General features: G+C 46.6%; 3 protein-coding genes across 3 annotated transcripts; 1 reads left to right on the top strand and 2 right to left on the bottom strand.

The window, feature by feature from the left end:
• Positions 1-746: 746 nt before the first annotated feature.
• Positions 747-4,490, top strand: LOC145338995 (ubiquitin-like protein 7; the record flags this gene model as incomplete). The annotated part of the gene is made up of 3 exons (XM_080183416.1): positions 747-914; positions 2,257-2,382; positions 3,133-4,490. Coding segments are annotated over 3 exons (432 nt in total), but the record flags the coding sequence as incomplete, so codon positions are not given.
• A 3,311-nt stretch (positions 4,491-7,801) lies between these two features.
• LOC145338997 (neuronal acetylcholine receptor subunit alpha-3-like) lies at positions 7,802-24,511 on the bottom strand. Its single transcript, XM_080183419.1, has 6 exons — positions 24,380-24,511; positions 24,216-24,260; positions 18,208-18,317; positions 14,712-15,449; positions 12,761-13,019; positions 7,802-7,930 (listed from the first exon to the last, which is right to left on the bottom strand). Exons 1-6 carry the CDS (start codon positions 24,419-24,421, stop codon positions 7,802-7,804), a joined length of 1,323 nt encoding a protein of 440 aa, XP_080039545.1. The 5' UTR covers positions 24,422-24,511.
• Positions 24,512-32,732: 8,221 nt separating this feature from the next.
• Positions 32,733-50,292, bottom strand: LOC145338996 (neuronal acetylcholine receptor subunit beta-4-like). Its single transcript, XM_080183417.1, has 6 exons — positions 50,178-50,292; positions 41,740-41,885; positions 38,506-38,550; positions 38,305-38,414; positions 36,290-37,250; positions 32,733-32,861 (listed from the first exon to the last, which is right to left on the bottom strand). Exons 1-6 carry the CDS (start codon positions 50,218-50,220, stop codon positions 32,733-32,735), a joined length of 1,434 nt encoding a protein of 477 aa, XP_080039543.1. The 5' UTR covers positions 50,221-50,292.
• Positions 50,293-61,416: the final 11,124 nt, after the last annotated feature.

Raw genomic sequence — 61,416 nt, 5'->3', positions numbered from 1 at the left:
CCCCAGCTTTTCAAAATGGTGCCATGGGATCATTTGCACTGAGCTGAATTCTCTTGTCCAACATTGCAGCATTCCCTCAGTACTGTGTGGAAGTGTCAGCCTCAATACTGTGCTTACATCTTTGGTTTGAGTGCCACCGCACACCCTTCTGACTCACACACCCTCTGGTGTGGGTGCTACCAACTGAGTCATAGCTGACAATGTTAAAGAACCCTCCTGCGCTGGGATCAGTAGAACCCTCCGTGCTACCATGCTAGGGCATCATGGTGGCACAGTGGTTAGCACTGATGCCTCACAGTGCCAGGGACCTGGGTTTGATTCCTAGCTTGGGTCACTGTCTGTGTGGAGTTTGCACGTTTTCCCCGTGTCTGCATGGGTTTCCTCCCACAGTCTGAAAGATGTGCTGGTTAGGGTGCATTGGCCGTGCTAAATTCTCCCTCAGTGTACCCGAACAGGTGCCAGAGTGTGGCGACTTGGAGATTTTCACAGTAATTTCATTGCAGTGTTAATATTAGCCTTGTGACTAATAATTTAAAAAAAAACTTTAAACGTTAAAAAGACTCCTTCAGGAATCTTGTGTGCAATTCCCCTGATGTGCTGCTGTTGTCCTCACAGTGAATGGTACTGGCTGCTGATGTTTACAGAGGGTTATACAACCTGACATTGGTTCACCAGTGCCTTCACTTAACACAGTCAATGTTCTTGCTGCTAACAATTCAGACTTTTCCTGTTGTTTCTTCACCCAGGCTCGAGCCACTGCTTCCTCCAGTAGTGCCTCTGGCTCCCGGCCGGCTACATTGGGGTACAGCGGCTCAGTGGGACCTCGACCCATCACACAGAGCGAGTTGGCGACTGCGCTGGCCTTAGCCAGTACCCCAGAGAGCAACGCTGCTACCCCGACCACAGGAGCACAGGTGAGACGAACCCATCTGTCCACAAGTTTCCCCTCTCTCCTCCCCCCTCCTTCCCCCACCTTCCCTCCCCTCCCCTCCCCTTCCCCCACCTTCCCTCCCCTCCCCTTCCCCCACCTTCCCTCCCCTCCCCTCCCCTTCCCCCACCTTCCCTCCCCTCCCCTCCCCTTCCCCCACCTTCCCTCCCCTCCCCCCCCTTCCCCCACCTTCCCTCCCCTCCCCTCCCCTTCCCCCACCTTCCCTCCCCTCCCCTCCCCTTCCCCCACCTTCCCTCCCCTCCCCTCCCCTTCCCCCACCTTCCCTCCCCTCCCCTCCCCTTCCCCCACCTTCCCTCCCCTCCCCTCCCCTTCCCCCACCTTCCCTCCCCTCCCCTCCCCTTCCCCCACCTCCCCTCCCCTTCCCCCACCTTCCCTCCCCTCCCCTCCCCTCCCCTCCCCTCCCCTCCCCTTCCCCCACCTTCCCTCCCCTCCCCTCCCCTTCCCCCACCTTCCCTCCCCCCCTCCCCTTCCCCCACCTTCCCTCCCCCCACCTTCCCTCCCCTCCCCTCCCCTTCCCCCACCTTCCCTCCCCTCCCCTCCCCTCCCCTCCCCTCCCCTCCCCTCCCCTCCCCTCCCCTCCCCTCCCCTCCCCTCCCCTTCCCCCACCTTCCCTCCCCTCCCCTCCCCTTCCCCCACCTTCCCTCCCCTTCCCCCACCTTCCCTCCCCTCCCCTCCCCTTCCCCCACCTTCCCTCCCCTTCCCCCACCTTCCCTCCCCTCCCCCCACCTTCCCTCCCCTCCCCCCACCTTCCCTCCCCTCCCCCCACCTTCCCTCCCCTCCCCCCACCTTCCCTCCCCTCCCCCCACCTTCCCTCCCCCCCCTCCCCTTCCCCCACCTTCCCTCCCCTCCCCTCCACTTCCCCCACCTTCCCTTCCCTTCCCTCCCCTTCGCCCACCTTCCCTTCCCTTCCCTCCCCTTCCCCCACCTTCCCTCCCCTCCCCTCCCCTTCCCCCACCTTCCCTCCCCTCCCCTCCCCTTCCCCCACCTTCCCTCCCCTCCCCCCACCTTCCCTCCCCCCCCCTCCCCTTCCCCCACCTTCCCTCCCCTCCCCTCCACTTCCCCCACCTTCCCTTCCCTTCCCTCCCCTTCGCCCACCTTCCCTTCCCTTCCCTCCCCTCCCCTCCCCTTCACCCACCTTCCCTTCCCTTCCCTCCCCTCCCCTTCGCCCACCTTCCCTTCCCTTCCCTCCCCTCCCCTTCGCCCACCTTCCCTTCCCTTCCCTCCCCTCCCCTTCGCCCACCTTCCCTCCTCTCTTCCCCCTCCTCCACCTCATTTACCCACCTCTATCTCGGCTTTTCTCCCCACAGGGCACAGCCTCGGGCCTGTCTCCAGTGATGAACTCCGGGATGCCGTCAGCCGCCCCGATCAGTCACGATATATTCAGCCAGGCCCTGCAGCAGGCTCTGCAAGCTTCCAACATCTCGGCACTCCAGGTTGGTGCTTTCGATCTGAGTTTCCTGTGCTCCTGAAGGTTAAAAGGGGTTTTCAGTAACTTGTGGCAGCTGTGCAGCATGATGGGTTTTCCGAGTGTCCTCAGACACGCCCCAGCTGGCAGTTAGCTGCATCCTACAGAGCAGGAAGGTCTGTGAATTTGATCCCCAGCCCGCGCTGGGTGGGCTAATGGTTTGGCATGCTGCGTTTGACCTCTCAGACAGGGAGAAATCAGCCAGGCCAGTCCCGATCTTTATACATTGAATCTAGCTAGTCCTAATCTCAATCCAGTGACAGTGTGTTTAAGGGTGTGTGCATCTGTTTGTGTTTGCAGGGTGGGGAGAGTTGGGTGGCACGCATGTCGGGGCTGGGTGGAGTTAGATGCAAATAAGACATTGAGTAAAAAGTGCAATGAAACGGTAGAATTACAATAAAAAGCCAACTCGTTCATTTAGTGTGCTTTTGGGAAGGAAGCTTGCACTTGTTACCCTCTCTGTCCTGGCTGTGTCTCCACACCCACACCAACATGCCCTCTGCAGCAGCCTTGCAGACCACTCTAGCATTATCTGTGGACCAGTCAGAAAATGGGGCTTTGGAGGGGTGAGGACGGGAGGCGGCACCTGCTGAGATCCCTTCAATGTTAAATCCTTTGTCAAATCCAGTTCCTCTGCTCCGTTTGGTTCTGGAGTGAGTTTCATGTGAGTGGGGGGCTTTAAATAACATTTTGACGCTGGCATGTTTGCTTCCTGCAGAACCAGTGGCAGCCGCAGCTGCAGCAGCTGAGAGACATGGGGATTCAGGACAGTGAGCTGAGCCTGCGAGCGCTACAGGCCACCGGTGGGGACATCCAGGCTGCTCTGGAACTCATATTTGCAGGAGGAGCCCTTTAGCTTTGCTGCGAAGCGCCAGAGAGGCAGGAGGAGAGCGTGCATGGCAGGATGTTTGACTCTACAGACTCATTTGTGTTAAAGGAAACTTTCACTGTGAGGCGAGTATTGGGATTGTTAAAGTGCTTGGCTCTTACAGATCTCGGCGATATTTCCATCTGGAGCAGGAAGTGGGGGGGAAACCAGTTTGTTTTTAAAAATATGCTCGTTTCAACAACATTGTGTGACCAGCATTGATTCTGCTAAATTAAAATATAGCTGTCACAGGCTGCGCTTTGTATTTTTAGGACAATTTCTGGTGTCGGTGGGTGGGGAGGGACTCCCTCGAGTCGGGTTTGAGGTGGGGGAATGGTTGGTTGCCTGGTCTGATGTCAAGATAATCAGTTGAGGACTGTAGACTGTCGGTGTCACCACCTCGGGGTAGTGAGCAGTGGAATGTGCCACTCTCGATTTAAATATTGAGATACCCAGGCGCTGTGTCACTTTCCCTATTTTGGCACCGTCTGTCTAAGCCTCCTGTTAATGGATAGATGCCACCCATTCGCACTGACTAAGAATTAAATGGGCGCGCTCGGACCTTGTCTTGAGTCAGCACTCCCTATTTCGTGAACCCGCACCTTTACTCCAAAGCCTCTTTCAAATGCATCGATTTCAATACGGCATAGAGCGTATCTTACTGGACTGTTTGTTAAAATTACGACCTGCTCTTTCATGTTATATATAAGTTGTGATGGTGACGAGGACAGAAGCCCAAATGTGGGAGTCTGTATTTTTTTTGGTTGGGTGGGTGAAGTTGTTGTAATCAGTTTTGCAGCTCACTCTGCCCTGTGGGGAGACTGGAATGGATCCCAAAACGTCATTTTCTTGTTCTTAACCTGACAGCAGTGCTGGAAACTCCCAACCCATGTGTTCAGCTGGCCTGCCCTCGCAACCTGGCAAGTTCGCTTGGAAGCTGGCAGCTGACGCTTGGGACCCCATCCCCACTGGCAATGGCCCAGTGGCTGCTTCTGTGTGTGGGCTGGTGTTACATTTATGTGTTGGCTAAATGAGGTGACCTTCATTTGCCCTGAAGCTTTCAGCAGTGGTCATTGTGAAGCGCTGTTGCCCTTAGGAACCTTAACAGCTGAGCTTCCCAAGTAGCTGCTTAAGGTAATGGTTCCCCGGCTGACATCGCTGTTGTGTGTGGTTAATTAGCATGTACATTAAACTTTACCCTAAATACATTTTTGCAGATGTGTATCTCACTTTTTTGAGCTGTTTATTTCTCTCATCTTTTTCCCCAAAAATGTGCGGCTGAGGTTTTTGAGAATAAACTTATATTTACCTCCTCTTTCTGACACAACATCCCAAATTTGTGCATCCAATCAATTTAAAGCCCATCTCACCATTGTCAGCTGGTAAATCCACACAGAACGATCCAACAAACTTGCTGAGAGTGGGAATGCTGGTTGGATGGCACAGTGGTTAGCACTGCTGCCTCACAGTGCCAGGGACCCGGGTTCGATTCCGGCCTCGGGTGACTGTTTGGAGCTTGCAGTTCTCCCCGTGTCCACGTGGGTTTCCTCCGAGTGCTCCGGTTTCCTCCTGCAGTCTAAAAGATGTTCTGGTTAGGTGCATTAACCATGGTAAACTATCCCTCGGTGTACCCGAACAGACGCCGGAGTGTGGCAACGAGGGGATTTTCACAGTAACTTCATTGCAGTGTTAATGTGAGCCTGCTTGTGGTAAATGAGCTTTATACTTTAAATTGCGAGAACACTTGGCTTGCCCAGCCCCCAGCTTTGAAAAGAAACAGAGTCAGCGTTCGGGATCTGAGAGGTTGGATTGGATTTTTAACTAAAGTTTATTTATTAGTGTCACACGGAAGGCTTATATTAACACTGCAATGAAGTTACTGTGAAAATCCCCTAGTCGCCACACTCTGGCACCTGTCCTGCGACACTGAGGGAGAATTTAGCACAGTCAATCCACCTAACCTGCACATCTTTTGGACTGTGGGAGGAAACTGGAGCACCCGGAGGATACCCACACAGGCATGGGGAGAATGTGCAGACTCCACAGACAGTGACCCAAGCCAGGAATTGAGCCCAGGTCCCTGGCGCTGTGAGGCAGCAGTACTAACCATTGTGCTGCCCACTCAAAACCTAATCATTTAACATTGAGGTAAAATTGAGCCTGATATTTAATGAGTGAATGGTTGCTCTGTGGAATAGGTACCCTATGGAATTAGTGGAAGCTAGTGTTAATTCATTCAAATAGAAATTTAGGTTTAAAAAAAAATTCAGGATAAATTAGTATGTAATTTGACATGTCAAATATAACACAAAAAGGTAATTTTGGAGTTATGATTCTTAAAGTTCCTTGTTTCATTTCTGTGTCAACTAATTACTATGATTAGTAATCAGCAACTCCATTATCGCTGTACCTTGCATTCCAGAGTGGTAGAAAGCAAACTCTGATCTTTATTCTCTTGCAACTTGACCTGAACAAGCTAGATGTTCTCGCTGAACTCTCTGATCCAAAGGGGTGGCACCCTCCATACTGCATTGAGGGGGTCAGTCTAGCTAACAATACAGAAAGGCCATAAAGCTTCTCTGGAGGTGAAAGCCCTGCCAACTGAGCCAAGCTGGCACCAATGAAATAGACCTGTGAGCTTGGACTGCCAGCTATTTGCCTTTCTAACTCCACTCTTAGAGAATCGTAGAATCCTGACAGCGCAAAGAGGCCATTCGGCCTATCAAGTCTACACCAACTCTCCGACAAAGCATCCCACCCAAGCCTTATCCCTGTAACCCCAGATATTTAGATGGCCAGACGCAGTAACCTACACGTCTTTGGACATTAAGGGGTAATTTACCCTGGCCAATTCCCCCTAACCTACACAACCTTGGACACTAAGGGGCAATTTAGCACGGCCAATCCGCCTAAGCTACACATCTTGGGGCACTAAGTGGCAGTTTAGCATAGTTAATCTACCTAACCTGCACACCCTGGGTTGTGGGAGGAAATCCACGCAGACCCATGGGTAGAACGTGCAAACTCCAGACGGTGACCTGAGGCTGGAATTGAACCCGGGTCCCTGGCACTGTGAGGCAACCATGTCAACCACCGCAATACCTTTTCTAGCTCTTGGGGTGGCTGTATCAAAAGTTGCTACGTATAAATGTTAGCGTTGTTCTCTGAGGTGTTTAAGATTACCTGTTGATGTGCCACGGAAGTACAGAGTCAGTGAAACCAGTCTGGCAATGTTTTAATTTTCTTTTATTAGATATAGAACAGGCAGCAGCATTAGACTCCCCAGCATTCACACCGTCATAAATTATATGTCTGCTTTCGCAAGCTGCGCACAATCTCATCCATTGCAAGAAAAAAAATTTCCATCTTGAAGGTGGCCTTTGTCACTCAGATTGTAAGCAGTGCCAGATCAGGCAGAGGCCGCCATACATTGTTCTTGCACAGTGCAATCTAAACATGGCCATGTGTACGTGTCAACATCTTTGAAATGGTTAAATTTAGAAGAACATCATCCCTTGTTGATTAATACATTTGCCAAACAGCAAATTCACCTTATTTGTACATCGCGCCATTGCTCCCACTCAGGAATGTTTGCCCCTCTCTACCTCCCTTTATTCCCAGCTTGCCAGTTCCTGAACCCCAGTTTCCTGACACATCGTGCCAGAAAAGCCCATTCTTCCCCAGTGAGCCAAGACAGCGGGCTGTTTGATCAGAGGGGGCTTCATGCACGAGCCTAATCATCAGGGACAGAGTGGTGTCCTGGGCTCTGTTTGATTACCTGACGGGACCAGTGAGGAAGACTTATAGAATCCTACAGTGCAGAAGGAGGCCATTCAGCCAATCAAGTCTACACTGACAACAGCCCGGGTATCTCTGTAACCCCATGTATTTACCCAGCCAGTCCCCCGACACTAAGGGACAATTTAGCACGGCCAATCCACCTAACCTACACATCTTTGGGAGCTAAGGGACTGTTTAGCATGGCCAATCTGCCTCAGCTACACATCTTGGGGCACTAAAGGGCAGTTTAGCATAGCTAATCCACCTAATCTGCACATCTGGGGTGTGGGAGGAAAGCGGAGCAGCAGGAGGAAACCCTGCAGACGTGGGGAGAATGTACAAACTCCACACAGACAGTGAGCCCAGACTGCGAATTGAACCCAGGTCCCTGGCACTGTGAGGCAGCAGTACTAAGCACTGTGCTGCCCTTAACTGTGCAGGTTGGTCTGCAAAACAGTAACTTTCCCTCATTCGAGGTTAAATTTGATGGTGTGTTTATTACATGCAGCTCTTTCTTACTAGTCCTTCCTAAATATTAAGCTTTAAAGAAAATAAAACAGGAGCACTCAGCAAGTATCTGAAAGAGGCTGGGGAGGTTACCTTTAATGTCTGTCGTTTCTCTCCAAATCTGGTGTATAAGTCGCCTCTCTCTCCATGCACAATGCCACCAAGCTTCTGCCTGGCTTTTACAGGGGAAAAGGGATCCCTGTATTTATCACAATGGACCCGCAACTGACATTCACAACTCATCTGTTGATGTCAGTGGCTGCAGGAAAGAGCTTGTTGTTCCCAGGATGCACACCAGGATGAAGATCCAGAGGAAGAGCCGATCGATCACCATAGCAACATACTTCCAATCATCTTGTACCTGAGACAAGCACCAGGAAGAGAAAGATTAGAAACTATAACACTGACATAGGTCCCCATCAAACACTCCCTGGACAGCTATAGGATGAGGTTAGACACAGAATAATGTTCCATCGACGTTGTCCCCATCAAACACTCCCAGGACAGGTACAGCACGGGGTTAGATACAGAGTAAAGCTCCCTCTACACTGTCCCCCATCAAACACTCCCGGGACAGGTACAGTATGGGATAGATACAGAATAAAGCACTTGGTACACTGTCACTTTGCTGCTCCTCACGATATTCGATACAATTTAACCAGTGTTCCTTGGTACATTGCCCAAGTGGCAATACTTGATGCCACCTTAAGTTTTTGGTTATTCCACTGTGAAATGTGGCACAATCCCTGGTTGATAGCGAGGCACACTTTCCAACAGGATAAAAAGAAAGAGAAACCATGAAGGATCATACCCGTGACCATACGTTTCCTGACACCTATGTGTTACTGCCTTGGCTGAGAACACCCACCTACACACACATCAGGAATCAAACGGGACGCACAGTGGTCAGCACTGCTGCCTCATAGCGCCAGGAACCTGGGGTTGATTCCCAGCTTGGGTCACTGTCGGTGTGGAGTCTGCATGTGCTCCCCGTGTCTGCGTGGGTTTCCTCCAGGTGCTCTGGTTTCCTCCCACAGTCCAAAAGTCGCGCTGGTTAGGTGCATTGGCCGTGCTAAATTCTCCCTCGGTGTACCCGAACAGGTGCCGGAGTGTGGTGACTGGGGGATTTTCACAGTAACTCCATTGCAGTGTTAATGTAAGCCCACTTGTGACACTAATAAATAAACTTTAAACTTAAACACTGTGTGGATCTGAACTATAACACTGAATGGAGTGTGAAACAGGACAATGCAAGGAGACCTATTAATTAAAGAAGTTTCCGATGCATTAATTAAAGATAGGAGCTTAGGCTGCAGATTTGCAAACTACTGCATGTGCAGTACAGAACTTCACCACTAGATGTCAACTTGTGCACATGGAATTGATGGTCTGGTGGGGAACAAGAGGAAGAAGGTGCAGAAGGAGAAAGTTACTTAAAAAAAGTACTTTTTCATGTATCTAAAGAGGTTTCCAATCAGCATCGAAAGAGACCATTCAGGCCATCAAGTCATATTCATATGGGCGGCACTGTGGTTAGCACTGCTGTGGGTATGCCGGCGTTGGACTGGCGTAAACACAGTAAAAAGTCTGACAACACCAGGTTTTAGTCCAACCTATTTATTTGATAATATACTCGCAAGCTTTCGGGTTAGCCCCTTCGTCAGGTGAAACCTGACGTCACCTGACGAAGGGGCTAACCCGAAAGCTTGCGAGTATATTATCAAATAAATAGGTTGGACTAAAACCTGGTGTTGTCAGACTTTTTACTGTGTTAGCACTGCTGCCAGGGACCCAGGTTCGACTCCCGGCTTGGGTCACTGTGCAGACGTTCTCCCCGTGTCCGCGTGGGCTTCCTCCTACAGTCCAGAAGACGTGCTGGTTTGGGTGCGTTGGCCGTGCTAAATTCTCCCTCAGTGTACCCGAACAGGCACCGGAGTGTGGCGACTAGGGGATTTTCACAATAACTTCATTGCAGTGTTAATGTAAGCCTACTTGTGATACTAATAAAGAAACTTCAGAATCATCCAGCACAGAAAAGACCCTTCAGCCCATCGAGTCTGCACCAACAACAATTACCACTAAAGTCTCGCTAATCCTATTTTCCTGCATGTATCCCATATCCTTGTGATATTTCAAGTGATCATCCAAGTGTTTTATTTAAAGGTTGTAAGGTTTCTGGCTCTCCGCTTCCTGCCCAGGCAGCATACTCCGGACTCCCACCACCTTCTGAGTGAAAAAGCTTTTTCCTCGAATCTCTTCTGAGTTTCCTGCCCTTTACCCTAAAACTGTGCCTCGCCCCCAACTCCTGACTAACCCCTCAACTAAGGGGAATTGCTGCCCCCTGTCCACCCAGACAACGTGCAGACTCCACACAGACAGACAGTGACTCAAGCTGGGAATCAAACCTGGGTCCCTGGTGCTGCGAGGCAGCAGTGCTAACCACTGTGTCGCCGTGCCGCCCCCAATTGTTGTAAGCAATTTGTCGAATGGTTTCAGCTGCTGTTAAGATAATGGATCTATTAACATCTTACAGTTCCGTGACAACTTTATGAGTCTGGACCACCAGGGACTGTGAACTCCCACAGCCACTTATGGGTTAGATAATGCACTGCACATCAACCCATAATGCATTTTACACAGCATTTCCCTAAGTGTTACGCTCATAATTGGTTGACAATTTCCGTACTTTTATAATCTAAAGTACTTATTGCCTTGATATGATAATAAATGTATTAAAAAATTGCATCAGCCCATACTTTGTCAACTTTTCCTGTTGTAAATTCAATGTCCACGATTACACTGAAACTGGCTGAATAATCTTGTCACGCTAGTTAGCACTGCTGCCTCACAGTGTCAGGGACCCAGGTTTGATTCCCAGCTTCGATCGCTGTCTGTGTGGAGTCTGCATGTTCTCCCCGTGTCTGTGTGGGCTTCCTCCGGGTGCTCCGGTTTCCTCCCACAGTCTAAAAGACGTGCTGGTTAGAATGCATTGGCTGTGCTAAATTCTCCCTCAGTGTACCCGAACAGGCACCGGGGTGTGGCGACTAGGGGATTTTCACAGTTACTTCATTGCAGTGTTAATGTAAGACTACTTGTGGCACTAATAACTAAACTTTAAACTGTAATTACATCTTCAGCAGGAAGCTGTAACATTAATACTGGACAGGTGGGGTAGTTAAAGTTTAATTTTACCTCTTCTGTTTGCCACCCTATCACAGACCTCCCCTTTTGTCCTTTCCACCCCTTTCTCTGTCTCAGTACTTACTTAGAATCTCACTGCACCTTTTAACCTGCTATAGAGGGAGAACAGCAAAGGTTTACTGGGCTGATTCCTGGGATTCAGGTCTGTCATATGAGGAGAGACTAAGTCAGTTAGGATTATATTCACTGGAGTTTAAAAGAGTGAGAGGGGATCTCATAGAAACTTACAAAATTCTAGACAGGGTGGATTCAGAAAGAATGTTCCCGATGGTGGGGGGAGTCCAAAACTGGGGGGTGATAGTTTGAGGATAAGGGGTAAACCTTCTAGAACTGAGGTGAGGGGAAATTTCTTCATCCAGAGGGTGGTGAATGTGTGGAATTCACTCCCACAGAAAGTAGTTGAGGCCAAAACATTGTGTGATTTCAAGAAGAAATTAGATACTGGAGCTTAAAGGATTGAGGGATATGGGGGGAAGTGGGGGGGAATCAGGATATTGAATTTGATGATCAGCCATGATCAAAAGGAATGGTGGGGCAGGCTGGAAGGGCTGAATGGCCCCCTCCTGCTTCTAGTTTCTATGTTAGTTCTGACGTGAGGTAATCAACCTGAAACACTAACTCCGTTTCTCTCCCCACGGTGACTGCCTGCCCTGACCTGGCGCCTCTGGCATTTGTCTGTTTTTATTTCAGAATTCCAGCGCCTGCAGTATTTGGTGATTACAATGCGCTAAATTTACATACACACCTGAACAGAAGAATTTATAATGGGAATATGTAAGGAGGGAGAGAATGGTTCCAGGGATGAGAAACTCCAGCGGTGAGGATAGATTGGAGAGGTTGGGACTATTGTCCTTGGAAGGCTGAGTGGAGATTTGATGGAGATGTGAGGGGAGAGATACAAAAGGGTCCAGAGGGGCAATCTTATCACAGAGGGTGGTGAGTGTCTGGAATGAGCTGCCAGAGGTAGCAGTAGAGGGGGGTACAATTTTGCCTTTTAAAAAAGCGTTTAGATATCTGAAAAGGTAAGATGGATATGGGCCAATTGGGACTAGCTTCGTGGTTTAAAAAATGAGCAGCATGGACAGGTTGGGCCGAAGGGCCTGTTTCCATGCTGTAAACCTCTATAACTCTATGCTCAAAATCATGAGGGGGCTGGACAGAGCAGATAGGGAGACATTGTTCCCACTCGTAAAAGGATCGAGAACGAGAGGGGTACGGATTTAAAGCGATTTGCAAAAGAAGCAAATGTGATGCGAGAGAAAGCTTCTTCACTCAGCAAGTGGTGGGGGTCTGGAAGGCGCGGCCTGGAAGTGTGGTGGAGGCAGGTTCAATCTGAGAGGGTATTGGATGATTATTTGAATGGAAACAGTGTGCAGGGGGACAGGGAAATGGCAGGGAGAGGGCACTACATTATGATGCTCCTTTGGAGAGCTGGTGCAGACTGGATGGGCTGAATGGCCTCCTCTTGCACTTCAATACATCTGTGTGATTCTGTGATGTGTATCTTTAAAATAGGGATTTCTCACTCTGGTTCTATTATCCCCATCTCTTTACATCTGCTTCACCTGAAGACTTGACTCTTTTTGTGTGTGTTCATGTATAAAATATGCATTTTTTAAAATTCATTATTGGTACATGGGTGTCACTGGCTGGCCAGGATTTATTGCCCATCCCTAATTGCCCGAGGGCTGTTGAGAGTCAACCACATTGCTGTGGCTCTGGAGTCACATGTAGGCCAGACCGGGTAAGGACAGCAGATTTCCTTCCCTAAAGGGAACCAGATGGGATTTTCCGACAATGGTTTCATGGTCATCAGTAGATTCTTAATTCCAGATATTTTTAATTGAATTCAAATTCCCCCCACCTGCCGTGGTGGGATTCGAACCTGGGTCCCCAGAACGTTAGCTGAGTTCCTGGATTAATAGTCTGATGATAATACCGCTAGGCCATCGCCTATCTACTGGTAAAGGACGTGTGTTCTCTTTCTCACCTCCTTACACTCATTCTGCAGCTTCATGTTTTCAGCAATGTAAGTAACATTCTCAATAGCCTCTCGGATTTCAGCAGACAAGGTCGAGGTTGCAAAGTGGACCTCCAGGGTCTCTGTGCTGGACCTCTGTCTCGAATCCACGTCTGCGCCCTGGTCCTTTGCCTGACTGGACCTGCAGCAGCCACAGTGGGGATCCTCCCCCGAGCATCTCGCTTTGGAGCACTCGCTGGTACAGTTGACACTGGTTAGCTCGCTGGTGCTAGAACAAAGAACAAAGAAAATTACAGCACAGGAACAGGCCCTTCGGCCCCTCCAAGCCTACACCGACCATGCTGCCCAACTTAACTAAAACCCCCTACCCTTCCGGAGACCATATCCCTCTATTCCCATCCTATTCATGTATTTGTCAAGACACCCTGTAAAACTCACTATTGTATCTGCTTCCACTGCCTCCCTTGGAAATGAGTTCCAGGTGCCCACCACCCTCTGTGTAAAAAATTTGCCTCATACATCTCTTTTAAACTTTGCCTCTTCATCTTAAACCCGTGCTCCCTAGTAATTGACTCTTCCACTCTGGGAAAACGCTTCCGAACATCCACTCTGTCCATGCAGCTCATAATCTTGTAGACTTCTATCAGGTCTCCCCTCAACCTCCGTCGTTCCAGTGAGAACAAACCAAATTTCTCCAACTTCTCCTCATAGCTAATGCCCTCCATACCAGGCAACATCCTGGTAAATCTTTTCTGTACCCTCTCCAAACTCTCCACATCCTAAAAGTTTATTTATTAATCAAAGTAGGCTTACATTAACACTGCGATGAAGTTACTGTGAAAATCTTTGAGTCACCACACTCCAGTGCCTGTTTGGGTTCACTGAGGGAGAACTTAGCATGGTCAATGTACCTAGCCAGTGTATCTTTCGTATTGTGGGAGGAAACTGGAGCACCCGGGGGAAACTCACGTAGACATGGGGAGAATGTGCAAACTCTGCACAAACAGTGACCCAAGTCGGGAATCAAACCCGAGTCCCTGGCGCTGTGAGACAGCAGTGCTAACCACTGTGCCAACAGGCCGCCCTTCTCCTGATAGTGTGGCAACCAGAATTGAACACCAAATCCTGTGGGGTGTAATGGTGGCACAGTGGTTAGCACTGCTGCCTCACAGTGCCAAGGGCATGGGTTCAATTCCCAGCTTGGGTCACGGTCTGTGTGGAGTTTGTGCATTCTCCCCGTGTCTGCGTGTGTTTCCTCCGGGTGCTCCGGTTTCCTCCCACAAACCGAAAGATGTGCGGGTTAGAGGCGTTGACTCAAACAGGCGCTGGAGTGTGGCAACTAGGGGAATCTCACAGTAACATCATTGCAGTAATATGATTTGATTTATTATTGTCACATGTATTGGCATACAGTGAAAAGTATTGTTTCGTGCGCACTGTGCTGTTCATGGAAAAGGAAACGAGAGAGTGCAGAATGTAGTGTTACAGCCATAGCTAGGGTGTAGAGAAAGATCAACTTAGTGCGAGGTAGGTCCATTCAAAAGTCTGACGAAGGCAGGGAAGAAGCTGTTCTTGGGTCGTTTGGTACGTGACCTCAGACTTTTGTATCTTTTTCCCAACGGAAGAAGGTGGAAGAGAGAATGTCCGGGGTGCGTACGGTCCTTAATTATTCTGGCTGCTTTGCCGAGGCAGCAGGAAGTGTAAACAGAGTCAATGGATGGGAGGCTGGTTTGTGTGATGGTTTGTTAATGTAAGCCTTACTTGTGACTAATAAATAAATAAGCACGGCCTAAACTAAGGTTCTATAAATGTTTCCCGTACCCTCGCCAAAAAGCCTTCACATCTTTCTGGTAGTGTGGCAACCTGAGTTGAACACTATATTCCCAAGTGCGGCCTAACTAAGGTTCTATAAAGCTGCGACATGACTTGCCGATTTTTAAACTCAGTGCTGTCCAGGAACTTGGGTGTTACGGCCTTCTGAGCCTCCCCGGTGGGCGCGGGCCTGGTCATGAACAGAAACCGTGGCAGTAGCTTGAGAAAGATGGTCTTCACCCAGGCCGGCATGGTGTGGGTGGTGGGGCTTCTGTGGTGAATGTTCAGCACAAAAACGGTGATAACAATGGATAAGATCACAAATGTCATAGTGAAGAGGAGATACTCGCCGATGAGAGGGATTACCAGAGAGGTGGAAGGGATGCTCTCGGTGATCACCAGGAGAAACACCGTGAGGGACAGCAGGACCGAGACGCTGAGTGTTATCTTCTCCCCGCAGTCAGAGGGCAGGTAGAAAACCAAGATGGTCAGGAACGAGATCATCAGACAAGGGATGATAATGTTGATGGTGTAGAACAGGGGCATCCGGCGGATGTAAATGGAGTAGGTTATGTCGGTGTATATCTCTGCGCAGCAGTTGTATTTGATTTCATGCCTGTAGCCGGGTGCAGAGATGATCGCCCACTCGCCGCTCTCCCACAGGTCCAACCTGTTCATCTCGGTGCCAATCAAGACCAGGTCGATTTTGCCCTTGTCGTGGGTCCAGGAGCCAAACTTCATGCTGCAGTTCTGGTAGTCAAACGGGAAGTAAGTCAGGTCCATCCGGCAGGAGCTCTTGAATATGGCCGGTGGTATCCAGGTTATGTTGCCATCAAACTTCACCAGAACCTTGGTCTTCTCGTCCACTTGGAAATCGGCCACGGCGCTGGGGTGTGGGGGAGTGGGGGGGGGGGGTCACAACGGAAACTATCATTGGTCATTGTTTCGGCGTTCGGCAACACCCCCCTGCCCACCCCACCAAACCTGATTCTTTCTGGTTTACAAAATTCAACTTCCGGATGGGTGACACAGTGGTCAGCATTGCTGCCTCGCAACACCAGGGACCCGGGTTCGATTCCCGGCTTGGGTCACTGTCAGTGCGGAATCTGCACATTCTCCCCGTGTCTGCGTGGGTTTTCTCCAGTGCTCTGGTTTCCTCCCACACTCCAAAGATGTGCAGGTTAGGGTGGATTGGCCATGCTAAATTGCCCCTTAGTGTCAGGGGGACTAGCTAGGGTAAATGATGGGGTTACGGGGATAGGGTTGGATTGTTGTCAGTGCAGCCTCGATGGGCTGAATGATCTCTGTCTGCACCACAGGAGTTATGTGAGGAGATACCTTGAAAGGGGCTTTAACCCTTTCAGATGGCCAGCACCACTGCCTCACAGCACCGGGTACTCGGGTTCGATTCCAACCTTGGGTCACCGTCTGTGTGGAGTCTGCACATTCTTCCCATGTCTGCATGGGTTTCCTTTGGGTTCTCCGGTTTCCTCCCACCTTCCAAAGTGGATTGGCCATGCTAAATTGCCCCTTAGTGTCCAAAGATGTATAGATGGGGATTAGTGGGGTAAATGTGTGGGGTTATGGATATAGGGTGGGGAGGTGCATGAGTAAGATGCTCAGTTGGAAAGTCAGAGCAGACTCGTTCAGCCGAATGGCCTCTTTCTTCACTATAAGGATTCTATGATTCTATTCTGGGGAAATGGGTTCAAAAATGGCAGCTGGGGGAGATTAAATTCGATTAAAAATCTGGAATAGGAAGTAGGTTTCAGTAACGGTGGCCATGACATTATCAGCATCAGAGGCTGTTAAAAACCCATCACTAAAGAAGGAAATCTGCCAACCTTACCTGGTCTGGCCGACATTAATATGCCCCTCGGACAACTCAGTGCGAGGGAGGGCGCCACACAAAACTGCCCTGATCCCGTGGAGGAATCCATGAAAAAATGTGGGGTTTGAACCCACGGCCACAGACTGGTACAGCTACAAGATCACTTTTACTGTACGTCAGCAAGAAAATCAATCTGCACAGTGAAATATATTACTTATTCATGGAATGGGTGCCCAGTCTCATCAAGTGCACAGCTCATGCGGAATAATTTATTGATTTTAATGTGAATTAACATTCCGATAAATGTCAAATCGCTGCACTTGTATTTGAGCATGATTTTGTCTGGTTGAATTTGGTCAGATAAAATTTCATGTTACGTTTGATCAGTATATAATCTAATACAGCGCAGCACTGATAAAATCACCTCTAAACCACCACCTTATCTCGAGCTAATTCTAAAGAAAAATCCCACAGGAAGTCTAGATAAAATAACTTATTAGTTTTGTCGTAGAATCTTTTTCCCGTCTGCTGCAGGAGTTGTAGCGGGCGGCACAGGGAGCATGGAAAGGGTCTGTTGATCTTGGGGCGAGTGCGGTCAGAGAATCCTGCACTGTGGAATCCTGACAGTGCAGAAGGAGGCCATTCGGCCTATCGAGCCTGCCAATGATCCCAGTCAGGCCCTATTATAGAATCGTGGAATCTACAGCGTGGGGGTTTAATGGGAGTCCTGTTAAACCTCAGCTCCCTGCACCTACTGCCTGTCATCTCATCTTCCACAACACTTGGAGTGCACCAAGCCATTGGGTGATGCTGACATGCTCTAGAATCGCATGGAACGGACTCCATTATGTGTATCATCACCCTGTGAAAGACAAGGACACAGGCCCTTCGGCCCAAACTTGTCCAAGGTGGCCAGAAAGCCCATCTAAGCTAACCCCATTTGGCCCATATCCCTCTAAACCTTTCCTATCCATGTATCTGTCCAAATGTCTTATAAATGTTGTCAATGTCCCTGCCTCAACCACTTCCTCCGGCACCTCATTCCACATACGTACAACCCTCTGTGTAAAAAAAGTTGCTCCTTAGGTTCCCCTTTCCCCTCTTAACATAAAACTATGCCTCTACTTCATGATTTCCCAACCCTGAGAAAAAGACTGAGTGCATTCACTCTATCCATGCCTCTCATGATCTTACACACCTCTATAAGATCACCCCTCAGTCTCCTATGCTCCAAAGAAAAATGTCCTAGCCCGTCCAATCTCTCCCTATAACCCAGTCCTTGTAAATCTCTTCTGCACTCTCTCCAGTTTAATACATCTTTCCTATAGCAAGGTGACCAAAACTGAACACAACACCCCAGGTGTGGCCTCACCAACATCCTGTAACCCCACGTATTTACCTTACTAAACACCTTGACACCAAGGGGTAGTTTGGCATGACCAATCCACCTAACCCACACATCTTTGGAGTGTGGGAGGAAACTGGAGCGCTCAGAGGAAACCCATGCAGACACAAGGACAAAGTACAAACTCTGCATAGTGACCGAGGCTGGAATTGAACCCGGGTCCCTGGCGCTGTGAGGCAGTGGCGCTAACCTACACCAAAGGCTGCAGCGGTTCAAGAAAGCAGCTTACCACTACCTTCTCAAGGGGCAATTAGGGATGGGCACCATCTAGCCAACGGAGCCCAAAATAGTGCAGTTTACCCATTGCAGGATCCCAGTTATATTAATGTTATGATATACTATGAACGTGGACGAACGAGATCATTGATCGCTGCCAGTAATTGGTTCATGTGGTTCCTCATTACTTACTTGTTATACAAAACAATGTCAGGTTTCCAGACTGTCTCGGAAGGCACTCGAACAACCTTGACACCTCCATATTCAGCAGGATCCCACCTTAGCTTATAGTCATGCCAGACCTGAGGATGGGAGCATTGAGAACAGAAAATAAGTGAATGGCATCATACGGGATAAGTATCTGTTGGAACACACAGGATGAAATTGAGGCCTGTGATATCAACAATAACAACAACTATTACTTATGTAGCACCTTGAATGTAATTAAGTTCTCTGAAGCACTTACAACATTAAAACAAAGTAGGACACTGAGACACATCAGTAAACCCTAATACCATCAGATACAGGGGCAGAATTAGGCCATTCTGTTCATCGAGTCTGCTCCGCCATTCAATCATGACTGATAAGTTTCTCAACCCCATTCTCCCACTTTTCCCCTGTCACCTTTGACCCCCTTACCAATCAAGAACCTATCAATCTCTGTCTTAAAGACACTCAATGACCTGCCCTCCTCTGTGGCAAAGAGTTCCACAGATTCACCATCCTCTGGCTGAAGAAATTCCTCCTCATCTCAGTTCTAAAGAGTCGGCCCTTTACTCTGAGGCTGGGCCCTCGGATCCAAGTTTCTCTGACTAATGGAAACATCTTCCCCATGTCCACTCTATCCAGGCCTTTCAGGATTCTGTAAGTTTCAATAAGATCCCCCCTCTTCCTTCTAAACTCCATCGAGCACGGCTGCTTCACAGCGCCAAGGACCCGGGTTCGATTTCCTGCTTGGGTCACTGTCTGAGTGGAGTTTGCACATTCTCCCTGTGTCTGCATGGGTTTCCTCCAGGTGCTCCAGTTTCCTCCCACAGTCTGAAAGACGTGTGAATTAGGTGCTAAATTCTCCCTCAGTGTATCTGAATGGACACTGGAGTGTGGCGACTAGGGGATTTTTCACAGTAATTTCACTGCAGTGTTAATGTAAGCCTTACTTCTGATTAATAAATAAATTTTTCAAAACTTTTACGAACCCAGAGTCCTCAGACACTCCTCATATGTCAAATCTTTCATTCCCGAAATCATTCTTGCGAACCTCCCCTGGTCCCTCTCCAAGGACCCATTAGACCATTTGGCCAAAAGCTTGTTTAAGAGGCAGTTTTTAAGAAGTTGTCCTAAGGGAAGTAAGGAGACACAGAGAAGGGTAGGCTGGGAAATAATGATGTAACTGAGTGCACAACGGGGGAGCAAATATAATTGGAAAGTCACAGGAAGCCAGAGGAGTGCAGAAGGTTGTGGGGTCAGAGGAGATTACAGAGATAAGGAAAGATTTAAAAATAAAGATGAGGCAGTGCAGTTCAGCGAGTGTAGGGATGAGAGGGAAAAAGGACTTGGTGAGAGTTAAGACGCAGAGTTTGAGATGACTTCAAGTCGATGAAGGGGAGAATGTGGGAGACCTACCAGTGTGGTGAAATCTCCATTTTCCAAATCAACGTATGAATGCGTAATGTTTTTGTATGAAATGTCCGAAAGGGTTGTCCCTTTACTTTGAAGCTGTGCCCTCGGATCCTAGTCTCTCCTACAAATGGAAACATCTTCCTCATGTCCACTCTATCCAGGTTTTTCAGTATTCTGAAAGTTTCAATGCTGGGCTGGCACGGTGACGCAACGGTTAGCGATGCTGCCTCACGGTGCCAGGAACCCAGGTTCGATTCAGGTCACCTTCTGTGTGAGGTTCGCACATTCTTCCCGTGTCTGCATGGGTTTCCTCTGGGTGCTCCGGTTTCCTCCCACAGTCCAAAGATGTGTGGGTTAGGTGGATTGGCCGTGCCCCTTAGTGACAGGGGCACTAGCTGGGATAAATGCATGGGATTAGGGAATGGGTGGGATTGTGGTTGGTGCAAAGTCGATGGGCCGAATTGCCTCCTTCTGCACTGTAGGGTGTTGTATGAATCTGTAAATTAAGAAATATCTCAATCTAATGCCTTCTGTTTGGCTGGATTTAGTTGACTGGAGCTAACAATTTTAATGTTTTTCCAATAATCTGATTAGTCCATGAGGATATGAAGGATTATTAAGCTCCCATTGGGATATGGTATTATCTGGCTAATGTGAAACTATTATCAAGATTTGAGACTTGTTATAATTTGCAATTTCACAGTATGACACGCAGCAACTGAAGCATTTTTAAATCACTTCTTAATTTTAAAATAATTGAATCCCCATCGCCATATGAAAAATTATATAACGAGGTAGTCTGTGGTCTGGAGTGATATTTAGCTGCCTGACCCCTTAAGGATAGCAGGATCCACCATCACAATGGTTAGCGCTGCTGCCTCACAGCGCCAGGGTCCCAGGTTCGATTCCAGCCTCGGGTCACTGTGTGAAGGTTTGCACATTCTCCCTGTGTCTGTGTGGGTTTCCTCCGGGTGCTCCGGTTTCCTCCCACAGTCCAAAGATGTGCGGGTTAGGCAGATTGGCCGTGCTAAATTGTCCCTTAGGGTCAGGGAGATTAGCAGGGGCATGGGGTTATGGGGATAGGACCTGTGCAGGATTGTGGTCTGTGCAGGCTCGATGGGCCGAATGGCCTCTTTCTGTACTGTAGGGAATCTATGATTCTTGTGAATTGCTGCAGACTATTTGTATCCTCATTAGGATCCTAAACCTGGCTACTGACTGTGCGGTGGAGGGTGTGTGTGTGCATGCGTCCTTGTGTGTATGTGTATGTGTGGTGGGGAGGGGGGGGTGATGTTGTGTGGGGGTGAGGGGGAAGAGCTTTGTGTGTGTTTGGGTGTGTGTGTGTATGTTTGTTCACTGAATTAATGAACGGGTTGGTTTTCCCAGACTCAGGGCCAGCACTCAGGCACTCCCATGTTCATAGATGCTGTGCCGTGTATTCATTCCAGCCTCAGAAATAGGAGCAGTAAGGGGCAACACAGTGTTTGTGGGGGAGGTATGTGAGTGGGGGGTGGGGGGGATTGTGTGTGAGTGTGTTTGTGTTGGGGGGGCAGTTTGTGTGTGTGTTTGTGTGTGTGTGTGTGTCTGTGTGTGTGTGTGTGTGTGTGTCTGGTGGGGTGGGATGTAATCACAAGGGTGCAGCCCCATCCATGACTGGGTAATTGTCAACAATGACAGACAGCAATTAGTTTATGTAAGTGTCTGTGATACAGTGTTATCTAAAACATCCTGTGTTTAACTGATCAGTGTGTCTGTGCCTCAGCTGTGTCTGACAGAGACTCATTCAGACTCGAAATGTTAGCTCTGTTCCCTCTCCACAGATGCTGTCAGAGAATCATTGAATCCATTCAGCCCATTGAGTCTGCACTGATTCTCTCTGACAGAGTACCTTACCCAGGCTCATTCCCCCACCCTGTCCCCATAACTCCATACATTTCTATGGCTCATCCACCTAACCCACACATCGTTGGACACTAAGAGGCAATTTAGCATGGCCAATCCCCCTAACCCACACATCTTTGTTCACTAAGAGGCAATTTAGCATGGCCAATCCACCTAACCCACACATCGTTGCACTGTGGGAGGAAACCGGAGCACCTGGAGGGAACCCATGAAGACACGGGGAGAACATACAGCCTCCACACAGACTGTCACCTGAAGCTGGAATTGAACCCGGGTCCCTGGCGCTGGGAGGCAGCAGTGCTAACCACCGTGTCACCGTGCCGTGCTGCCCACAGACTTGCTGTCAGACCTGCTGAGATTTTCCAGTATTTTCTACTTTTGTCTCAGCTGGAATGATGTGAAGTCTCCTTTGCGAATTACTCGAATAAACCACTGGAAAGGATCTTGAGTCTAGCCTGTTGTTTGGAAAATTGGAGAGAACAAACCCAGCAGTTGTACCCTTGCAATCAGAAAATGTTATAGAAACTTCACCAGTGATTATTGTTGTACATATTTGTATTTAACCAAATATTATTGACAGGTGGAATTGCTAAGAAGTGGCTTGTTTGCAATTGGGCAACTTTGAATGATGTTATTATTGCTATGATTAAATTTAATTAATTATTGAAACATCACCAATATGTTACAGCCATAGTACATGAAATGAGTAGCTTTCCAATGGAAAATCAATGTCATCTTTCCATGTGTAAGATAAAATTTAATGAAATCTTTGTCTAAATCAGTAACATATTTACAGCATTTTTATTGAGGCTTTGCCTCCCAAGGTTTTATCCTTCCCAGAAGATGCAGATACATCCAGGGATAAGTTTAAGTTTATTTATTAGTGCCACTATTGGCTTATATTAACACTGCAATGAAGTTACTGGGAATCTCCCCTACCTGCCACACTCCAGCACCTGTTTGGGAGAATTTAGCACGGTCAGTGCACCCAACAAGCACGTCTTTTGGAGGAAACAGGAGCACCCAGAGGAAACCCATGCAGACATGGGGAGAATGTGCAGACTCCACACAGACAGTGATCCAAGCCAGGAATTGACCCTGGGCTGCCCCTTATCCTAAGACTGTGATCTCTCATCCTAGAATGCCCCACAAGAGGGGGCATCCGCTCCACGTCTACTTTATCCAGACCTTTTATCATCTTGTAAACCTCAATTTGATCTCCGCTCGTTCTTCTAAATTTCAGAGAGTATCGGCTTAAACTGTTCAATCTCTCTTCATACGACAAACCCCTCATCTCTGGAATCCCAGGATTTTGACCCAGCCACTACGAAGGAAAAGAATCATAGAAACCCTACAGTGCAGAAAGAGGCCATTCAGCCCATCAAATCTGCACCGACCACAATCCCACTCAGGTCCTACCCCCATATCCCTACATATTTACCACTACTCTCCCTGCACCTCAGGACACTAAGGGAAAATTTTAGCATGGCCAATCCATCTAACCCACACATCTTTGGACTGTGGGAGGAAACCGAGCACCCAGAGGAAACCCACGCAGACATGAGGAGAATGTGCAAACTCCACACAGACAGTGACCCAAGCCGGGAATCGAACCCGGGTCCCTGAAGCTGTGAAGCAGCAGTGCTAACCACTGTGCCGCCTGAAGGCCAGTCATCTGCTCAAAACATAAACAGAAAAGATAGAAACATAGAAGATGGGAGCAGAGGGAGGCCGTTTGGCCCTTTGAACCTTCTCCACCACGATTATGGCTCATCATCCAACTCAATAGCCTAATCCTGCTTTCTCCCCATAACCTTTGATCCCATTCGCCCCAAGTGCTATATCCAGCCGCCTCTTGAATACATTCAATGTTTTGGCATCAACTACTTCCTGTGGTAATGAATTCCACAGGCTCATCACTCTCTGGGTGAAGAAATGTCTCCTCATCTCCATCCCAAATGGTCTACCCTGAATTCTCAGACTATGACTCCTGGTTTTGTATTCCCCCACCATCGGGAACATCTTTCCTGCACCTACCTTTCTAGTCCTGTTAGAATTTTATAAGTCTCTATGAGATCTCCCCTCCTGCCATTCCAGTGAAAACAATCCTAACCTGGTCAATCTCTCCTTGTACATCAGTCCCGCCATCCCTGGAATCAGCCTGGTAAACCTTCGCTGCACTTCCCCGAGAGCAGGAACATCCGTCCTCAGAAAGGGAGACCAAGTACTCTAGGTGTGGCCTCACCGGGTATAATTGCAATAACAAAATTGCAGAAACGCTGCGGAAAATCTCAGCAGGTCTGACAGTATCTGTGGAGAGAGAATGGAGTTCATCTGGGTCACCCTGGCTCTATTCTCTCCCAGCAGATGCTGCCAGACCTGCTGAGATTTTCCCCAGCCTTTTCTGCTCTTGTTTCGGATTAAGAAGTCTCACAACACCAGGTTAAAGTCCAACAAGTTTATTTGACAGTAAACCCACAAGCTTTCAGGGTTTGCCCCTTCGTCAGGTGAGTGGAGAGTTCTAGTTCCAAACAGAGTTCTGGTCTCAAACAGAGCATAACCTGGTGTGGTGAGACTTCTTACTGTGTTTACCCCAGTCCAACACCGGCATCTCCACATCTTGTTTCAGATCCCAGCACCCGTAGTGAATTTGCTTTGATATCAGGGGGGACACTTACATGTTTCAACCAGAGATTGGTCTCCATAATTTGATTAATTTCGTCCTGTGAATGAATGGAAATGTCCAGATCAGTTTGGCAGAGTTGTGGGGTGAGGGGGAAACTTGTTAGTTTTTAATCCAATTAAACAATTCAACGAGAGAGAGAGGGAGAGGCTACCGTACCACTTTGAGTAACTGAGATATAGAAACCTCGAACTTAACCATCACCGCCTTCTGCAGATCCTCCACGGGCCTGATGTGAGGATTGTGATTATTGAAGATGTTTTTATACAGCCTCCTCTCAGCTTCTGAAGACAGGACACCTTGTTTAAAAAAAAACAAAAATGGGGGGTTGTTGGAAACGATCTTTGTTAGGTTGACAGCTCAGTCACCGTCAATGCAAGTATTCATAGAATCATAATCCCTACAGTGCAGAAGGAGGCCATTCAGCCCATCGAGTCAGCACCGACCACAACCCCACCAAGGCCCTATTCCCGTAACCCCACATATTTACCCTGCTAATCCCTCCGACATTAACCTCCCATCCACTGACTCTGTCTACACTTCTCGCTGCCTCAGCAAAGCAGCCAGCATAATTAAGGACCCCACACACCCCGGACATTCTCTCTTCCACCTTCTTCCTTTGGGAAAAAGATACAAAAGTCTGGGGTCACGTACCAACCGACTCAAGAACAGCTTCTTCCCTGCTACCCTCAGACTTTTGAGTGGGCTTACCTTGCATTAAGTTGATCTTCCTAGCTATGACTGTAACACTATATTCTGCACTCTCCTTTCCTTCTCCATGAATGGTATGCTCTGTCTGTATAGTGTGCAAGAAATAGTACTTTTCGCTGTTTGTTAATACATGTGATAATAATAAATCAAATCAAATCAAACTGACACTCGGGTTAATTTTGCATGGCCATTCAACCTAATCTGCACATAGGGTAGCACGGTTGTGCAGTGGTTAGCACTGCTGCCTCACAGCACCAGGGATCCAGTTCGATTCCCGGCTTGGGTCACCGCCTGCGAGGAGTCTGCATGTTCTCCCGATGTCTGCATGGTTTTCCTCCGGGTGCTCCGGTTTCCTGCCACGGTCTGAAAGACGTGCGGGTTAGGTTGATTGGCCATGCTAAATTACCCCTTGGTGTCAGGGGGACTAGCTAGGGTAAATATGTAGGGCTATGGGCTAGGTGGGATTGTGGTCGGTGCAGACTCGATGGGCCGAATGGCGGCCTCCTGCACTGTAGGGATTCTATGATTTTTGGATTATTATTATTGAATAATTATTATTAATGTAAGGATTGTAGTTCTTGTTTGTGTTTGAGTCCACAACGTATTTGGAGACAGTTTCAGAGTTGAATTGTGGAAAGTAGAGAGATGTAGAATATGACAGTGACAGAACTCCTCCCGGGGGTTTTGTAACTTTGACTAGTTAGTGAAATGCACATCAGGCAGGTTAGAAATACCCTTCACAGACTGGAATAGATCTGTTCAGATTTAAACTACACCCACAGAAGATGTAAAAGGGAAGCTTACCTCTCAGAAGCAGGAGAAAGGCAGTGCCTGCTAGCAGTGATATCCAGTATCTGGCCATTGAGGAGAGTGTGTGTGCAGCTGGAGCAGGGTGAAGGTGCTGAAAGAACAGCGACTACAGAGCAGGCAGCCTGGTCTAAAAACAACCAGCCAACCCACGGGAGGAGTCAACAGCTCAAGGGAGGAGATAGTGTGAACTCCGGCACGGCACTTCACACACTCTGTGCTCGGCTTAAACCACACACAATTCACAGAGCCTTCTTCTCTCGCTGACACACACACTCACCAATACACATATGCTTCACATTTCCTCTCTCTCACACACTCAATTCATATACCCTCTCACACAGTTCATTTACCCTCTCTCACACAGTTCATTTACCCTCTCTCACACAGTTCATTTACCCTCTCTCACACAGTTCATATACCCTCTCTCACACAGTTCATATACCCTCTCTCACACAGTTCATATACCCTCTCTCACACAGTTCATTTACCCTCTCTCACACACACAATTCATATACCCTCTCTCACACACACAGTTCATATACCCTCTCTCACACACACAGTTTCATATACCCTCTCTCACACACACAGTTCATATACCCTCTCTCACACGCACAGTTCATATACCCTCTCTCCCACGCACAGTTCATATACCCTCTCTCACACAGTTCATATACCCTTTCTCAAACACAATTCGTATACCCTTTCTCACACACAAAGTTCATATACCCTCTCACACACACAGTTTCATATACCCTCTCTCACACACACAGTTTCATATACCCTCTCTCACACACACAGTTCATATACCCTCTCTCACACAGTTCATATACCCTCTCTCAAACACAATTCGTATACCCTCTCTCACACACACAGTTCATATACCCTCTCTCACACACACAGTTTATATACCCTCTCTCACACGCGCAGTTCATATACCCTCTCTCACACAGTTCATATACCCTCTCTCAAACACAATTCGTATACTCTCTCTCACACAATTCATGCACCCGCTCTCTCACAGATATTCATATACGCTCTCAAACAAACAATTCATATACCTTCTCTCTCTATTGTTGATTTGATTTATTATTGTCACATGTATTGGGATACAGTGAAAAGTATTGTATATACAGACAAAGTATATACAGACAAAGCAAACAGAGAAGGAAAGGAGAGTGTGCAGAATGTAGTGTTACAGTAATAGGTAGGTCCTTGCATTAAGTCTGACAGCAGCAGGGAAGAAGCTGTTCTTGAGTCAGTTGTTACGTTACCTCAGACTTTTGTATCTTTTTTCCGATGGAAGAAGGTGGAAGAGAGAATGTTCAGGGTGTGTGGGATCCTTAATTATGCTGGGTGCTTTTCCTGAGGCAGCGGGAAGTGTAGACAGAATCAATCGATGGGAGGCTGGTTTGTGTGATGGGCTATGTTCACAACTCTTTGTATTTTCTTATGGTCCTGGGCAGAGCAGGAGCCATACCAAGCTGCGATACAACTAGAAAGAATGCTTTCTATGGTAGATGTTGAAGTTAGTGAGAGGCGTGGTAGACATGCTAAATTTCCTTAGTCTCCTGGGAAAGTAGAGGCGTCAGCATGGGGGGACCAGGACAGATTGTTGGTGATCTGGAGACTTAGAAACTTGAAGCTCTCAATCATTTCCACTTCATCCCCGTTGATGTATTCAGGGCCATGTCCTCCACTCTGCTTCGGTGACTATCTCCTTTGTTTTACTGGCATTGAGGAAGAGATTATTGTCATTGCATCAATTCACCAGATTCTCTATTCTCTCACACACATACAATTAATGTACCTCTCACTCACACATATGAATAATTCATATATCCCCTCTCTCACACACACAAACAATTCACATACCCCCTCTCTCACACGTACAATTCATACGCTCACTCACCCACGCACAATCCATATACCCTTTCTCTCACACACACAGTTCCTATACCCATTAACCCACATGCAATCTATGTACCCTCACACTTTCACCCATGCACAATTCATGTACCCTTTCACTCTCTCACACATACAATTCCTATACTCCTCTCAGACACTGCATAATCTCACACACACACACACACACACACACACACACACACACACACACACACACACACACACACACACACACACACACACACAGTCCCACGCCCAATTTATACCTGTTTTATTGATATTAAACCCTACAATAAATGAGACAAATACACTCCTCTGTGTCTGTGTATGTGGTGAGGTCTATAGTTGCAGATGAACTCTTGTGTTTTTGTGCTCTGTAAGGGGAGGTTCTGACTGTGACCCACCAAATCCAGAGACATTGGAGAATTTTAATCAGATAATAATACAATCTGGCAAACTGTTCCTGCTGGAAGCAGAGACCCAGATCGATAAGAGTACAATGTGTTTCATTGATACATCTGTATGGTTTACAAAATTAAATTCTAACAAAAACATTTTTAAAAATTGAAAAGACTCTGCGGGAGAAATAAAAATCTCTTTAAGTATGACATCTTGTTTTACTATTTCCCAGGAGTCGGTAGTTTGATATTGAGTTATGTGCACTTCCTTAATATTTGATAGTTGCCCTATTAACGACCCTAATTTGAGCAAATCAGGCTTTAAAACTCCACATCATTTCCTCGTCCATTTTAATAGGGAAAAGGAAATCTCCATGGGGTTACTCATAGTAGCTGGAATGGTTGTTGTTTCATAATGAGAGGAGCATAATATCTGTTTGTACCAGTTCCTACTGTAGCTCAGTGAATAGCTGCCTTCTCTCTGAATCAGATGGTTGTTCGTTTAAGTCATGCTCCAAAGACTTGAGATCAAAATCTTTAGGCTGATACTTCAAAGGAGTACTGAGGGAATGCTACAGCTGTTATATTTCAGCTGAGATGTTAAACCATGGTGGCACAGTGGTTAGCACTCCTGCCTCACAGTGCCAGGGACTCTGGTTCGATTCCTGGCTTGGGTCACTGGCTGTCAGAGTCTGCAAGTTCTCCCCGTGTCTGCGTGGGTTCCCTCCGGGTGCTCTGGTTTCCTCCCACAGTCTGAAAGACATGCTGGTTAGGGTGCATTGGCCGTGCTAAATTCTCCCTCAGTGTACCCGAACAGGCGCCGGAGTGTGGCAACTAGGGGATTTTCACAGTAACTTCATTGCCGTGTGAACAAAGAAAATTACAACACAGGCCCTACGGCCCTCCAAACCTGTACTGATCATGCTGCCCATCTGAACTAAAGCCCCTTTTCCTTCTGGGGACCATATCCCTCTATTCCCATCCTATTCATATATTTGTCACGATGCCCTTTAAAAGTCACTATCGTATCTGCTTCCACTGCCTCCCCCCGGCAGCGAGTTCCAGGCACCCACCACCCTCTGTGTAAAAAACTTACCTCGTACATCTCCTTTAAACCTTGTCCCTCGCACCTTAAACCTGTGCCCCCTAGTAATTTACTCTTCCACCAAGTGCTCAGCTTCTGACTATCCACTCTGTCCATGCCCCTTATAATCTTATAGACTTCTATCAGGTCCCTCCTTCAACCTCTGTCATTCCAGTGAGAACAAACCAAGTTTCTCCAACCTCTCCTCATGGCTAATGCCCTCCACACCGGGCAACATGTGGAAATTTTTTTCTGTACCCTCTCCAAAGTCTCCTCATCTTCCTGGTAGTGTGACGACCAGGATTGAACACTTTAATGTAAGCCTTAGTTGTGACTAATAAACAAACTTTAACTTTAAGCTCTAGTCTGCTTTCTCAGGCAGGTACAAAGGGCACTGCCACACTATCGGATGAAGTCGAGCCAGGGTAGTTCTCCATGGAGGGGCATGGCTATTCCTGATCACCCGGCCATTTATTTCATTGCTTTTTGTGGAATCTTGCTGTGCACAAATTGCCTGCCATGTTTGGCAAGGTGGCACAGTGGTTAGCACTGCTACCTCACAGCGCCAGGAGCCGGGTTTGATTCCCACTTTGGGTCACTGTCTGTGCGGAGTCTGCATGTCCTCCCCATGTCTGCATGGGTTTCCTCTGGGTGCTCCAATTTCCTCCCACAGTCTGAAAAGACGTGCTGGTTAAGTGATAAATTCTCTCTCTGCTGTGCCCGAATGTGGCGACTGGGGGATTTTCGCAGTCACTGCACAGATAGTCACCCAAGCCGGGAATCGAACCCGGGTTCCTGGAGCTGCGAGGCAATAGTGCTAACCACTGTGGCACCGTGACACGTAACTGTTACATTTCAAAACTCGTAAGCAAGTGGATCTGTCATGGTGCTGATATTTATGAGAACAGGAATATTACAGACATGAAACAAAATATATTGTTCTGTGAATATGTAAGGTTGTAAATCTGGCTCCTGTTAAGTACAGTAAGAAGTCTCACAACACCAGGTTAAAGTCCAACAGATTTATTTGGTACCACAAGCTTTTGGAGTGTTGCTACTTCTTCACCAGAAGGAGTGTCACTCCGAAAGCTTTTGCTACCAAATAAACCTGTTGGACTTTAACCTGGTGTTGTGAGACTTCTTACTGTGCCTACCCCAGTGTCATGGGGGAATTAAGAGAATGCAGGCATCCTGACTTCACTATCCAGCATTCTTGGAGAGTTCTTTTGTTTGTCTCAGCTTTGAGAAAAATAGACATTTTAGTGGAAATGGATAGGCTAGATGAACCAGCTTTTTACAAAAGTATAGATTATTTTGTTTCCCTTTTAAGTGAATTACAAATGTGTTTGAGAGAATCTCATCGTTCTGAACACATCTGAAAATCCAGATGTGTGAAAGATTGTTCTGTCAGAGTGGGCCTTCTGTTGCTAACAAGCTAGATAAATAACAATTAGTAAAAATTAACACAATGTTCAGCGCATAAAAGCTGTGACATTTATGTGTTGAAGCTTATTAGTGTCACAAGTAGGCTTACATTAACAGTGCACTGAAGTTACTGTGAAAATCCCCTCGTCGCCACACTCTGGCGCCTGTTTCAGGTACATTGAGGGAGAATTTAGTACGGCCAGCATGTCTTTCGGACTATGGGAGGAAACCCATGCAGACATGGGGAGAATGTGCAAACTCCACACAGACAGTTATCAAAGCCAGGAATCAAACCTGGGTCCCTGGCGCTGTGAGGCAGCAGCGCTAACCACTGTGCCACCGTGCTGCCATAATTGGTGATGTTTCCCTGTGTGGATATTACATGAGGCTGAAATTGATTGTGATGCAAATAATCCATTGCACAAATAAGCACATTGGGTAAGGTACCCAAGGGTTCTCCGTGTCCCAGTGAGATATACCCCAGCAAAAATCAGTGCGGTCAGAAAACAAAGTTCCTTTGGATCAAAACAGCTCAACATGAAAATTGCATGTTAAAAAACAATCACTGACCGGAATTGTATTCATTTGTGGGACATGGGCATCACTGGCTGGCCAGAATTTGTGTGTCAGTACACATACAAGGTCTGAATCACACAGGGACTGAATATTTTGCACACAGCTTTTTTCCATTGTCTGGTGATATGATTTGACCAGACTTGGTGTCAATCTCATCTAAGGTATAAAGCACTGTTGGCTCAAATTAGCACTTCAGAAGCAAATATTACCCGACAAAAACTCATCAGTGACTCAAGAGTACTGGAAACAACAGCCACAAAAGCAAGACTGGATTGAAACAAATGGCACAGCCACTTTATACAGATGTTGGATATGTCCAAGAGAGATGTGATGGAATCAGCAGTTTCTTAAACTATAACTCTCACCAACTTTTACAGATGCACTATAGAAAACATACTTTCTGGTTGTATCACAGCCAGGTATGGCTCCAGCTCTGCCCAAGGCTACAAGGAACTACAAAGGGTTGTGGATGTAGCCCAATCCATCGAGCAAACCAGCTTCCCATCCATTGACATTTGGCATGACTGCTACGACTCTCACCAACTTTTACAGAGTAAGAAGTCTCACAACACCAGGTTAAAGTCCAACAGGTTTATTTGGTAGCATGATCTTTCAGAGCACTGCCCCTTGAAGGGGCAATGCTCCAAAAGCTCATGCTACCAAATTAAAGCTGTTGGACTTTAACCTGGTGTTGTGAGACTGCTTACTGTGCCCACCCCAGTCCAACGCTGGCACCTCCACATCATGGCAACTTTTACAGATGCACCATAAAAAGCATCTTTCTGGTTGTATCACAGCTTGGTCTGGGCTCCTGCTCAGCCCAAGACTGCAAGAAATTACAAAGGGTCATGAATGTAGCCCAGTCCATCACGCAAACCAGCCTCCCATCCATTGACTCTGTCTACACTTCCCGCTGCTTCAGGAAAGCAGTCAGCATAATTAAGGACCCCACACACCCCGGACATTCTCTCTTCCACCTTCTTCCATTGGGAAAAAGATACAAAAGTCTGAGGTCACGTACCAACCATCTCAACCACAGCTTCTTCCCTGCTGCTGTCAGACTTTTGAATGGACCTACCTCACACTAAGCTGATCTTTCTCTACACCCTAGGTATGACCGTAAAACTACATTCTGCACCCTCTCCTTTCCTTCTCTATAAATGGTATGCTTTGTCTGTATAGTGAGCAAAAAACAATACTTTTCACTGTATCCCCATACATGTGACAATAATAAATCAAATGAACTGCAGCGATTTGACACAAAACAGACTGACAAACTGTTTTGCAGTGTTGTGGTTTATTTAGAACGGTGCAGCTTCCAAAATTGGAAAAAGAAATCACAAAGTTAAAAGTATTTTGTATCAAATCAAATTTGCGTGTTTAATGGAAGTTGGTAAATAAGGCAAAGGTAGGTTACAATTCATATGATAATACCTGTTGATATAGTGCAGACATTTTGCAGATAAGGGGAGAGCATGTTGAGGACAGTTGAAGCATGTACATTATTCTTGGACCATCCGTCTTGCTTGCACAAAACAATCCATGTTTCAAAATCTCTGCGCACAGTGAAAGTTTGTGTAAACCAGCAGAGATCCATCAGAACTCAGTGATATTGTGACTCACAAAACGGTTGCAAAAATAATCCCACTGTCCCCAAAACACAAACCACAATAAAAACCCAGAGGAACAAACGATCTACCACCATGGCCACATATTTCCAGTCTTCAGTCACCTGGAAGACAAATTTGATACATTTTTACATATGTGAAGTAAGTTTATGTATTAGTGTCACAGGTAGGTTTACATTAACGCTGCAATGAAGTTACTGTGAAAATCCCCTTCTCTCCACAATCCAACGCCTGTTCAGGTACACTGAGAATTTAGCATGGCCAAAGCACCTAACCAGCACGTCTTTTGGACTGTGGGAGGAATCATAGACTCCCTACAGTGTAGAAGGAGACCATTCGGTCCATCGAGTCCAAAGATGTGTGGGTTAGGTTGATTGGCCATGCTAAAAAAATTGCCCCTTAGTATCCTGAGATGCGTAGGTTAGAGGGATTAGTGGGTAAAATATGTAGGGATATGGGGCTAGGGCTGGGTAGGATTGTGTCCAGCGCAGACTCAATGGGCCGAAAGGCCTGTTTCTGCACTGTAGGGTTCTATGATTCTATGAGTCTGCATCGATCACAATCCCACTCAGACCCTATTCCCTTAACCCCATATATTTATCCTGCTAATCCCCCTGACACTAGGGTCAATTTAGCATGGCCAATCCACCTAACTGCACATCTTTGGACTGTGGGAAGAAACCGGAGCACCTGGAGGAAACCCATGCAGACATGGGGAGAACGTGCAGACTCCACACAGTAAGTGACCCAGGGCTGGAATTGAACCAGACTCCTGGTGCTGTGAGGCAGCAGTGCTAACCACTGTGCCACCCTGCTGCCCACAGGTGTCGCCTGTTCGGGTACACTGAGGGAGAATTTAGCACGGCCAACGCACCTAAAACAGCATGTCTTTCAGACTGTGGGAGGAAAGCCACACAGACACGGGGAAAGCTTGCAGATACCACACAGACAGTGACCGGGAATGTTAAGAGAGTTACACAAGAAATACTTATTTTTCCTACACGGTGCAGTTTCTGCAAACTATCCCAGTTTTCAGATACATTTCATCTAATTAATGTAACACAAAACAAGGCTATAGAGTGCATCGAGAGCAGAGAATGTTAAAAAACTCAGCAGGTCTGGCAGCATCTATAGGAAGAAGAGTAGAGTTAATGTAGTATATGACTCTTTTTCAGAATTAAAGAAGGGGAGTAATGAGATGGATTATTCACTGTATAGGCAGGGTGAATAGCTGGTCTTCCTTCTATATCTTAATCCTGTTACTATATATTATACATATTTTAATATTTATTTCATTTATAGTTATATATAACAGGGAAAGTGATGGTCTAATGGGATTACCACGACATTATTAATCCAGAAACTTAGCTAATGTTCTGGGGAGCCCAGGTTCGAACCCTGCCACAGCAGATGGTGGAATTTGAATTCAATAAAAAATATCTGGAATTAAGGAACTAATGAAACCATTGCCGATTGTTGGAAAAACCCGTCTGTTTCACTAGTGTCCTTTAGGGAAGGAAATCTGCCGTCCTTACCCAGTCTGGCCTATATGTGAATCCAGAGCCACAGCAATGTGGTTGACTCACAACTGCCCTCTGAAATGGCCGAGCAAGACATTCAGATCAAAGGGCAATTAGGGATGGGCAACAAGTGCTGGCCCAGCTAGCGATGCCCACGCCCCATCGATTCCGGCCTCGGGGCACTGTCTGTGCGGAGTCTGCATGTTCTCCCCGTGTCTGCGTGGGTTTCCTCCGGGTGCCCCTGTTTCCTCCCACAGTCCAAAAGATGTGCGGCTTAGATGGATTGGCCATGCTAAATTGACCCTAGTGTCAGGGGTTGTAAATATATAGGGTTACGGGAGTGAGGCCTGGGTGGGATTGTGGTCAATGCAGACCTGATGGGCTGAATGGCCTTCCGCTGCACTGCAGGGATTCTATGATTCTGTGAATTGCAACAAGACTTGGACAATACCCCGGCTTGGGCTGACAAGTGGCAAGTAATATTCGTACCACACAAGTGGTGATGTTTACTGAAAGTTGCACTATGTTAATGACTCCCACACTTCCTGAAGCATGTCCAAATGCAGCAGCACCTGGACAATTTTTGCCAGTGAGGACAATATCCAGGTTTGGGCTGAGAAGTAACAGTTGTACCGCACAAGTGGCAGGCAATGACCATCTCCAACAAGGGAGAACCTAACCATCTTCCTTGACATTGGCAATTACCATTGCTGAATCCCCCATATCAACAGTTAATGGGTTACCGTTAACCAGAAACTCAACTGGACTAACCACATAAATACTACAAGAGCAGGTCAGAGGCTAGGAATCCGGGGGAGAGTAACTCACCTCCTGACTCCCCAAAGCCTGTCCACCATCTACAAGGCAAAAGTCAGAAGTATGTGGAATAATCCCAAGGCTGGAATTGAACCCGGGTTCTTGGCGCTGTGAGGCAGCTGTGTTAACCATTGTGCCACCTGCCACCTTGCTCAAGTCTCTGGTGTGGGACTTGAACTCACGTCATTTTGACACAGGAGTGTGAGAGCTACCCACTGAATAGGGTGGCTGCTGCCTCAGGGATGCCCATTACTCTATTTTGTAATTCCAAAAGTTTTTAAAAATATATAAACCCAAACACCAACTATCAAACCTAAAATGACACCTTTAGTTTCTCTCAATGATGGTATTTGGAAATGGATCAGCCAGTGGGTTGGAGTTTAAAAGGATGGAAGGAGTGAGGATCTAATTGAAACTTACAGAATACTGAGAGGCCTGGATAGAGTGGGCATTGAGAGGGTGTTTCCACTAGTGGGAGAGACTGGACCTCGAGGGCACGGCGTCAGAGTAAGGGGACGATCCTTTAAAACAGAGATGAGGAGGAATTTCTTCAGCCAGAAAGTGGGGAATCTGTGGAACTCATTGCCACAGAAGGCTGTGGAGGCCAGGTCATTGAGTGTCTTTAAGACAGAGATAGATAGGTTCTTGATCAATAAGGGGATCAAGCTTTGGAGGAGAAGGCAGGAGAATGGGGATGAGAATCACATCAGCCATGTTTGAATGGTGGAGCAGATGCGATGGGCCGAATGGCCTAACTCTGCTCCTATATCTTATGGTCTTATGGACCAGGTCACCAATCTGTTGCCAAGGACACCACTCCACATCAAGCATGGCTGACCAGGAGTCTCTCCTGCTCTTACCACCAGCCATTGGCGTGTTTGGAAGGATTTTGCAGGCTGACACTCAATCAGTTTGACCGTGTTATGAATACACCTTCCTTGACCATCAAGTCCTGAGATGGGACTCAAACCTGGAGCTTCCAGCTCAGAGGCAGGGCCGCTAACCCACTGCGCCACAAGAACTCCTCAGGGCATTTGTAGTGATCCCAGAGTAAAAAATATCTGATGGAAAGACTGGACAGAGGGCAGATCTGCTAGAAGTCAGATGCATGGTCGCCCCACCATTGGGTCATGTCTACCACCTCAGTAAAACCTGGGGATCTGCGGCCCCATTTGATTCAGTCAAATCACACTTACTCTTTGATCCTCATCATCATTCTTCATGTGGTCCGCGATGAATTTTACCCCTTTGAGAGCATCCTGCAATTCAGTCGGGTACTTGGACACTCTCAGCCTCGGGTCTTGACGACAGCCAAAGCTATCGGGCGCTTCTATCAAATTGAAGTCAAAGACTTTGGAGGACGTCGGGTTTATAAAGAAAGCAGAGTTCTTTTCCGGACTCAGGTGGGCACTGCAGAGGTTGCTGTTCCTGCAATGGTGTGGCTGTTGCTTGGTCCAATTGTTCTGAGGCCTCTTTATAAAGAGGAGGGAAGGCAGCCTATCCAGGAAAATGGTCTTCACCCACTGGGGCATGGTGTGTGTGCTGGGGGAGCGATGGTGAATGTTGAGCACACAGACACTGGCCACAATAGAAAAGGTTACCAGCACCATGGTGAACATGAGATACTTCCCAATCAACGGAACATCTAAGGAGGTGGGAGGGACAATCTTGGAAATCAAGAGGAGGAACACAGTCAGCGCGAGCAGAACAGAGATACAGAGGGTCATCTTCTCACCACAGTCTGATGGGAGATAGAAGGCCAGAATGGCCAGTGAGGTGATGAGAATGCATGGGATGATGAGGTTGATGGTATAGAAGAGGGGTTTTCGCCTAATGATGAAGTCGTACGTCACATCGACGTAATTCGGGTCGGATGGATTGGTATTCCTTCTCCCGGGGAGTGTCACTATGTCCCACTCACCGCTGGGGGTGAAATCGTCCATGCTGGCTCCATCAGTCTTGGGAATCAGGTCGATTTCAGAGTTGTCGTACGTCCACGACCTGAATTTCATGGGGCAGTTCTGCTGGTCAAAGGGGAAGTGTTTCACCTCGATCTTGCAGGCGCTCTTATAGATGGCGGGTGGCAGCCAGTAGATGCTGCCGTTGAAGGAGATAATGGCGTTTGTGTACAGGGAGACCTCGTAGGTGCCATCAGCGCTAGAAAGAGAGAGAAAGAAAGGTTAGCGGGCTAGATAGAGGGGAGGTGATAAAAAAGGTGGAGGATATGTGTAAAATGTGAGGCCAGGGATGAGAAAGAAGATTGGAATGGAACAAATGTTTTTGCTTAATTAATTCAGGGAATGTGGGCATTGCTGGCTGGGCCAGCTTTTATTGCCCATGCCTCACTGAACTAGCACAAAAAGAGCTCCCTAATTGAACTGAGTGGTTTACTGGGCTATTTCAGGGAGTATTTAAGAGTCAGCTACATTGAGGCAGCATGGTAGCACAGTGGTTAGCACTGCTACCTCACAACGCCCGGGATCTGGGTTCGATTCCTGTTACTGTTGGGTACAGAACCTGCACATTGTCTGTGTGGCTCCCTTCCGGGTGCTCCGGTTTCCCCCCACAGTCCAGAAGACGTGCCAGTTAGGGTAAATTGGCCGTGCTAAATTCTCCCTCAGTGTACCCGAACAGGTGCTAGAGTGTGGCGACTAGGGGATTTTCACAGTAACTTCATTGCGGTATTAATTTAAGCCAACTTGTGACACTAATAGATAAATAAATAAACTTTGTTACAAGGTTGATGGCCCTCCAAAGTTATTTTTGTAAAGTTCTGAGATTTTGAACAGCCCTATGTAAATACAAATCACTTTCCATCACAGAGACTGCATTATTCTGCTGGATCTGGGCTGCAAATACGCCAACTAAGTTATAACACTTCATCGCAGTGTTAATGTAAGCCTACTTGTGACACTAATAAATAAACTTTGAAACCGGAGCACCCAGAGAAAACCTATGAGGAGAACGTGCAAATTCCACACAGAACTAGGGGATTTTCCCAGTAACTTCATTGCAGTGTTAATGTAAGCTTAATGATAAATGATGACAATGTTAAATAAATAAACCTTAAATCCAAGGCTGGAATTGAACCTGGGTCCCTAGCACTATGAGGCAGCAGTGCTAACCACTGTGCCACCATACCATTCATGAAAGATGCTTATGGAAATGTCTCTTTTTCTTCGCTGTTCTGGTATATGAGTTTTGAACTTACTTATTATACAGTACAATGTCTGGGAGCCAGATTTTGGTAGCGTGTATCCTTAGTTTGCGAATCCCTTCGAACTGCTCAGGGTCCCAGCGCAGTCGGTAGTCGTTCCACTCCTGCAATGGGGCACACAAGCAGAAGTCATCCTTTCTCCCTGCTCCGCATGCTCATTCCCACATTTTGGCAAAGGATTTGAGAGGTACTGACCTGTTTTAACCAGACGTTGGTCGTCATTATCTGTTCACGCTCATTCTAAACACAAGGGGAGTGGGTGGGTTGGGCAGGGTGTGAGGGGGGAACACAGAGAGTTAGCACGAACAATATTTGAAAATGTCACGGAATGGTTTTACACATGCTTACACCCTATCCTAAGCTTCAGGCTGGAACTCTCCAACCTCACCCGCGGCTGGGATTTTCCAGTCCCGCTGCAGTGAATGACTCTATGGCTGAACGCCAAATTCTCTGCTCTCGCCCGTAGTGGTAGCAGAGTAGAGGGCAGGGCATGTGAGATTGGAGAGTCCTGGAGCATATGTACAATGGTGGCACTGGTTTTTTACGTATCTAAAGAGGTTGTCATAATCAGCACAGAAAGAGACCATTTTGTCCATCCAGTCATAGTCATATGACTGGCACGGTGGCACAGTGCTTAGCACCACAGCCTCACTGCGCCAGGGACCTGGGTTCGATTCCTGGCTTGGGTCGCTGTCTGCATGTTCTCCCCATGTTTGCGTGGGTTTCCTCTGGGTGTTCTGGTTTCCTCCCACAGTCCAAAAGCCATGTAGGTTAAGGTGCATTGGCCGTGCTAAATTCACCCTCAGTGTACCCGAACAGGTGCCGGAGTGTGACAACTAGAGGATTTTCACAGTAACTTCATTGCAGTGTTAATGTAAGCCTACTTGTGACACTAATAATAAATAAAAATATTACAATGCTAATATGGTTAGAATCCTAATCTGTGCGGCACTAAGCAATCTCAGCGAGGAACAGCAGTTATTCAGTGTAGAATGTGAGTGTTAACTAAGGGAAAAATCTGACAGGAATGCCCAGGGATGATCTATCCAGCTGCTTCTGCTCCTCTAACCAGATATTCAGCTGATTCTCACTGCCTGGGCTCACATTAGAAGAAGTCACTTGGCCAGATACCTGTAGAACCATAAACCAGTATAAAGCAGCACCTTCAGGAGGGGAAGGGAGACCAGGTGTTGGGGGGAAGAACACAGATGACCCCTTGACACACTTGCAAACATCATGTCAGAAGTTACTGTCGGAGGGCCTTCCTTTCAGGTTGGGAAGAGTTATTGAACAAAGAGACTTAGAGTTACATGTTCATAGTTCCTTGAAAGTGGAGTCACAGGTGGACAGAATGGTGAAGAAAGCTTTCAGCATGCTTGGTTTCATCGATCAGAACATTGAATACAGGAGTTGGGACGTCTTGTTGAAGTTGTACAAGACATTGTTAAGGCCACACTTGGAATACTGTGTACAGTTCTGGTCACTCTATTATAGGAAGGATATTATTAAACTAGAAAGAGTGCAGAAAAGATTTACTAGGATGCTGCTGGGACCTGGGAGTACAGGTTCACAGATCCTTAAAAGTGGCAGCACAGGTGGAAAAGATGGTGAAGAAAGCCTATGGCATGTTGTCTTCATTGGTCGGGGCATTGAGTATAAAAGTTGGCAAATTGCGTTACAGTTGTATAAAAAGTTTGTTAGGCTACATTTGGAATACTGTGTCCAATTCTGGTCACCACACTAACCAGAAGGACTTGGAGGCTTTGGAGAGAGAGTACAGAAAAGGTTTACCAGGATGCTGCCTGGTATGGAGGGCATTCGCTATGAGGAGAGATTGAATAAACTGGGATTATTCTCCCTGGAAAGACGGAGGCTGAGGAGGGTGGCGGGGGGGGGGCGACCTGATACAAGTTTATAAAATTATGGGAGGAATAGATATAGGAAGAACAGTTGGAACCTTTTTCTCAGGGCAGAAATAACAAATGCAAGGAGGCACAAGGGGGGAAAGGTTCAGTGGAGATGTGCGAGGGGGGGATAGTTTTTTTTATGCAGAGGGTAGGGGGGCCTGGAATGCACTGCCAAGTGAGGTGGTTGAGGCAATTATGTTAGCCACATTTAAGACTTATCATGATAGGCGTACGAACAAATGGGGAATAGAGGGTTAGAAGTGGTTGGTTTAGATAGGTAAACATGATCGGTGCAGGCTTGGAGGGCTGAAAGGCCTGTTCCTTTGCTGTATTGTTCTTTGTTCTTTATAAGCATATTGCCTTTGGTTTAGTTTCCTTTGTAGCCTTTGTGATGATACTGTGCCTTTAAGAAATGTATTTGTGTCATGTTTCCTGTGCAGGATTTGTTTTAGCAGTCAGTTTTATTAACCGGTGCTGCTTTATCTATAACTGGCAGCCCCTATTGATACTGCAGCAGCATAAGCAGTCCTAATTGCTGGAATGTTTGTTTTAATCAGTGTTAATGCTGCTTGGTTATTTTAGTGACTATCCTGGGGTTGCTCGGGTAGGATTAGATTGACTGACAGGAAAAGTCATGTGACTGGGTGCAACTAGGTTTACTCAGAGAAATCACGTCAGTTGCTGCTTGTATTCTTTAGAGACAGGCAGCTTTTCCTGTGTCCCTTTTTCCCTCTGGATTTGAGACTGGGATCTGACAGAAAACTTCCTCTGGCGGCTGCTGTATGGGAGTCAGAAGACGGTTGTACTTCTGTATCAGTCCAGAGGGGCTAAAAGGCTGGGAATCTAGTATCCAAGTGAGCCTATATGTTCTTTTTTGTGCTAGCTTAGTCTGAAGAGGGATTTATCTCTGTGGGGTTATTGCTTACATTGGAACTGTAGAGATAGATGTTAAAAATGATGCCTTGTTAATTTTCAATTGGTAAAAGTTATGCTTTTTGTTAAATTTTAATTGTGTTCATAAATAGTTTGTTTTAATAAAACTATCTAGTGGGTCAATAGAATTACACCTGGAGCGAAACATCTCATGCTCACACGAATGCCAAAATCAAAAGTTGGGGTCTAGGCTAAGTTCATAATTAACGTTGGAATTTCTGATCTGTTCCTAGGACCTGGTCAGATCCAGAATTTCTGCCTTGGATTCTAGTCTCAGAAGTGGACAATGCTCTATCTAACTTCACTCCAACATTCCATCAATTCTTCAATGATTTTAATTGATCCACCATTGGCAGCCAATCCTTCAACAGTCTGGGCCTTAAGCTCTGCAATTCCTTCCCCAAAACCACTCGGTCTCTTTCCTTCTTTACATGACTGTGTATAAATCATTTGTTTGACAGGCCACCCGGTCTAATGCCTCCTGAAGCAGCTGAGTGCCAGTTTTTGTGAAGCAGAGTGGGGTGTTTTACTGTAGTTAGAGGCAGTGTTTAAATGCATATTGTTGATCTGGAAGCTCTTGTTAACTTACCACATTGATGAGCTGAGCCAGTGAAACCTGAAAGACAATGGAGACCAGCTCAGAGCTGTTCATGGCGGGTCGGATCAGCCGATTGTACCTGTTAGGATCCAGGAGGTGAGCCATTAGCTTCTCCTCCACCTCTGCACTGTGACTTCCTGCAGTAAAGGAAACAATGCTTTAAGACAACTGTGACATTAAAGGTCTTAATTTCCCAGGCTCCTTCCCCAGACACAAATTATTCTCTGGTGAAAGCCCCATGTGAAGAATCTGCTTCAGTCTTCTCCCTCTAAGGATGGCATGGTGGCACATGGTTAGCACTTCTGCCTCACACTGCCAGGGACCCTGGTTTGATTCTGGCCTTGGTTCACTGTCTGTGTGGAGTCTGCATGTTCTCCCCATGTCTGCTTGGGTTTCCTCTGATTGCTCCGGTTTCTTCCCACAGTCAGAAAGATGTGCTGGTTAGGTGGATTGGCCATGCAAAATTCTTCCTTAGTTTTCAAAGATGTGGTAGTTAGCTGGATTGGCCATGCTAAATTGCCCCTTATTTGTCCAAAAATGTGCAGGTTAGATGGATTGGCCATGTTAAATTGCCCCTTAGAGTCCAAAGATGTGCAGGCTAGCTGGATTAGCCATGATTTTAGGGATAGGGTGGAGAGGAGGGCCCTGGATGGGATGTTTTCTTAGAGAGTCAGTACAGACTAGATGGGCTGGATGGCCTCTTTCAGCATTATGTGGATTCCAATGATGCAAAGCTGGCTGCCAGGAGGTGAAGGCAGTTGGCCTGGTTTGATGCTGGCTCCTGTGTGGAGGTGAACAACGTTGATTTAACAGGTGTTGGGTCACCTGGTGTTTGTTCTGTAACTTGCTCAGGTTGCTAACTCTGGTCAGACACATTCCTGGATTACCTGCCCCACCCAGTAACATAGCCTGTTTCCAAAACTTCGGTATTCCTCTCACTGAAGGAAGTGCTCAAAGAAAACAAACATTTTTGTAGAATTCTTGCTTTAGATCTTTATAGGATCATAGAATAAAATTATAGAATCATTACAGGTGCAGAAGGAGGCCATTTGGCCCACATACCTCATGCTGGCTGTGTGCAAAAATAATTTAACTAGTCCCACTGCCCTCTTCCCTTTCCCCGTAATCCTGCAATTCCTTCATCCAATTGTCTTTTGACTGAACCTTTTTTAGAATCCCTACAGTGCAGAAGGAGACCATTCAGCCCATTGAGTCTGCACAAGCTCTCTGATGGAGTATCTTACCCAGGCCCTATCCCCTGCCGTACCCCCGGAACACCACACATTTCCCCTGGCTAATCCATTTAATCTACACTTCTTGGAACACTAAGAAGCAATTTAGCATGGCCAATCCATCTAACCTGCACATCTTTAGACTGTGAGGGGAAACTGGAGTGCCTGGAGGAAACCCATGCAGGCATGAGGAGAACATGCAAACTTCACATAGACATTTACCCAAGGCTGGAATCGGTTCTGGGTTCCTGGCACTGTGAGGCAGCAGTGTTAACCACTGTGCCACCATGCAGCCATATCAGGGTCTCCACCACTCTCTCAGACAGTGCATTCCGGATTGTAACCACTTGCTGCACAACAAGATTTCTTGATCTCAACTTTGTTTCTTGTGCCAAGCACTTTGCTCCCTGGTTTTTGACTCTGCCAACAAGGGGAACAGTCTCTCTCTAGCCAGACAACTCATGATTTTAACACTTCTCTCAGATCTCTTCGCAATCTCCTGTAGATTTGATGATTTGATTGCAGTATTCAAAATCATGAGGGGTCCAGACAGGGTAGCAAGGGAGAAACTGTTCCCATTGCTGGGATGATCAAGAATGAGAAGGTCTCAGATTTAAGGTAATTGGCAAAAGAAGCATTGATGACATGAGGAGAAACTTTTTCACATAGCAAATGGTTAGGAGCTGGAATGTACTGTCTGAGAGTGTGGTGGGGATAGATTCACACAGCGAGTGGTTAGGATCTGGAATGCACTGTCTGAGAGTGTGGTGGAGACAGATTCACACAGCGAGTGGTTAGGATCTAGAATGTACTGCCAGAGAGTGTGGTGGAGACAGATTCACACAGCCAGTGGTTAGGATCTGGAATATACTGTCTGAGAGTGTGGTGGAGACAGATTCACACAGCGAGTGGTTAGGATCTGGAATGTGCTGTCTGAGAGTGTGGTGGAGACAGATTCACACAACGAGTGGTTAGGATCTGGAATGTACTGTCTGAGAGTGTGGTGGAGACAGATTCACACAGCGAGTGGTTAGGATCTGGAATGTACTGTCTGAGAGTGTCGTGGAGATAGATTCACACAGCGCGTGGTTAGGATCTGGAATGTGCTGTCTGAGAGTGTGGTGGAGACAGATTCACACAGCGAGTGGTTAGGATCCGGAATGCACTGCCTGAGAGTGTGGTGGAGACAGATTCACACAGCGAGTGGTTAGGATCTGGAATGTACTGCCTGAGAGTGTGGTGGAGACCGATTCACACAGCGCGTGGTTAGGATCTGGAATGTGCTGTCTGAGAGTGTGGTGGAGACCGATTCACACAGCGAGTGGTTAGGATCTAGAATGTACTGTCTGAGAGTGTGGTGGAGACAGATTCACACAGCGAGTGGCTAGGATCTGGAATGCTCTATCTGAGAGTGTGGTGGAAGCAAATGAATTGAGTCCTTCAAAAGGGAGTTAGACTGTCATCTGAATAGGAGGTGCAGGGTTAGGGGAGAAGGCAGGGGAATGGCACTTGGGACATCACTCACTTGGACAGCCAGTGAAGATATGATGGGCCGAATGTGCTTCTGTGCTGTAACGATTCTGTGATTGTGTGAATCCTTCCTTTCTCCAGTGAGAACAGCCTCAGCTTCTCTAGTCTGTCCTTATAACACAAGATGTGTTCTCCTTGATTTAGTCAGAGCAGTGTTCATGAGATTAATCTTTAATTTAATGCAATAGATAAAGCTAAATAATCCCACAACCAGCAGATCAGATCTAAGCTCTGCATTCATGAAGGGTGGACAATTAAACAACTCACTGGAGGGGGAAGTTCCACAAATATCCCCATTTTCAATGATGGGGGAGTTCAGCACATCAGTGCAAAAAGATAAGGCTGAAGCATTCGATACAATCTTCAGCCAGAAGTGCCGAGTGGATGATTTATCTCAGTCTCCTTCAGAGGTCTCCAGTGTCACAGACGTCAGTCTTCAGCTAATTCGATTTACTCCAGGCAGTATCAGGAAATGGCTGATGGTACTGGAGACTGCAAATGCTCTGGGTCCTGGCAATAGTACTGAAGATTTGTGTTCCAGAACCTGCTGCGCCCCTAGCCAAACTGTTCCAGAACAGCGACAAAACTGGCATCTAACCAACAACGTGGAAATTTGTTCCGGTATGTTGTGTCCATAAAAAGCAGGACAAATCCAACCAGGTCAATTCCTGTCCCATCACTCACAGCAATCACACTGACACTTAGTTTGGCTTCTGCCAGGGCCACTCAGCTCCCGACCTCACTGTAGCCATGGTCCAAATATGGACCAAACAGCTGAACACAAGGGAAGAGGAGAGAATGACTGGCCTTGACTTCAAAACCGCATTTTTCCGAGTGCGGCATCAAGAAACCCTGGCAAAACTGGAATCAGTGGGAATCAGGGTAAAACTCTCCAATGGCTGGTATTATACCTGGCACAAAGGAAGATGGTTGTGGTAGTTGGAGGTCATCATCTCAGTCCCAGGACATCACTGCAGGAGTTCCTCAAAGTAGTGCCCTAGGCCCAGCTATCATCAGCTGCTTCATCAATGACCTTCCTTCCATATTCAGGCCAGAAGTGGGGATGTTCATTGAAGATTACACAACATTCATCACCGTTCGTGACTCCTCAGATACTGAAGCAATCCTTGTCCAAATGCAGCAAGACCTGGACAATATCCAGACCCGGGCTGTGAAGTAACATTCACACCACACAAGTGCCAGGATATGGCCATCTCCAACAAGGGAGAATCTAACCATCTCCCTTGATATTCAATGACATTACCATTGCTGAATCCCTCACTATCAACATCCTGGGGGTTACTGAACAGAAACTGAACTCTGGTCACATAAATACTGTGGCAATGAAAGCAGGTCAGAATTCAGTGGTGAGGAACTCACCTCCGAACTTTCCAAAGCCTGTCCAGCGCCAGGGATCTGGGTTCGATTCCTGGCTTGGGTCACCATCTGTGTGCAATTTACACATTCTCCCAATGTCTGCATGGGTTTCCTCTGGGTGCTCCGATTTCCTTCCACAGTCCAAAGATGTGCGGGTTAGGCCGTGCTAAATTGCCCCTTAATGACAAGGAGATTGGGAGGGTAAATATGTGGGGTTATGGGGAAAGGACAGGACCTGAGTAGAATTGTTGTCGGTGAAGGTTTGATGGGCTGAATGGCCTCCTTCTTCACTGTAGATTCTATGATTCTATAAGCATTGAACAATATGACACTGGAGATTTTTGGTATCTTTGCTGATGACACCAAGATTGGGGGAACGGCAAATTGTGCGGAGGGTGTGGAGTCTGCAGAAGGATCTAGATAGGCTGGGCGAATGGGCCAGGAAATGGCAAATGGAATTTAATGTTGGCAAGTGTGAGGTGGTCCACTTTGGTAGGAAGAATGGTAGGAAGGACTATTACTTACGGGGCGAAAAACTGCAGCAGGCGACGGTGCAGAGGGACCTCGGGGTCCTTGTGCATGAGTCGCAAAAACCCAGCTTGCAGGTGCAGCAGGTGGTCAGGAAGGCGAATGGGATGCTGGCCTTCATAGCAAAGGGGATTGAATATAAAAGTAGGGAGGTCTTGCTGCAGCTGTATAGGGCATTGGTGAGGCCGCAACTGGAGTACTGTGTGCATTTTTGGGCGCCGCACCTGCGCAAAGATATTTTGGCCTTGGAGGGAGTGCAGAGGAGGTTTACTAGGCTGATACTGGAGTTGAGGGGGTTGAGCTATGAGGAGAGGCTGAATAAACTGGGCTTGTACTCGTTAGAGTTTAGAAGAATGAGAGGAGATCTCATTGAGACGTATAAGATGATGAATGGGATGGATAGGATAGAGGTGGAAAGACTCTTCCCGCTCAAAAAAGACAGTAGGACTAGGGGGCACAGCCTCAAGATAAAAGGGGGGCGGTTTAGAACGGAGTTGAGGAGGAACTTCTTCACTCAAAGGGTGGTGAATCTCTGGAATTCTCTGCCCGTTGAAGTGGTGGAGGCTGCCTCGCTAAATATTTTTAAGACGCGGGTTGATGGGTTTTTGATAGGAGAGGGGATTAAGGGTTATGGGGAGAGGGTGGGAAAGTGGAACTGAGCAGCGACAGATCAGCCATGATCTTATTGAATGGCGGGGCAGGCTCGAAGGGCTGGATGGCCTACTCCTGCTCCTATTTCTTATGTTCTTATGTTCACATATCTAGGCTCCACAATCACCAGCAATCTGTCACTTGATATTGAAAACACCATGCAGCTGTTATGCCCAAAGTGAGCGAGAGAGCACAGAATGGGAGCAAATGGAGAACACTAAGCTGTGAATCTACCAATCCTGAGTTCTCAGCACACTCCTTTATAATGGTGAGACCCAGACAATCTGTGCTAGGCAGGAAAAAAAGCCTAAACAGTTTCCATCTTCCCTATCTCAGACAAATCCTTGGTATCTTCTTGGGACGATAAGGTCACCAATTCCAATATCTTGAGCTAACTTTGTAAGCATACATTCATTGCTAAACCAGTGACGCCTGCACTGGCTCAGCTATGTACAGCCCTGTACCCAAAGAGCTTCCGTACAGCGAAATTGCTTACTGGGCCATGACTTCTAGAACACTGGCAGGAGAGGTATGGAAGTGGCAGCTGGTAGGCACCTGTGGAGGCAGGTAAGGCAGTGAGACAGGCAAGCGGAGACGAAAAGCTCAGCTGATCCAGAGAAAAGACAGACCAGCGATCCTGCACTTTCTCAGATCACTGTCTTCAATAAATGTAGCCAAGATTGCAGTGTCTGATTGGGCCTCCTGAACTCACCGCGTGAGTTGATTGTCACAGAAGGGTGATACAGATTTCTACCCATAGATTCTGCCAAACCTGCTGAGTTTTTCCAGCATTTTCTGTTTTTATTTAATGTTATTAATGCTTAGTAAGGTGGATAGGCGGGAACTGTTCCCCTCTCGCAGTTACAAGGGGACAAAGGTTAAAGGTGAGGGGTGGGAGGTTTACAGGGGAATTCAAGGAAAATCTTTTTTACCCAGAGGGTGGTGATGGTCTGGAATGTGCTGCCTGGGAGGGTGGTGGAGGAGGGATGCCTCACATCCTTTAAAAAGTACTTGGCACATCATAACATTCAAGGCTATGGGCCAAGTGCTGGCAATTGGGATTGGGTGGGCAGATCAGGGCCTTTCATGAGTCGGTGCAGACTCGATGGGCTGAAGGGCCTCTTCTGCACTGTAGTGTTGCGTGATTAAGACAGAGTGGTACACCCCATTGCAAAGGATAGAAGGCTGTTACTACGCTACTTAAATGCTGTAATTGTTAACGCGCCCTGTCAAATGTTAAGTGAAATTTGAGTCAGTGTCTATAGAATTATAGTGGCCCAGGGTGGGTGGTACCTTCAGGAGGAAGAGATGGGGAAGAATTATTTTCCAGAGATGAATTGGAATGTAGAGGAAACAGAGCAAAGCACCAGATGTAAACTCTGCTGGAAGTTGAGAGGTAAGAAATCAACCTCTCGAACGGAGATACGGATTGGCAAGTCTGCTCCTTGTGGGTGCGAAAAAAATAAAAGTTTAAGATTTTTTTAAACAATCAGATTTGTTAAGTGATAAATTTAAAACAAAAATACTGGACACCTTCATCTTTTTGATCACATTTCAGAGCTACATTCTCACACTTCCAAGCTACTTTCATCAGGACTGGGTGCAAAGGCAATTAGCAGCTGAAGGTATCAGTATGCGAGAGGTTTCTTCGTCTCGATAGCTGTAAATGTTAGTCGACAGTTCTAAGCGAGTGAGCTATATGAAAAGTGCATTATTAAACTGGCGTCATTCCCAGAGAAGGAAAAGCTAAACTCTGTCCTTCTAATTGTCTCTCACCCACACAGACACACTCATACACACATATACACATACACACACACACCGATTCCCACACACAGTCTCACACACACAGTCACTCATGCTCACATACAAACACACAGGCACACACACACACGCACAAACACACACACACAGCCACACCCATACACACACATACGCCCACACTCATGCACACACACAGACACACACATATGCACATATACATATACACAGACACAAATACACTCATACCTATACACATATACAAACACACATATACACAAACACATAGATAAACAAGTATGCACATACCCACATACACAGTCACAAACACACAAATCCATACACATACAGACAAACACACATATACACATAAACACACACAGACACACACACATATACCCTCACACCCATGCACACATACAGACACACATATAATCATACACATGGAGATACACACATATGCACATACCCACACACACACAAAAATACAACCATACGTATACATCCATATATACACACAGACACACATACACAAACAATCCATGCAAATACACATCCATGCACAAACACTATTATTCTACATCCTTGGTTTTAAGCAGTTGTAATCAAGGGGAACACTCAATTAATCGACTAAGTGACCTGGTGTCAAGCTTCCAAGTCAAGCTGCATCTGCACAGAATAATGCACTCACACCGAGACACATTAGAGGAGAAATTATAATTGCAATCTCTCGATGAGAGAGAGAGTTCCAGAGAGCTGATGGTGAATGCAATGCAGGACATTGACCTGGTCTCATTGACCCCCAAGCCCGGTGTAGACTGTGTTTCTGTGGAGCATGGTTCCCTCTCCACCCTGGATCAGTGAAACTGCCAGAGACACTCAGTGCTGTCCCACCTTAACCAAACCCTGGAAAGTAATTCACATTTCGAGTTTGGAAGGAGGGTCGAGATGACCTGAAGATGACATGGAAACTTTTTTTTCTCTTGCTCCTTCCCTCTATCCTCTCACTCATTCTTTCTCACATTGAAGTGTCTCTTTGACAAATAATAACCCCCTTTGCCAGTTTCACCCTCCTGGACTTGGGCAGAAAATAGCACATTCAATTCTCTCTGCATTGAAAGGCTAAAAAAATTACAATGAACCCTAAATGTTGGATTGCAGTCTCAGATTCCTATTACAACAGGATTTCAACAGGAATGTGTATCTAAGTGTGAGACCCGCACCTTTCCCCTGTTAATAACACAAATTCCTAGCAGCATAGGGGACCATACAATATAATTCTCTCCAGTTACACACTGCACCGGTTCAATCTAACTTCTGCTGATGAGGAGGGATAAACGGAGCACTTACTTGTTGCAATGGTCAGCAGACACAGATACAGCATCGAACCCATCTCCGCTTGCAAAGCTTGCACCAGTCTTTCAAATCATCGATGGTTTTGGTGTGGAGTCGATGGTTAAGAAGGTCTCGGCAGACCAGAAGCTGATAAGGGGAGACAGTGTGAAAGGAGAGCCTGAGGGAGGAAAGGGTGGCTCGGAGGCTTGGGAACTCTCCGTGGTGCTGAATCGGAAAAGGCAAGGCTGGAAAGTGAACACAGGGAGGGCGGGGGGGCGTCACTCAGCCACAGGCTGCGGCACCGTGTTCAGAACACCACAGCCAAGCGAGATACACAAAGCAGCTTCGGATAAAGGAGAGAACTCACTGCCTCAGAACTAATAAACATTACCAGTCCCATATCAAGTTACACATTGCTGCGTCTAAAGATCTTGATTATCCAATACGACGATAGCCCAGTGTATGTAGGGTTAGTTTGTAGACTCATACAGCACACAATGAGACCATTCGGCCCATTGTGCCTGTGCCGGCCTTTGAAAAAGCTAACCAATTTGAGTAACTACACCCCCTTTCCCTTACACATTTCTCTTCCAAAATTTAAAGTTTATTTAAAGGGGGTAAGTTGGCACAGTGGTTAGCACTGTGGCTTTACAGTGCCAGGGACCGGGGTCCGATTCTCGGCTTGGGTCGTTGTGTATGTGGAGTCTGCACATTCTCCCCGTATCTGTGTGGGCTTCCTCCAGATCCTCCTCCCACATTCTGAAAGATGTGCCGGTTAGATGCATTGACCTGAACAGGTGCTGGACTGTGGCGACTAGGGGAATTTCACAGTAACTTCATTGCAGTGTTGATGTAAGCCTTAATTTGACTAATAAAATTTCTTTCTAAGTTTTTGTTTATCAGCATCACAAGTAGGTTTACATTAACACTGCAATGAAGAGTTACTTAGTCATCGAGTTCAGAAAGTGTAGTGCAGAACATGCCTCTGTCTACATCAATGGGAATGAAGTGGAAATAGTCGAGAGCTTCAAGTTTTTAGGTATCCAGATCACCAACAACCTGTCCTGATCCCCCCCCATGCTGACACTATAGTTAAGAAAGCCCACCAACGCTTCTACTTTCTTAGGAGGCTAAGGAAATTTGGCATGTCGGCTACAACTCCCACCAACTTTTACAGATGCACCATAGAAAGCATTCTTTTTGATTCTATCACAGCTTGGTACAGCTCCTACTCTGCCCAAGACCGCAAGAAACTACAAAGGGCTGTGAATGTAGCCCAATCCATCACACAAACCAGTCTCCCATCATTGACTCTGTCTTATACTTCCCACTGCCTCGGCAAAGCAGCCAGCATAATTAAGGACCCCACGCAACCCAGACATTCTCTCTTCTGCCTCCTTCCATTGGGGAAAAGATACAAAAGTCTGAGGTCACACACCAACCAACTCAAGAAAATGGTACATATTTTCTACTCATAGGAAGAAAATACCTCTCTTCCCAGGTATTTGCTGCCCTTGTCCTTCTTAGATGGTGGAGGTCGTGGATTGGGAAGATGCTGTTGAAGGAGAATTCAATGAGATCATGGCTGAATTGTATCCGAACTCCACCTACCTTTATCCCACTATCAGCACCTACACTGGTCCTTCACACATAGAAGCTAGGTAGTTAAGAGAATCGAAACTTAAGTCCCTTTCAGCTTTCATCCAATATCTCCAATGTTATTCTGGAGTCACTAGGAAACTAGTAAGGAGTAAGGGTGCCAGCTTGTGGCTCTGCCACTAACCCTCTAAATCAGAAGGTTATATGTTTAATTCCCAGTCTGCAGTCTTGAGTGAAAATCTAAACTGGCAATTCAGTACCATTCTGAGGGAATGCTGAACAGTTGGAGGTGCAGTACTGCAGATGAGATATTAAATCTGTCATTTCTGGTGGTTGTAAAAGATCTCTTGGTGCTATTCAAGAAAGACCAATTATTCTCCCAGATGTCTTGTGCAAAATTTATCCTTCAACAACAGTAAATACACTACTTTAGTTCAGCGTGAGGTGAGTTTGCACGTTCTCGCCATGCCTGCATAGATTTCCTCCAGATGCTCTGGCTTCCTCTCACGCTCCAAAGATGTGTGGGTTATGTAGATTAGTCATCTAAATTGCCCCTTAATGTCCCAAGATGTGTAGGTTAGATGGATTGGCCATGCTAAATTGCCCCTTACTGTCCCAAGGTATGTAGGTTAGATGAATTGGCCAAGCTAAATTGCCCCTTACTGTCCCAAGATGTGTAGGCTAGATGGATTGACCATAGTAAATTGCTCCTTAGTGTCCCAAGATGTGTAGGTTAGGTGGGTCATGCTAAATTACCCCTTAGTGGCCAAAGATGTCAGGTTAGGTGGATTTATTGTGATAAATTGCCCTTGGTATCTCAAGATGTGTAGGTTAAATGAATTAGCCATGATAAATGTGAGGGTTCCAGGGATAATGTGGGGGAGAGGGTCTGGGTAAGATACAAATTCCTGGCAGATATTGGCAATTGATGGAGGATTGAGTCCAGCAATTGAATAAAATAGAATGCACCGTATACTGCAAGCCTACTAATAATGGTAGCCTATATATAAAGCCCATTCTGTCACCTTATAGAACCACAGAATCCCTACAGTGCAGAAGAAGCCATTTGGTCTATTGAGTCTGCACCGACTCTCTGACAGAGCACTTACCAGGCACTTCCTATCCCCATAACCCCACACATTTACCATGACTAATCCATTTAACCTACACATCATTGGACATCAAGGCCAGTATTTTATGGTGCTATTTGAGCAAGGCTCGTAAAATCCCACCCGAGGTCAACAGAGAATTCCATTCTGTGGGCCACGCCACCCTGATTCAGGGAAGGGCGAGGCAGTAAAATTCTGACACAAAGGTCAATTTTAACATGGCCAATTCTGTTGAAAAGTACTTTATATTAAACTTACCCTGATAAATAGCAGTTTGATCTATACATTACGTGACCCAACTTTGCACTGTTACAATGCTGATTGCTGTAATACCATCCCAGTCTGAGAATGGGTCATCAGTTGAGCCTGTCAGAGTGAGTGCAGAGTCAATGCGCTGAATGGCCTCTTAGGGATTCTATGATTCCATGATAATTGACTGTAAAGTGTTTGGAGACACTGACATCTATTCTACTTTTGACCAGGAAATGAGATTTCTCTCTCTCCTAGCCTGGACCCCACTGAGCCTCAAATGAGAAACTTGAATGGGAATAGCTCAGATAGAATGATGGAATCCTACACTGCAGAAGGAAGCCATTCGCCCTATCGACTCTGCACTGACCACAATCCCAACCAGGCCCTTTCCCCATAACCTCATGCATTTACCCTAGCTAGTCCCCTGACTCTAAGGGGTAACTTAGCCTGGCCAATCCGCCTAACTCGCACATTTTTTGGACTGTGGGAGGAAACTGGAGCACCCGGAGGAAACCCACACAGACATGGGGAGAATTTGCAAAACCCCACCATAGACAGTGACCCAAGCAGAGATTTGCACCAGGGTCTCGAACCCGGGTCACTGGCACTGTGAGGACAGTAAAAAATCTGACAACACCAGGTTTCAGTCCAACTGATTTATTTGATAGTAAACTCACTAGCTTTCGGGGTTTGCCCCTTTGTCAGGTGAATGGAGAGTTCTGGCCTCAGCAGGAGGCAGTGCCTGTGACACCGTGCAGAAATTCTATAAATCCTTCCCCATCTCAGCGTAGTGAATTCAGCACACACCAGGGTCGTACCATTGAACATGGCTTTAATATTTTGCCAAAGCAGACACTTTAGTTACTGAGCCAGCAAAAAGACCCCACGCTGAGGAGCTGAATATGATTCTTCTCCTGTGTAACCTGCTGGGAGAAAGAGCTGTGTGTTATTAATAACAGTGGGAGTGGTGAGTGAAGTGTGTCATCCTCTGGATGGGTTTCCAGATTACTGGCTCTCAGATGAGATTGTAACTCTCATTCATTTTCCAGCTGATTGGATTGTTTAGGCATCTGGATATTGTACACCACGCAAACGATGCAATTCAAAAATATATCCACTGGTCTTATGAAAAATAAATCTTAGTTCTGTTTGCACTGCCTCAATTATCCCTAACCCTCTAACCTCACTTCACCTGCCGGGTATGTTTTGTCAGCTCACTCTGCACAATTGGGAGTCCAATTGGTAGAATATGTCCACTGACAAATGACTCTGATCAATTCTTTCAACTCATCCATGGAACGGCACAGTGGCACGATGGTTAGCACTGCTGCCTCACAGTGCCAGTGGCCTGTGATCAATTCCTAGCTTGGGTTACTGTCTGTGCAGAGTTTGTACATTCTTCCTGTGTCTGCATGGGTTTCCTCCGCATGCTCCGGTTTCCGCCCACAATCTGAAAGACATGCTGGTTAGGGTGCATTGGCTGTGCTAAATTCCCCCTCAGTGTACCCGAACAGGCACCGGAGTGTGGCGACTAGGGGAATTTCACAGTAACTTCACTGCAGTGTTAATGTAAGCCTTTCTTGTGACTAATAAATAAACTTTGCTTTTAACATTTGTACACAGAGAGTGGTGACTAAGTTACCTTTCCAAGTGATCTGGGGGTTGGGGATAAATTGGATCTGAGTTCACAGATTTCCAACCATTCTATCCTCATTTTTATTATATAATTCTGCAACCACATTAAAAATGAAAATTGCTTACAGAGTCACAGGGTGAATCTTCCCATTCTGCCTGCCACGAGAATTGTAGCAGGCGAGGGACAGACGAAGGAATGGTCCATTGACCTCAGGCAGATTTTCCAGTTTCGGGGTGAGCATAGCTGGAAAATCCCACCCATAGAATTTCTACAGTGCAGAAGGAGGCCATTCAATGCATCGAGCCTGTGCCGACACTCCAATAGAGTGTTTTATCCTATTCCCATAACCCCACAGATTTACATCGCTAATCCTGCCTAACCTACACTTCATGGGACACTAAGGACCACTTTAACACGGCCAATCCACCTAACCTGCACATCTTTGGACACTAAGGGGCAATTTAGCATGGTCAATCTACCTAACTTGCACATCTTTGGACACTAAGGGGCAACTTAACATGGCCAATCCACCTAACCTGCACATCTTTGGACACAAAGGGGCAATTTACCACGGCCGATCCACCTAACCTACGTATCTTTGAACACAAAGGGGCAATTTAGCATGGCCAATCTACCTAACCTGCATATCTTTGGACACTAAGGGGCAACTTAACATGGCCAATCCACCTGACCTGCACATCTTTGGACATTAAGGGGCAATTTAGCACGGCCAATCCACCTAACCTGCACATCTTCGGACACTATGGGGCAATTTAGCATGGCCAATCAATCCGTCTAACTTGCACATCTTTGGATTGTGGGAGGAAACCAGAACACCCAAAGGAAACCCACACAGACACGGGGAGACCATATAGACTCCACCCAGACAGTACACCCAAGCCTGCAATCAAAAATCAGGGGGACCAGCTAGAGTGAATACATGGGGTTATGGGGATAGAGCCTGGATGGGATTGTGGTCAATGGACCAAAAGGCCTCCTTCTGCACTGTGGGGATTGTATGATTCTATGGAGTCTATAACTAACTTTGAAGCATTAACTTTTAAAAAAAGCTGGTTTAATTCCCACAAAATACTTAGAAAGAAACATCATGCACTGTTTGTGTCCTATGGGCTGACTTCAGATGCAGAGTAAAGCAATTCTGTTTTAGATTCACACAAAAGCAGAAAGATGTTTCTGGATTTTCACAGGCAGGGTTTGATGACTATGATTCAATTAGTGTAATCATGTTGAAAGTAAGATTCAGCACCCACTTCCAGGCCAGCACTTGCTAATGTCTTGCCAATTACCTGACAGGGTAATGATCCCCTGTTTCCACAGAGATAGTCATTAACCCTACAAACTCTGAAAAAAACTGCAATCCAGGACAATTCCCAGGTTGAAAGGAGTAGGAGAGTTAAATTGGCAATTAATCATAGAATCCCTATAGTGTAGAAGAGGCCATTTGGTCCACTAAGAGGCCATTCAGTCCACTGACTTTCTATTTGAGAGAGTATCTCACTCAGGCCCTCTCCCCTGCTTTATCCCCATAACCCGACATATTTACCGTTGTTTAATGCACCTAACCCAACCAACTTTGATACTAAGATGCAATTTAGCATGGCCAATCCACCTAACCTACACATCTTTGGACACTAAGGGGCAATTTAACATGGCCAATCCACCTAACCTACATATTTTTGGACACTAAGGGGCAATTTAACATGGCCAATCCACCTAACCTACATATTTTTGGACACTAAGAGGCAATTTAGCATGACCTATCCACTTAACTTACATATCTTTGGACACCAAAGGGCAACTTAGCATGGTCAATCCACATAACCTGCACAACTTTGAACACCAAGAGAGCAATTTAGCATGGACAACCCACTGAACCTGCACATCTTTGGATACTAAGATCCAATTTAGGATGGCCAATCCACCTAACCTACACATCTTTGGACTGTGGGAGGAAACCAGAGCACCCAGAAGTGCAGACTCCCCACAGAGAGTGACCCAAGCCAGGAATCAAACCTGGATCCCTGGGGCTGTGAGGCAATACTGCTAACCACAGTGCCACCAATGTTACCCCTAACAGTGAATAAATGAGGCCAAGCTTGGATTTTAAGAGGCTGTGGATGAATTAAATTATTTCATAGTCAAGGGATTAATTTGGCAGTGCAGTAATTGTTGAAATGGAGGTTTTGTCATGCAGTGGCTAGTGTCTCTGTCCCTAAATTGGAGCTCTGGGTTTGAACCCTACTCTCTGGGGTCAGGATGGTACAGACTGTCCTGCCTGATGAGATATTCTGGTCCTGCTGAAGTATATGGCAATTTAAATGACCCACAGCAGTCACTAGGGGTAGGGAGTGTGGTGGGTGGGTAGGGCATGCCATTGGCAGGGTGCTTGAAATTCTGGATGACTTGGAGACTAAGGAAGGTGAGTTCAAAAAACAACCAAAGAAGTTGTTTATCTGTAATTGCTTCCAATATACCGATGGCAGGCGGTAGGAGTGGGAGTCTGTTGGTCAGCCATGCTCAATGTCGAGTGATGTTCCTGCTATATTTCACACCATAATTTAAGGGACGCGATGGCCTAGTGGTATTATTGCAAGATTATCTATCCAAAAACTCAGCTAATGGTCTGGGGACCTGGGTCCAAATCCTGCCATGGCAGATAGTGGAATTTGAAATCAATTTTTTAAAAATCTGGAATTAAGAATCTACTGATGACCATGAAACCATTGTCGATTGTCGGAAAATCCCATCTGGTTCACTAATGTCCTTTAGGAAAGGAAATCTGCCGTCCTTACCCGGTCTGGCCTACATGTGACTCCAGAGCCACAGCAATGTGGTTGACTCTCAACTACCCCCCAAAGGCAACTAGGGATGGGCAATAAATGCTGACCCAGCCAGCGATACCCATGTCCCACGAATGAATAAAAAAAAGACAAAGGGTCATCTGGACTCAAAACATCAGCTCCTTTCTCTCTTTGCAGATGCTGCCAGACCTGATGAGATTTTCCAGCAATTTCTCTTTTGGTTTTAAATTAAATCAAATTGAATATATAAAGAGATCAGAACTGTACCAAACTGTTCAAAGGGGGTGGGGGAGCCTTTAGGTAGAAGGACAGCTGCTCCTCTGAGAACTGTTGGCCACTCACAGGGATGGACCTTCTCTTTAAAACCCTGCCAACAATCTGACTGAGGCGGTGACTGTGCACAGTACTGACTGAATCCCTGGAGACATGGCCATCTGTTCCAAGGAAAGAATGTACCATCTGTTGGGCCCAAAGGAGTTCCAATGCGAGGGGGGGTGGCACGCCCATTTATATTTCAGTGTGATCACTGTGCTGGTTTGTATAGTCTGTGTTTCTTCTCAAAGCAATTCTCTATTCCAACTTGAATTTGGGAAATTGCAGACAGCGTCAACATCATCTAAACTCAGCACGGATTCTGTGAGTTAACCGGTGCTTAATGCTGAAAAAGGGTCACGGAGTGAAAAAAGCCCTTTGTATTCTTCACCCCGTAAGGAAATTTGAAAGGAAGAGGATGGTCATGCTGTGGCCCTCCATCTCCCTCAGAAACCTATGTCGCAGAGTTAGTTGAACTCTTGATTACATGGTGGAAACTGATGTAAAGTGACGTTACCGTCAGGGCTTAAAGATTTGATTTGATTTATTATTCACATCTATCGACATAGAGTGAAAAACATTGTTTTTTGTGCGCTATGCAAACAAAGCATACTGTTCATAGAGAAGGAAAGGAGAGGGTGCAGAATGTAGCGTTACAGTCACAGCTCGGGTTTAGAAAAAGATCAACTTAATGCGAGGTAGGTCCATTCAAAAGTCTGACAGCAGCAGGGAAGAAGCTGTTCTTGAGTCGGTTTGTACTTGTCCTCAGACTTTTCTATCTTTTTCCTGATGGAAGAAGGTGGAAGAGAGAATGTCCGGGGTGTGTGGGGTTCTTGATTCTGCTGGTTGCTTTTCCGAGGCAGCGGGAAGTGTAGACAGAGTCAATGGTTGGGAGGCTGGTTTGTGTGATGGACTGGGCTACATTCACCACCTTTTATAGTTTCAATACAGATGTGAAGAGACATTCCTGAGAGTGGAAAAGTTCTGCCTGAAACAGCACTGAACTGGTTAAATGTATTGTGAGATAAATCTTTCTCATCCAGTGCGTGATTGGAGTCCGGGATGCGCTGCCTGGAAGTGTGGTGAAGGCAGGTTCAATGGAAGTGTTTGAGAGGGAATTGGATGATTATTTGAATAGAAACAATGTAGAAGGGGTACAGGGAACAGGTGGGGGGATGGCTCTGAGTTATGATGCTCATTTGGAGAGCCAGTGCAGACATGATGGGCCAAATGGCCTCCTTCTGTGACTCAACAGTTCTGTGATTCTGTGATAATTAACAACTCTAATGTTTTTGTTTACCCTACCCCAGAACTCCGAGAACCAAAAGACAAAAAGCTGGAAAATCTCAGCAGAGATTTTCTCATTTGTCAAAGGATCACCTGTACGTGAAACGTCAGCTCTTTTCACTCTTTACAGATGCTGCCAGACCTGCTCAGATTTTCCAGCATTTTCTCTTTTGGTTTCAGATTCCAACATCCGCAGTAATTTGCTTTTACTCAGAACTGTAAGTGTTGATCGCTCTGTGCTAAAACATTCTTCTTGCCATTTATCTTAATCTTCAGAAACAACAATTAAATATCATCTCAAAAGTAATAACATTTCCCAAGATTTTTTATAGCAGCATTATCAAACAAAACCGAGTGACATAAGGAGACATTGGGACAGCTTCCCAAAAGCTTGGTCAAGATGGTAGAGTCTTAAAAGGAGGAGAAGAAAGAGACAGAGGGGTTTCGGGGAGACTCCCAGAGCTCAAGGCCTCAGCAGTTGAAGGCATGGCTGCCAATAGTGGAGATTTGGAAAACAGGAATTAGAGGAGCGCAGGGATCTTGGATATATGGACTGGAATTCTCCAGCTGTTCACATCGGCAGGATTTTCTGGTCCTGCTGGGAGCACAGGATCCCCCCCCTCCCCCCGCCTCCCCGCGGGTTTCCCACCAGAGTGGGGTGATGTCAATAGGAGCTCCCCCTGACAGCGGCGGGACTGGAAAATCCCACTGCTAGCAAACAATACGCCACCTCCTGCCAGCGGGAAACACGAGGCGGAGAGGCTGGAGAATCTCGCCCCAGAGGTCCTTGTTCTATTGTTGACAGCCTCCCTTGAATTACAATCCCTCAGCAATTATAAATGTGTGCATTAGTGTTGATGTGAGGAAGTGAGAGGTAAAGCCAATTTAATGAACAGCAAGTATTTACAATTGATAAAAAGCAACTGCTGTATGTTTAATCACTGCATTTCTGCTCTTTCAGCAAGTCAGTGTCTCGGTTAGCACTGCTGGCTCACATCACTAGGGAACAATTCTGGCCTTGGGCTCTGGTCTGGCTCTTGGTGTGGACCCCTGACAAAGGGTGATCCAGACTTGAAATGTTGGCTCTATTCTCTCTCCACAGGTGCTGTCAGACCCACTGAGAATTTTTTCTCTTTTGGTGCCCACTCTGTTTAAGTGTAGTGGTAATAAGCAAGTGTTTTAAACAGATGGCAGACTATCTACACTTCCACAATGAACTAAGCCCTCTGCCTCGAGCCCAAGACAGAAAGGCCAATCTGAGATGTATCCTCACCACATGGAGAGCAGTGATTTAACTGGTGGCTTACCACCACCCCCTGATTGGCAATTAAGAGTGGACAGGGAAAATTGGCCTGGCCATATTCCAAAATGAATATTCTTAAAATATTGGAAATTAGTGTGGATCATTTATGATGGACTTGACATTAACTGGTTTCTAGGCAATATGTCTTGGCACAGACCCAGATAGCAAATTATTTCTGACCTTTTCAGCATGAGATTAATCGCATCGCCATAGGCGGCCGAGCCTTTGGCTGCTAAAGGCTTGAATTCTGGAATTCCTTCCCTAGTCCCCTATCAGGACATTGTTTTGAATCTTTCTCTGTAACTAACCCTTTGGCCATCTGGCCTAATATCTCTCTCAATGTGGTTCAGTGTTATATTTTGTTTTGTCATGCTCTTGTGAAGTGCCCTGGGATGTTTAGCGCTCTAAATGCTGGTTAATGTCCTTGCCAAAAGATTTCACTCTGAAGCTATCCTCTCAGTTATCTCCTTCAAGACTAACTTGCCAAATTTTGTCCTTCCTTTAATAGCGTGTCAAAGTGACAAAGAACATCCACGTTCGCCTGTATTGTTCATTGATTTCAACCAGGGGCAGATGTGGGAGAGTGGGTTTAGAATCCCTGCAGTGCAGAAAGAGGCCATTCAGTCCATCGAGATTACACTGACAACAATCCCACCAAGGCCCTATCCCTATAACCCCATGCATTTATCCCACTAATCTCCCTGATACAAAGGGGCAATTTATCACGGCCAATCCACCTAACCAGCATGTCTTTTGGACTGTAGGAAGAAACTGGATCACCCAGAGGAAACTCACTCAGACACGGGGACGATGTGCAGACTCTGCATAGACAGTGACCCCAGGCCAAAAGGAGGTAACTGAGAGGACAGAGGGGAGGAGGGGGTTGGGAGAGTGGTGCAGGGGCTGTAGGTGGAGTTGTCCTCAGTATCACTGA

This window comes from Carcharhinus amblyrhynchos, unplaced genomic scaffold (genome assembly GCF_965287045.1).
Source record: "Carcharhinus amblyrhynchos unplaced genomic scaffold, sCarAmb.v2.hapA chromosome_281, whole genome shotgun sequence".
In the NCBI taxonomy this organism is placed as follows: domain Eukaryota; kingdom Metazoa; phylum Chordata; class Chondrichthyes; order Carcharhiniformes; family Carcharhinidae; genus Carcharhinus; species Carcharhinus amblyrhynchos.
Note: the sequence above shows the minus strand (reverse complement) of the source record. Positions and strands in the feature narration are given on the sequence as shown.

Excerpts from the sequence above, each read along its gene's own strand:
- LOC145338997 (XM_080183419.1), bottom strand. The coding sequence starts at position 24,421 with ATGGTTAAGTTCGAGGTTTCTATATCTCAGTTACTCAAAGTG. Across the intron at positions 24,261-24,379 it reads TATCTCAGTTACTCAAAGTG|GACGAAATTAATCAAATTAT; the intron begins GTACGGTAGCCT and ends ATTCATTCACAG. Across the intron at positions 7,931-12,760 it reads TGCAGAATGAGTGTAAGGAG|GTACAAGATGATTGGAAGTA; the intron begins GTGAGAAAGAGA and ends TGCTTGTCTCAG.
- LOC145338996 (XM_080183417.1), bottom strand. The coding sequence starts at position 50,220 with ATGGGTTCGATGCTGTATCTGTGTCTGCTGACCATTGCAACAA. Across the intron at positions 41,886-50,177 it reads TCTGCTGACCATTGCAACAA|GAAGTCACAGTGCAGAGGTG; the intron begins GTAAGTGCTCCG and ends CCTTTACTGCAG. Across the intron at positions 38,551-41,739 it reads TGGCTCAGCTCATCAATGTG|AATGAGCGTGAACAGATAAT; the intron begins GTAAGTTAACAA and ends CCTTGTGTTTAG.